Below are 70,339 nucleotides of genomic sequence, written 5' to 3' on the forward strand. Positions count from 1 at the left end.
GGGTCGGCCGGGGGAATCTGGTCTGCAGCAGCCGGTGGGCCCGGGGACCACGGCCCTGCCTGGAGCTGCACCCAAAGAGGAAACACCGGGGGCGGTCTGACAGGATGCGGAAGCGGGGCAGGCTAAGCTAACTGCTAGCCCACGCAGACCGGCAGTTCCCATAACACCAAGAGCGGTCTGGAGGCGGCCTCGCCTGGCGTTTACTGTGTTCTTGGTGTCGTCATGAGGAGTGCGGGGAGGTGTGTCGACGGTGTCTGGCTGGGGGAGCTGGCGTTGGGTCGGCCGGGGGAATCTGGTCTGCAGCAGCCGCTGGGCCCGGGGACCACAGCACCGCCTGGAGCTGCGCCCGAGGAGGAAACACCGGGGGCGGTCTGACAGGATGCAGAAACGGGGCAGGCTAAGCTAACTGCTAGCCCATGCAGACCGGCAGCTCCGACAGTCATCCTGGCGTTTGCTCTCTTGGACAGTGAATTTGTTTTTGTTTTTTTTGGCTGTGTTGGATATGTGTCGTTGTAGTTTTCTGTAGTTTGGATATGTGTTTTGTCTTTGTGTTGCACTGCTGTGGCCTGGGGGAAACGACAGATGTTCCTGATGGCTGATATTTACTTGAAGTAGGGTGTCCCATCACACATAGGCGTTGTTCCTGCACTGATGTGCCCTTCTGCCCTTCTCGAGAACCGGCGGTAGCATTGTGGTTGTCGGTGACCAGGGGTCACAGGTGAAGAGCCTCGTGACAAAGGTTCTCGTCATTTGTCCTCGAGGTTCACTTGCCACTCTGAGACGCCATGTGAGTCTTCACACCTTAACCAAGCAGAAGAAGCCTCCCTATGAAACGTATACGAGGCTTCACAAAGAAGAGAAGAGCGGTGCTGTCCAAGGTCTTCGCCTTCTAATAAGGACAACGCAAACATCAAAATCAATTTCAGAGCTTGAAAAAAAAAACATCAGTGTTCGCCAGTTTTCTCTTCAGGGTCAAATGTCATTCCTCTTAATTAACCTGCAATACCTGTTTAATGGCTGGTAACGAACAAGAGCTGACCAGCCTGGTTGAACACCTAGACAAGACGTCAGAGGCCCGCGGCGTGGAGATCAGTGCTGAAAACACCAAACTAATGACTAATAACACCAACGGCATCACCAGTGACATTCAGGTCAACGGTCGGACACCCTCGACAGCCAACAAATTAAAATATCTTGGGGCCATCGTCACAGATGAAGGGTTCAAACTTGAAGCCCTTCCCCGCATTGCACAGGCGACCGCAGCACTCACACGGTTAAAACCAATCTGGAAAGACAAAGGCATCAGTACCGGGTCTACAGTCAGACTGATGCGCTCACTAGTCATCTCCATCTTCTTATACGCATGTGAAACTTGGCCTCTCACAGCAGATCTCCAAAGAAGAAGAAGAAGAAGCGCAGTGGAGATGAGGTGCTCCGGAAAGATCCTAGGCCTCTCATGTAGAGACCCTATTACCGATGAAGAGGTGAGAGGAAGGGTTACACAAGCCACTGGAACACAGGAAGACTTGTTGACAATCGTCGAGAAGAGAAAACTGAAATGGTTCGGTCACACCTCGAGAAGTCCCGGCCTTGCCAGGACCAGGCAAGGCACAGTGAGGGGCGGGCGAAGACGAGGAGGACAGAAGAAGCGACGGCTGTGTAACATCAGAGGGTGGACAGGCCTGGACTTTGCAGCTTACAGAGGGCAGCTGAGGACAGACAGAGATGGCGAGGACCGGTTCTGGATTCAACAGCGGTGGCCCAACGACCTCTGGAGAGGTTAGGGGGTGGGTGGGGTGAGGAGAGGACCTGTTTAATGCAGGCGTCGAACATCATTGTGTGTAGTGAACAGAGCTGAAGGGCCGGCGGTGTTTTTCATGTAAAACATCACGCTGCTGTTATTCTATGATGTGCGACACCTGTACACCTGTTGAAAACACAAAGAGTAAGTTTCAGGTTCTTACTTATTGTCCAGTAATGTAGTATAGCTCATCATAGACTTCTACTCGGTGATGGGCCTACCTTTAAAATCAGAATCACACCATTTTTCGGCAGGCCATACAACTCATTTTACTTTGTTCGTTGCTCACTGTGTTTCGTTATCCTGGGTCTGGTCCTGGGCTGTTCTGGTGGAGTCCGGACACTGCTTGGCATCCTGCTTATCATAAATATTATAATTCCATTATAATTGCGTTATCCTCTTTCAATGTTGTGTAAACACAACATCCTTGTGATACTGGGCTACACAAATAACACTGACTTGACTTGACACATAACCCATTTCTGAAATAACACAAATATAGCCTATACGTTTGCTTTTTACTGAATATTGCACATTTTTATCTCCATGTGTATACATAAATCAGTGTCTATGTATATAAATGTTAGTATGACAGGTTTGCAGCGAGTGGCAACATCAGTTCAGGGCTGACAAGTTTATGGAGGCCCAAAAAGAAATCACTCATCAATAGCAAACAGATATAAAGTAGCGTCTCTCCACTTAACATTATTTCTGCAGTCATTTCGTTTTCTATTCATTTGCACCATCGGCCTTATCGACCCTGCTCTCATCGGTGACGGACTTGACTGAATTTTTCCTCTGTTCCCGTTCGAGAGAGTTTTCCCGGTTACCCGGTTCAGTATATGGATGATGTTGCTGATGCTTGACGTCATGATGCATGCTTCGACCTTGGGACTATCTCCTGCGTCACTTGCCAAACATTATCAGAGGAGAACCTCGTGGCCACTCATCGGCCTACATATTCTCTGATAACGGGCCGATGTTCTTATCCACGTTATGTATTCTTCAGATGTTCTAATGGCCTACTTTTTTTTGGATGTGACTTAACAGGGAGCTTCAAACATAGGGTCAAGGTGACCACAGATAGCTCTTCTTCTTGTGTAATACTATCGTTTCGTACCGTTTCATTCCTTCTTTTTTTCTCATCTGCTTGCCAGCTAGACCTCTAATAGGCAGCCACTGGTGTGTGAACTGGGGAAGGAAGGGGAAGTCTCATTGCTCGTCCTCGTAGCACATCACGGCTTTGTGGCTGAAAGATCGATTACACTGATGAGCCAAAACATGGCCGCCTGCCTAACATGCTGCTGGTCCTCCGTGTGCCACCAAAACAGCCAAGGCATGGACTCTATAAGACCCCTGAAGGTGTCCTGGAAGTTGTGAGGTGGAGCTGCCATGGATCGGACTTGTTGGTCCGGCACATCACACAGATGCTCAATTGGATCGAGATCTGGGGAATTTGGAGGCCAGGACAACACCTTGAACACTTCATCATGTTCCTCAAACCATTCCTGAACAATGTGTGCAGTGTGGCAGGGCACATCCTCCTGCTGAAAGAGGCCACCGCCATCAGGGAATACTGTTGCCGTGAAGGGGTGTACTTGGTCTACAACCATGTTTGGGTAGGTGGTACGTGTCAAAGTCACATCCATAAGGATGCCAGGACCCAAGGTTTCCCAGCAGAACACTGCCCAGAGCATCACACTGCCTCCACCGGCTTGTCGTCTTCCCACGGTGCATCCTGGTGCCATCACTAGCCCGGGTAAACGGCACACGTACACGTCCATCGATGTGATCTAAAAGAAAACGTGACCCGTCGGACCAGGCGGCGTTCTTCCACCGCTCCAAAGTCCAGCTCTGACGCTCATGTGCCCATCGTAGGCGCTTTCGACGGTCGACAGGAGTCATCATGGGCAGCCATCATTAAAATTTTCCGGGGGCGTCCCGGTGGCTCACCTGGTGGAGCGCGTACCACATAAGGCCGAGTCCTCGCCACAGCGGCCTGGGTTCGAATCCGGCCCGGGCCCTTTGCTGCATGTCATCCGCTCTCTCAACTATCGCTATCTAATAATGGTGGAAAATGCCAAAAAACGATAAATTTCTGTGACTTGTGCCACAGTAGACCTTCTGTCGGTTCGGCCCAGACAGGATAGCCTTTGCTGCACTCGTGCATCGATGAGCCTTGGGCACCCAACACCCGGTCTCCGGTTTGTAGTTCGTCCCTCCTCGGGCCGCTGTCAGTAGGTACTCACCACCGCTGACCAGGAGCACCACACAGAGAGATGCTCTGACCCAGGTGTCCGGCCATAACGACGTGGCCCTTGTCGAAGTCACTCGGGTCTTTGCTCCTGCCCATCTCTCCTGCATCCAACACGTTGACGCTTATCATCCAATCCACCCACACCTTGACATGTGCCCTTGTTTGGAGACGATCGACGTTACTTGGTTCACATGAGAGCGGTCATAATGTTTTGGCTCGTCAGCGTATCTCACAAGCTGCTGCACGGCTGTGTAGCATGCTTCCTCCGTTGTCATACTGTGATTGTCCGGTAAGCCGACTATCTTTTTAAACGATCACAGTGCTTAGTGAGAATGTGGGCTGATGTATCAGAGGATGTGGTATTCTCTGCTCATTTCATCAGCGTTACCGTTTTAATAACACAAGGCTGCATCCTTTGCTGTCAAGATGTCACCGCGGTAAACAAAAAAACCTCAGGCCCTTCACGTAGAAGGTCAAAAGGCTACACGTTGACTTTTATGCGGTCATCACACATTATGCTTGAATCAGCTGGGTGATTTGATGAGCCTAATGGCCTAGCCAGACAAAATAGATCAAACAATGACCACAGACGGGCCTGTAGTCTTCATCTGCAGCCGTCCTGTTGCTGGGATCACATTAGACCTCAACTCAACTTTTGGGATGATAAAAAGCTGCAACAGGAGCCTGTTGCAATAACATTTTAATCCGTATTGATGTCGGAGTCATTATTCTGGCACGTCTTCTCTAACAATATCCTTCCTTCCTTCTGCGGTTTCCTCTTTTCGAACCCATGTTCAGATAAATCTCAATTTCAGCATACACAACACTAACTCACTGAAAGCACTGCTGACTCCCAAAAGCAGTCATCAAGTTCGAGGTTAGCAGAGATACGGACTAACTACATCGACACCAAATAGGAGTCCTTCTAGCGCCATCATGTGGTTGATGCTCTTTGCACATGTTCAGGGAGTATAAACAGAATCTGAAGGGCTGTGTTCCAGAGATGCTCACTTTCAGGAAACAATCCTGGCTTCTGTTCTCACATCTCTGTTTAAATATTTCGATGACACGGTTTACCCACAAGTGGTTGCGGGCCAGTCCCCCCCTCCCCCCCGTCCGAGTCAGATGGTGTATATCTAATTTTACAATAGCTCTCTCAGACTATTCCATAGACGGTGGCGTTTCTATCCAGATATCAACATTTTGCATACGTCCTAGCACAGCCTTGCTCCCCTCAACTAAGTGGTTCCAAAATAACAACAAAAAAAAGAAAGAAAAGAAGCAAAATGTTGCTTAAATGTTCACTCATATCAAATATACAGCTGTCTTAGTCTTTTTATATACACTTTATTAATCGCTGTGGGGAAATTCATCTCTACATTTAACCCATCCTAGCTGTGTAGCTGGGAGCAGTGGGCAGCCGCCGTGCAGCGCCCGGGGACCAACTCCAGTTCTTCTTTCCATTGCCTTGCTCAGGGACACAGACAGGAGTATAAACCCTAACATGCATGCCTTGTTGATGTCGGGGGGGAAACGGAGCACCCGGAGGAAGCTCACCGCAGACATGGGGAGAACATGCAAACTCCACACAGAAGACAACCTGAAATGACCCCCAAGGTTGAACAACCCTGGGGTTCGAACCCAGGACCTTCTTGCTGTGAGGCGACAGCGCTAACCATTCATTTGGCCGCCGTTGTGTGGTATAGCAGCTTAGTGGTTAGCGCTGTAGCCTCACAGCGAGAGGTTCTTTGGTTTGGTCCGGGTATTTTCTGATTGTACGAGTTTCCTCCTCCGATTTCTGCTCGGAATACCTATGTGTGAATGAGAGGGAGGACAGTGAGGATGCAAGGAGCAGGGGTGACAAAGGCGTATGAGTTTAAATACTTGGGGTCAGCTGTCCAAAGTAACGGGGAGTGCAGAAGAGAGGTGAAGAGGAGAGTGCAGGCAGGGTGGAGTGGGTGGAGAAGAGTGTCAGGAGTGATGTGTGACAGAAGGGTAGCAGCAAGAGTTAAAGGGAAGGTTTACAAGATGGTAGTTAGACCAGCTATGTTATATGGTTTGGAGACAGTGGCGCTGATGAAAAGACAGGAGGAGGAGCTGGAGGTGGCAGAGATGAAGATGATAAGATTTTCACTGGGAGTGACGAAGGAGGACAGGATTAGGAACGAGTATATTAGAGGGACCGCTCAGGTTGGACGGTTTGGAGACAAAGCAAGAGAGACAAGATGGAGATGGTGTGGACATGTGTGGAGGAGAGATGCTGGGTATACTGGGAGAAGGATGCTGAATATGGAGCTGCCAGGGAAGAGGAGAAGAGGAAGGCCAAAGAGGAGGTTTATGGATGTGGTGAGGGAGGACATGCAGGTGGCTGGTGTGACAGAGGAAGATGCAGAGGGCAGGAAGAGATGGAAACGGATGATCCGCTGTGGCGCCCCCTAATGGGAGCAGCCGAAAGTAGTAGTGGTAGACTCTAATGTTGCTCACAGGCCACAAGACAAACATGATAGATCAACTGGATAGGTTATATTTATATGAATAGGATTGTGTATGTTTTTTGGGGTTTTTTTCCCCCTTTTTCTCCCTAATTGTACTTGGCCAATCACCCCACTCTTCCGAGTCGTCCTGGTCTCTGCTCCACCCCCTCTGCTGATCCGGGGAGGGCTGCAGACTACCACATCTCCTCTGATACATGTGGAGTCTCCAGCCGCTTCTTTTCCCCTGACAGTGAGGAGTTTCACCAGGGGGACGTAGCGCATGGGAGGATCACGCTATTTCCCCCAGTTCCTCCCCCCCTGAACAGGTGCCCCGATCGACCAGAGGAGGCGCTAGTGCAGCGACCAGGACACATACCCACATCCGGCTTCCCACCCGCAGACACGGCCAATTGTGTCTGTAGGGACGCCCGACCAAGCCGGAGGTAACACGGGGATTCGAACCGGCGATCCCCATGTTGGTAGGCAAGGGAATACACCACTATGCCACCTAGACGCCCACGATAGTGTGTTTTTTGGCCCTGTAATGGACTAGTGACACCTCCAATGTGTCCCACTGGCTTCTGTCCAATGCCTGCAGCAACAGGCAAGTAAAATGAAGACCCTGTGACCGTCATCTGGATTAAACGGGTATAAGGAATTAACGTTCCTGCATATTCTCTAAATCAACGGGACACATCCCCGTCCCAGCTTTCTTCTCAGTTTGCGGCGTGCGCGTAACATCTCCGAGTTGCCTGATGAGCGCCGCCATGGTTTCCATGCTGTCGTTCTTCCGTTCTAGGAGCTCGTAGCGTAAACTGGAAATGTCCTGTTTGATCTCTTTGAGTTCTCCTGTTGGACAGTGAGTGAGAAAGCTTTAAACGGGGCTCTGATCACGTCAGCTAAAATAGCATCTAGTGTTTCCGTGTGGAAAAAGCCCCCCCCCCCCCCGTGTAACTCAACACGAGTCAGGAAAAATTCACTCCACCTACCTTCGTTCACCTCATCGTTGTCCTTATCGATCCGCGCCCTGATGATGTACCTCTTGATAAGGCGATTCATTATCTTCTGTGGGACGCAGAATGAGAGGGAGGGTCTTTTTAGTCTTAAACGGACACAACCGGACCACCAAATCTGAAGTGCTGTGATGCTGAACTTCCAGATCGGTTCATAATCGACTTGAGAGGGAAGCTAATGGAGCTAAAGTCACAGACGGGTCAGGACAGCTGGCTCCGGTGAGACACATGCTGCATGGTGGGACGCCAAGGCTGCTGTCTCCATCTACTCGCCGTGTGTCCTTTTCAAACGCTTTACAGTGTATCTCTGAATGTCCTGTGGCCAGACCTCCGTGGTGCTGAGCCCCGTGTATGCGTGTGTGTGTTGTGTGCGCGCATGTGCGTGTGTGTGTTTGAAGAAGGGGAGTGCAGCCAGGAGGCCAGTATATTAATCTTTAATCTGTTCTCCAGAGCCCTCGAACATTGCGATCTGCGCCAGCGTGAGTCAGAAACTTTCCTCCTGGCAGTTGCTACGCAAATAACAGGAAATAAAGAATAAATGCCTCCAGTGTGTGTGTGTGTGTGTGTGTGTGTGTGTGCGAAGAGGGGTGATAAGTGATTAGCAACTTTCTCCTGGAGGAGAAAGCGTCACTGTCTGCTGCAAGCCAGGTCGGATAAGGGGGTAATACATGTAGCAATGTACTTTTTTCCCCCTCTTTTTCTCCCAGTTGTATCCAGCCAATTACCCCACCCTTCTGAGCCGTCCCGGTCTCTGCTCCACCCCCTCTGCTGATCCGGGGAGGGCTGCAGACTACCACATGCCTCCTCCCATACATGTGGAGTCGCCAGCCGCTTCTTTTCACCTGACAGTGAGGAGTTTCACCAGGGGGACGTAGCGCGTGGGAGGGTCACGCTATCCCCCCCCCCCAAAAAACATGTGCCCCGACCCAACAGAGGAGGCGCTAGTGCAGCAACCAGGACACATACCGACATCCAGCTCCCCTTGTGTCTGTAGGGACACCCGACCAAGCCGGAGGCAACACAGGGATTCGAACCGGCGATCCCCATGTTGGTAGGCAACGGAATAGACCGCTACACCACCCAGACACCCTCGATGCATTTTCTACAGCGGATGAAACCCAACAACAAATCTTGATCAGTGTATAAAAAATGCATTTACTTGGTGCCGGGTCAGACATGAAGATGTTCCGACATTCATTTCTTCTTGCTGCCTCAACTAAGATCAGAGACAGAGACAAAGAGAAGTGAAGATGTTTCAGATGCATAAACAATATGATTTTTCCTAAGAGGAAAATAAAATTGCAACTTTAAACGCAACACAAGAATGCTCCTTATCAAAAGCCTATCATATCATACTAGAGTGAACCTACTACATGTTTGTACCGGGGCACTGAGTCAGCTGTAGCTAGAGGACACTTCAGCTGATTTGGACTTGAGTCTAGATCTGGAGGAATAACAGCAAAATATGCTGTTTTGTGACGTAACGCATTGTGAATACTGCATCTCTACACAGCTTGTATCTCACCTTATCAAGCTCCACGTCGTCCGTCGGACTGTCTCGGCTCCCCCGTCGAAATAGCTTGCAGAGAAGCTCCCATATTCCCAACAAGAGGGTAATGATGGACTTGGGGCTGGGTATGAGGTTAAAGGGCACGGGCAGCGTGCCGCCGTGTTCAAAATACGAGAACCAGAGTTTGGCGCGAGCGAACTTCCACTCCACGTCAGCATCGTCCTGCAGCGATACACAAGAAAAACACAAGTGTGGACGCGAGCATGACAAGAAAGGCCCGCGTCTTTTCAATGGCTGTCACAGTTTAACGAAACTCTGTAATTCTCCCTCAAATTTAGTGCAAACATTAAACTTTAAGATGAGTTTTATGAAAGGAGTTCATCTCCAAGACATTTACATCAACTTTAAATTCATTCCATTTTCATAAATATAGCAACTGAAAATAAAACGAAATCTGAATGTAACACTCAGATGCTTGGCTGGAGACAGAGTCCTTCTTAGCTTGTGGACAGACAGAACAGAATTACATTCGTCCTGTCTAGTTCTGTATCTGGACAAGAGTGTCAGGAGTGATGTGTGACAGAAGGGTACCAGCAAGAGTTAAAGGGAAGGTTTACAAGATGGTAGTGAGACCAGCTATGTTGTATGGTTTGGAGACAGTGGCACTGATGAAAAGACAGGAGGTGGAGCTGGAGGTGGCAGAGTTGAAGATGATAAGATTTTCATTGGGAGTGATGAAGAAGGACAGGATTAGGAATGAGTATATTAGAGGGACGGCTCAGGTTGGACGGTTTGGAGACAAAGCAAGAGAGGCAAGATTGAGATGGTTTGGACATGTGTGGAGGAGAGATGCTGGGTATACTGGGAGAAGGATGCTGAATATGGAGCTGCCAGGGAAGAGGAGAAGAGGAAGGCCAAAGAGGAGGTTTATGGATGTGGTGAGGGAGGACATGCAGGTGGCTGGTGTGACAGAGGAAGATGCAGAGGACAGGAAGAGATGGAAACGAATGATCTGCTGTGGCGCCCCCTAACGGGAGCAGCCGAAAGTAGTAGTAGTAGTAGTAGTAGTAATAGTTCTGTATCTTGCATATCAGCATGATTATTTTCACCCTTGGCATACAGTTTGTGAGTTCATTCATCCATAAAATCTAGCTTAGAAGTCCTTAATTTTGCAATCAAAATGTGCAGTTTTGCACGTTCATAACTATTTTTGATATGTGCTACATCACCAGTAGCAGTACAGTATTCCCTCTGGATGTTGGGCTATACAAATAAAATCGACTTGACTTGACCAACCAGTAATATGATTGTTTAAAACAACATATTATTAAAACAACAACTGACTATTGTGATCTTTAAGTAGCAGTATCATTATCACTGGTACACTACAGGTATCCTATCCCAACTTTACACAGTGATCTCATCATTTAGAACAAAAGGCTGAGATATAGGGGGTTAAAAAAGTACCTCAATTTCTTGGAAGGAGCTGTTGAACATGGCAATTAGCATGTTGAGCAAGACGATCACCATGATGATGTTGTACACCCCGTACAGCACATAGCCGATGTTCTCGATGAATTTATGGTCAGTGTTGAGGACAACTGACTTCACTTCGGACAAACCAAATATGGCCCAAAATAACGTTTTAAAGCTCTCTTCAACCCTGAGGGAGAAAGAGGGATGAAATCTGATGAAACTCCTTTAGTGTTACTTACATTGTACCGGTTCAGGAGTCGAATGTGTCGGGAGGTAGAACCCGTAGAGGACCTGACCTTTGGGGAACATTTTCAAATGAGCAACATACATTAAGATGTGTTGTTCCTGGGATCATGTGGCTGGAGCAAAACTCACGTCGTGAAGGCTTCGTTCTGCTTGGCTCCGAGGTAGTACGAGTAGAGATTGAACATTCCTATCATGAAGGCCACGAAAACCGTGATGAAAATGACCATGAACTTGAAGATGTCTTTCACAGTCCTCCCCAGGGAGATCTGCAAAGGCCCAAAGCTCTCGTTGGCCGGCAGGATGTAAACGATGCGAGAGAAACTCAGCACGACTGCGACGGCGTAGAGACCCTCAGATATCAGCTGCGGGTCTGAGGGCATCCAATTGTTTCGAGCTGAAAACGAGAGATGAAAAATGACGGCGAACACAAAGAGGAAAAATGATGAGGGCAGTAATTGGCGGTTAACATTTGCCCCGTTTACGTCAACTGCCTGTCAGTCAGATGCCTCTGTGTCATCAGAGGAGACTCAAAGACCACCCTCTTTTTTACCTCAATTTACATGAGGGTAATTTTTGTATCACCTTGGTTAAGAGGTGATGTCCTGATATTAAAGAATCACAAGACACTTTGGTGAGTCTGAAGATTTGGAAAAAAAAAAAATGAAACCACTGCCAAACTATGTATGTATGCATGAATATATATGCATGCATGCATGTATATATGTACACTACCGTTCAAAAGTTTGGGATCACCCAAACAATTTTGTGTTTTCCATGAAAAGTCACACTTATTCACCACCATATGTTGTGAAATGAATAGAAAATAGAGTCAAGACATTGACAAGGTTAGAAATAATGATTTGTATTTGAAATAAGATTTTTTTTACATCAAACTTTGCTTTCGTCAAAGAATCCTCCATTTGCAGCAATTACAGCATTGCAGACCTTTGGCATTCTAGCTGTTAATTTGTTGAGGTAATCTGGAGAAATTGCACCCCACGCTTCCAGAAGCAGCTCCCACAAGTTGGATTGGTTGGATGGGCACTTCTTTGAGCAGATTGAGTTTCTGGAGCATCACATTTGTGGGGTCAATTAAACGCTCAAAATGGCCAGAAAAAGAGAACTTTCATCTGAAACTCGACAGTCTATTCTTGTTCTTAGAAATGAAGGCTATTCCATGCGAGAAATTGCTAAGAAATTGAAGATTTCCTACACCGGTGTGTACTACTCCCTTCAGAGGACAGCACAAACAGGCTCTAACCAGAGTAGAAAAAGAAGTGGGAGGCCGCGTTGCACAACTGAGCAAGAAGATAAGTACATTAGAGTCTCTAGTTTGAGAAACAGACGCCTCACAGGTCCCCAACTGGCATCTTCATTAAATAGTACCTGTTAGAGCCTGTTTGTGCTGTCCTCTGAAGGGAGTAGTACACACCGGTGTAGGAAATCTTCAATTTCTTAGCAATTTCTCGCATGGAATAGCCTTCATTTCTAAGAACAAGAATAGACTGTCGAGTTTCAGATGAAAGTTCTCTTTTTCTGGCCATTTTGAGCGTTTAATTGACCCCACAAATGTGATGCTCCAGAAACTCAATCTGCTCAAAGAAGTGCCCATCCAACCAATCCAACTTGTGGGAGCTGCTTCTGGAAGCGTGGGGTGCAATTTCTCCAGATTACCTCAACAAATTAACAGCTAGAATGCCAAAGGTCTGCAATGCTGTAATTGCTGCAAATGGAGGATTCTTTGACGAAAGCAAAGTTTGATGTAAAAAAAATCTTATTTCAAATACAAATCATTATTTCTAACCTTGTCAATGTCTTGACTCTATTTTCTATTCATTTCACAACATATGGTGGTGAATAAGTGTGACTTTTCATGGAAAACACGAAATTGTTTGGGTGATCCCAAACTTTTGAACGGTAGTGTATGTATGCATGCATGTATGTATGTACCTGCAAATAGACTACATAGTAATACTGCAGAAAACATAAAATACAATGGTATTTTCTGTTTTTTCTTTTGTTGCATTACTTCACACACTTCAGCCTACCTAACACTATAAAAATACAATGAAAACACTTTAGATGCACTTCGACACTTACTAAACGATAAAATGTTATAGTATTTGTATAGAAATAAGTCATTTGTGTAGTCCTGGCTATAGTTTTTGTATAGTAATGTGAAGGAAATAACACTATTAAACACTACTCAAGAATACTATAGTACTTTTCATGATTTTAATATCGTCCATTTTCATATGCGTCTCCTGCAAGCACCGTATATTTCCATTCCATTTTCTTACAAATGTGGAAATTGTGCCAAAATGAGACGGTACGAGTTTAAGACAGCTGAAGAAGTCCATCTTTACACCCAATCAATGCAACTTCCATCTATGTGAACTGGTATTGACATGAGGTTGTGGTCTGAACCCCGAAACCCTCTGGAGCTTATTTTGAAGATAAAGGGTCACGAGAAGTCAAGACACGAGGATAAAAACAACATCGGTATATTTAATTTCTCAGGTTCAGTCTCTTCCTATTTTCACAGTTCATAATCACAGATTTCCAAATTTCAGAGGAACGCCTGCAGCTCGGCGTTCTGGAAAGGCGCTTTAGATGAGATGGCAGAAGACTGTAGCAGTCGTCGCTCTATGTGAAACATGGCTGAACAAAATGACAGAGAGGTTTTTACTGATTTGAGTAAAACCTTAACTAGTACTGTCAGCAAATTAAAAAAAAAAACCAAAACATTACTGCCAGCTGATGCATTACTGTCGCTACTCACCAAGCTGGAAATATTGGATCTCCAAAGGCAAGGTGGCGTTGGCTACATCGGTGTAGTGGGTGTCTACATAACGCTGGGCTGAATAGGCGTGCCAGAAAGCCATCAATCTGGCGATGAACGCCGTCACAAAAATAGCCAGAATTCCAAAGTCCAGGAGATTCCACAGCTCTGAGACGTACTCGCGTATATCCTGCGACCAGATGTTCCTGCACTCCGCCCAGATCTTCCCTGCAAACACACAGCAGCGTCACTGCCCCCTGGCGACCCTTGTTACCGTCAGTGTCATTTCAACAGGAATTTGCCATTTGTGGAACCCTTAAGATTTAAGTATATTTGGTGTCCAGGTGGCGTGGCGGTCTATTCCGTTGCCTACCAACATGGGGATCGCCGGTTCGAATCCCCGTGCTACCTCCGGCTTGGTCGGGCGTCCCTCCAGACACAATTGGCCGTGTCTGCGGGTGGGAAGCCGGATGTGGGTGTGTGTCCTGGTCGCTGCACTAGCACCTCCTCTGGTCGGTCGGGGCACCGGTTCAGGGGGGAGGGTAAACTGGGGTGATCCTCCTACGTGCTACGCCCCCCCTGGTGAAACTCCTCACGGTCAGGTGAAAAGAAGCGGCTGGCGACTCCACATGTATGGGAGGAGGCATGTGGTAGTCTGCAGCCCTCCCCGGATCGGCAGAGGGGGTGGAGCAGAGACCGGGACGGCTCGGAAGAGTGGGGTAATTGGCCGGACACAACTTGGGGGGGGGGGGATACCCCCTCCACAAAAAAAAGATTAAAGTATACTGTGGCCTGCCCTGCACCTCAGATACGTCTACGACTATAAATTCTTCTCTTTATAACAAAGCGATGGCGTCGCCTTGTGTTTGGAAAGTCAGTGGAAGTCTGTTTATGATGGCAAGTCTGGCAAGAGTACAGCATTTTCTGTGTGGGCAATTTGTTGGAACGACAGATCCTTGCAGGGCGGCACAATTATAACCCCTTGGTAGCTCAAAGTAACCTTGACATTGGAGGCTCAGAAGAGTTATCTGAATACAACAGCATGGGAATGTCACGTACATCGAGGGACTGATCCACGTGCGTCCCAAAGTTAGAGGAGGAGGACGTTTACGTGTTGCAGCTGACTAAATACAAACAGTTTTTCTTTGGCTTTTTTCCCCCCTTTTTCTCCCCAATTGTACTTGGCCAATTACCCCGCTCTTCCGAGGGCGTCCCGGTCGCTGCTCCACCCCCTCTGCCGATCCGGGGAGGGCTGCAGACTACCACATGCCTCCTCCCATACATGTGGAGTCACCAGCCGCTTCTTTTCACCTGACAGTGAGGAGTTTCGCCAGGGGGACGTAGCACGTGGGAGGATCACGCTATTCCCCCCAGTTCCCCCGACCAACCAGAGGAGGCACTAGTGCAGCCACCAGGACACATACCCACATTGGCTTCCCACCCGCAGACACGGCTAACTGTGTCTGTAGGGACGCCCAACCAAGCCGGAGGCAACACGGGGATTCGAACTAGTGATCCCCATGTTGGTAGGCAACGGAACAGACCAGTACGCCACCCAGACGCCCAATAGAAACAGTTTTAATGTTCCTGGTTCAAGCCGATGGCATGTGTGTGTGTGTGTGTGTGTGACTATGCATTTACACTAATGACCTATGACCCAGGATATGATAAGCATCTCCGTCCAGGTGAGGGGGGTGGTTTTCATGCGAAACAGCTGTGACGGGTGATCGTGGGTGGTCATGTTGGGCAGCAGCGTCGTTCCCTCAAAGCGGTCTGCGGCGTTCATCACCAGCAGGCAGAGGAATATCATGAAGGAGGCGGCGTGGGCCACAAACTTCAGGAACGGCCCACGGATGACTTTCCCTAGCTGGGAAGAACCAAGGAAACTGTGACTGTTTCAGTAACATCAGAATATGTCATGGTTGGCAGCTTTTCCCCCTTTTTTAGCAGGAATCTGATTTATAGCTGTGAGGAAACCGCCGCTGGTGGCCGTGTGGGCGGTGACGGACCACTTGAGTATCGAGGGAACAAACCACTGGTCATGAAGGCTGATGAATCCATACTGTTTTGACATTTTACCAAGTATTTCAAAAAGGAACTCTCCCACTGGTGTGACATACGCATTATAGTATTGTTTTGACCCACAACAGTTGGTTTACACCTTGTTAGTTCTTTGCGTGGCTTGTGGGTCTGTAAGCTCACTGGCTGTAGTGGGAGAATGTGACGTGCGATGCATCGTACACCGCTTCATTTATTTATTCTTTTAACTTATATGAATTTTTACCCCTCGCCTGGTCCTCGTGCGAGTCTGCATGCAGGGCCACAGGGCGGTGAGTGTGCATCTCTTGCCCGTGTACTGATCTGTCTGTTGTCTCTGACGTACTGATGACGGCCACTTGTCTGTGAGTTGGTGTATGGCAGGGATGGGCAACACGGTCCAGAACGGGCCGGTGTGGGTGCAGATCTTTATTCCAACCAAGCAGTTACACACCTGATTCTATTAAGTCAACCAATAGTCTTTGCTAAGGGCCTTGATTTGCAGACTCAGGTGTGTAACCCCTTGGTTGGAACAAAGACCTGCACCCACACCAGACCTTTCTGGACCATGTTGCCTATCCCTGGTGTATGGGCTGGGTAGATTGTAAAACTGAATTGCCCTTCTGGGGTGAATAAAGCTGTCTGAATCTGAACGTGTGAAAATACAGCACATGAAATCGTTGTAACCAACCTTACTAGAGGGCGCTATCCAGTGCAGGAAGGCCAGTATGGGCAGCCCAAAAGCCACACCCAGGACCAGAAGGATCTTCACCGCGGTGCTTTGTTGCCGTAGTCCGGACAGGTTCTCGTACCAGATGGAAAGAAGCTGCTGCTGGCAGTTTGGATGAGCCACAAACTAGTTCATTGGAGGTGGAATGTGCATGTATGTGTGTGTATATGTGTGTGTGTGTGTGTGTGTGTGTGTGAGTGAGTGCACGTGAGAACATTTTTGTGTACGAGTGTGTGTGACATGAATGTGAGTGTGCATACACACATTTTTATACATGTGTGCAAGTGCATGAAAAAGCAAGTTCTTGTGTGTGTGTGTGTGTGTGTGTGTGCGCGCGCACACAAGTGAAAGATGATTAGGAGAAACGAAGCAGAAACAAAAACACAAAGTTGAGCAGGGCAGAAAAGACATCATTTTCCAGCTCGGTGTGGAATCCCTGTCACTCACCTTCTTCAGCTCGTACTTTATTGCGAGTTTTAGCCTAATGAGGCTTCGCCTGCAGGAGGGCTCTGAATGTTCACACGACTCAGTGTCCCCGTTCAGAATGGCCTCCACCTCCTCTGTGTTGCGACACAAGTCCAAAAGGCCCACGACAAAGTCTTTACACTGCATGGACAGTTTCTTGTACTCATTCTGTAATGCAAAACAAAACAACACAACAAAAAAAAAGACTCAGTCTCATCAGCAGCCAGTCAGACTAGCTTGGTCTAGTCAGACTAGCTTGGTCTAGTCAGAAAGGCACGAACTGAGGAAGGCTCTTGGATGAGAGGCGAAACGTCTTCACGGATATATACCAAGTCCAGTTGCACTTGATTCAACTCCTTTGGAGAACCATGACGACCTGGATGAAGGAGAACATTCACAGACATCCTCTGTAATCTGCAAAATTATCTTTTTTCCTTCACTGACAACTTTAGCTTGTAGAATCGTATCTTCAAAAGGAAGAAACAAGAAGGACGCACAACTTTGTCTGCTTTATGATGCGTCACAGCAGCTTTTATCTGGTCACCAGCGGCCAGTTCAAGCCCTGACATCAGAACGCCGGCTCGAGCTCGAAAAGTCTCTTCGACTCTGAAGGATATCAACGTGTTTCATGGAGCCGCTCTGTTGGTTTGCAGTGGATGTGTTCAGGGGCGGACTGGGAATGAAAAATGGCCCTGGACTCTTTGACTCAGACCGGCCCACCAACACCAGCCCCCCCCCCCCCCCCCCCAGCGATACACCACCACCACCCACACAAACCACGCCACACTTTACGTAAACAAGATTACTGAACAACTCTTATAACAACAGCTTTAGTAAACTAGATGTAAAATGGAACAAGGGGAAGCTGTTGCTCTTAGGAGGAGGCTGGCTAGAACGAGCACATTTTGGCACACTCGCAGCAAGGTGGCAAGAATCTCCGGAACCATCTGACCGGTAAAAGAAATAATTTTAACCACCTTTACGTCCATCCACCCATTATCCAAACCGCTTATCCTGCTCTCAGGGATGCTGGAGCCTATCCCAGCAGTCACCGGGCGGCAGGCGGGGAGACACCCTGGACAGGCCGCCAGGCCATCACACAGGGCCCACACACACACACACACACACACATTCATACCTAGGGACAATTTAGTGCGGCCGATTCACCCGACCTACATGTCATCTGGTTCGTTTATGTTCAAGAGAGAGTACCGCCTGTCACTTGTTTCAAGCCTTAGGAGGGATTTAGGAAAATAAATGAAGGCACTAAAATCATCATTGGAATATCAAGCAAATTTTGTTTATAGGGTACATTTCCAGTGTAATGCATTACCTTAAACTCCTTCTCAATGTTGGCCAGAACCGCGAGCTCGTTGCTCAGCTCGAGAGCCGCCATCACAGGGTCTTCATTGGAGAGGGAGAGGTAGGCCGGGCTGGCCAGACCCTTGTACGCGTTGATGCGAGACTGCGAATGGCTGAAGGAGTCGTACTTTTGGTGCTCGCTGCAGGATGTGCATTGGCAGAAGTAGTCGTGAGGTCGTTCTATGCAAGCCCCCCTCATCAGAAGTACATGCACTATCTCATACTCGTTGCAGTGGGAGGCCAGAATGATAGGGGTGATATCGTGCGAGAAACGCGTACCATCCTCATCGTAGGCAAAGAAGTCGTCGTGCGTCTCAGACTGGCTGGGACTGTCAGTCAGCCTCTTATTGTCCGTAAAGGCCTGGTGGTGCAATATGGCCTCCACTATTCGAATATACCCTTTGCTGATGGCTAAGAGCAAAGCGTCTCCAATCCTAGCAAGGTTTTTTTTCCTTAGCAGGAATTTAGTCACCTCCAGATGCTCACTGGCCACAGCCAGCTGCAATGCATTCTGGCCCATGTAGTTAACGCAGTTGACGTTGAGTTCTGGTAGCTCCTCCAGCATCCTTCTCACTTCAGGGATGTTACCATATTCTGCAGCGTCTAAGAAATGTTCCTCTGTCAAGGACAGACTTGAGTAGCGTGCGCCAAACATGTATCCCGGGCCCCGCAAAGCCTGCCTCCGGGGTTTTCCCATGGCCCGCCGAAGCGTCGCACCTCTGTCTTCACTGCTCCTTATAAACACAAGTAAACATGTTTTAAGTAAGCAAAATATAAACGTGTGTGTGTCACATACACAAAATAGAACTGGCCAGTAGAGGGCGCTGGGGCACCGGCCCCTTCAAATATCAACAGATGAAAATTTACTTAAACATGTTAAATATAATTTAGTTGTATAATGCAAATAAAGGAATCTGGGTGTGATCCTGGACGACCAACTGTCGTTTGCTGCAAACGTTGCATCGGTTGCTCGCTCCTGCAGATTTCTCCTCTATAACATCAGGAGGATTCGCCCATTCCTCACCGACGAGACGGCACAGGCGCCCATCCAGGCTCTGGTCATCTCCCGGCTGGACTACGGCAACTCCCTCCTTGCTGGTGCCCCGGCGTCGGCCATCAGACCTCTGGAGCTTGTTCAGAAAGCTGCAGCTGGTCTGGTGTTCAACCGCCCTAAGTTCTCCCACACAACTCCCCTTCTCATGTCCCTACACTGGCTCCCAGGAGCTGCTCACATCCAGTTTAAGACTCTGGTGCTGGCCTACAGGGCAGTGAAAGGAACAGCTCCTTCCTATCTCCAGACCATGGTCAAGCCCTACACCCCCGCCCCACCACTTCGCTCTACCGCCTCGGGACGCCTGGTTGCCCCGTCGCTCAGAGGCCCCTGCTGCTGATCGACCCGGTCCCGGCTCGGTTCTGTCCTGTTCCACAGTGGCGGAATGAACTCCCCACTAATGTCAGGACAGCGGAGTCGATGCCCATCTTTCAGCACAGGTTGAAAACTCCCCTCTTCAAGAACTACTACCCTGTTACTTGTTCTTACCACTTATTGTATTCATTCATTTAAAAAAAACAAAAAACTCTTTCTTGGGCTTTTACTTTAGCACTGGTTTTGCTCTTAGATGCTTGTTTAGATGCACTTATGACCTCTGATGACTAGCAGTTCTCCTGATTTCCTACGTTAAATGACGCACTTATTGTAAGTCGCTGTGGATAAAAGCGTCAGCTAAATGACTGTAATGTCATGTAATGTAATGTAATGTGTGTCCTATAGAGTTCTCTAACGTGTCCATTAGTGTGCCGGTCTAGATTTTCCTGAAAGCAAATGGCTTTCTTCATTTCACAGTATGACCACGTACATTCAGACAATAGTGGCCTGAGCAGTCATTGTGGAAGGGACATCTGGTCCGAGCTAAATTTTGACTCACACTATGTGTGTGTGTGTGTGTGTATGTGTGTGTGTGTGAAACCACCCACAGCCTCGTCATCTGCTCGCCCTCATCATCACCTGGCGTCATCGATCCATTTTGCTCATTTTAAAACCTTCTTTTATATCTTATTGTTTTTATGGTTTGATTCATCAGTTTACACACACACACACACAGACACACACACACACACACACACACACACAGACACACTATTTATTATTATTACTGCCTTTTTGTTCTGTTTCATTGTCATTTAATTGCCACTGTTGCTGCAGTGCTGAGGAGCCAAACACAAGGCTTTTACTCTCTCGGGCTTGTGTATAATGACACGTAACGAATGCAGACTCTTGCAGCATCTTGCAAGCTTTGTGCAGGATGTTGACTTGGCCTGAGCGGGTGGACAGGAGGGGAGCGTTCTCTGCTGCCCCATCTGCAGCAGCTGCCTGGGAACTTTACTCCTGCAACACTTGCTGAACTACTTCTTCTTCTTACCCCCCCCCCCCCCGTGAACATGATGGGTATTATCTGGGTTGCTTATAGGTTGCCGATGATTTGTTTGCATTGCTTATATGTTTTCTTTAACATGTTCAATAAAATTGATTGATTGATTGATTGATTGATTGATTGATTGATGGCTGTATGAAGGTCAACTCAATTTATGGGACAATGGCTATTGGCATATGACGGCTGCTGTTGTGGAACCTCATCATTATGTGCTTAATTGTCGAATCAGGAAATGTACTCTGTACAGTAATTACATTTGACTGATGGGGTTATCACAGAGCCAGCAATGAGCTGATACGCTCACTTCCGCATGGATGATGATGAATGATGACAGACGAGGCTCCCTCCATTCAATCATCATTTCCCTTGATGAGCTTTTCCGTAAATGTGCAACCGGCTGATGAGCCCGAGGACTATATAAATAAGTTTTTAATGCGCTGCGCGGGCAGACAACAGATTTACAGCTGGCATCTGAACCTGGTGTGCTTCGGCGGACACGAAATAAAATGACAATAAAAAGTGACAAAGTGCTTTGCCGGAATGGCGATAAGGGGGGGGGGGATTTTAAATGCATAAGGGTTTCAGCAAATGTGTGCTACTTTCCTATAAAATGCCCCCGGACCAGTTCTCTCAGGCCTTAGCCATGTGGGTTAGTGAGAATACCTCGAGTTTTTTGTAGAGTTGCTGGTCCTCTTCATAATATCTGCTGACAGAAATGAGATATTGGGGCAGTGATCGTGAAGGGACACTACAGCCATTATTATATAAAACACACACACACACAGAGGTAACACTAAGTAGAGGCACACATATGCTGCAACACCCCACCATGCTGGCTTACCAGACTGCCGCTTAACCCAGTCTATTTGTGAATCGCTGCAGCCCGCAGAAGCCTTTGCTAAGTTCCATCACGTACCCCCATGTGTTGGCACTAGCACCCCCCTTACTGAAACTGATCTTGCCAAATCTTAATGCCTTTTTCCTTTCCATCACTGTAAAACATGGATAAAGCAACGGAGGGAAACTAATATTGTCTTGATTGGGTACAAACCTGCTTGGCTTACAATAAATCCATAACCAAATACGTCTTCTATCCCCAGCTGCTATTCAGATTCATTCAGACTTTGTCAGAGACATATTATGGGGGTGACTTTATCTGTAAATGTTGCCTAGCCCGGATAGCAAAACTGCTGTGGCCCGGACCCGTCCCACACCCGACACTTCATCCGGCCCACATACCGCGTGGAATGATGGCACTTGGGCGGTCCGCTCCTGTTCGCCAGATCTGGGCCAGAACCAAGCCATAGCAATGCTGCATGTGCCACATGTTTGCCAAAAGTGGCCATATTTGTTTTGTGATATTTGGGCCATATTCACCATTTACCACATGGGCCACTTCAGGGTCACATCCAGACCACATGTTGCCCAGAGCACCGCATCTTTGCCCAAAAAAAAAGGCCCACATGTGATTTGGCATATTTGGGCCATATTTGCTATTATACATGTGGGCCACTTCAGGCTCACATCCGTTTTGTCAGGGCCAGAAGAAGGCCAGCAGTGCCGCATCGCTGCCTGAAGTGGCCCACATCCGGGTGCTGTCTGGGAACTCTCATATCTCGACTTTCATTTGGGGTAAGTGTCCCTTTCTGGGTGGCTCACCTAAACGTCTCCTTTTTCGCCGAAAAACCCTCATCGAACTTCAGCACATTTTAAACTCATTTTAAACTCACAAACAAACAAAAAACAGCAGCACTGCATAAGCTTATTTAGGGATGTGGGGGACGACCTACCACACGAATATGACAGCAAGACCAAAAACTCTATGCAGGATAATTATAGGAATGACATCATACAATACAATCAGAGATCATCATCATCATCATCACCACTATGCAAGATAAGAGCACTTTACTCTGAAAGCCATTTTAGATATATTTCCGAAATTGGTTGACAGAAGTCTGCTCACCTGGCAGGCTGGAGGCTGAGCTGGAGCGCATCACCTCCACGTGTCTCTAGCATAAGATAAGCGGACCGGACGACGCGGGCGGGTCTACTCACCTCAGCGGAGCCCCGGAGGAGACTGCCCCCCCCCCAGCTAGGCGACCCGCACCCTGCCCGGCCCGCCGGCCCAGCTGACGCCGTGCATTCTCCAGCACACCCTGCAAACAAACACACCACGGTTGGGTTTCACGAAGCCCGTCGGAACCGCAGCCTCTCGGGCGACCCGCTCGAACCGGGCCCGTATCTCAGCTGGCACCAGAGTCGCTCGCCTAACTTGGTGCGGGCGCGCGACGGTCCGCCACGAAATGTTTGGGAAGGGGGACGAACTAACACCCGGCGGGACGTCTATCCCGATGACACGCCCACCGGCCCACCGGCCGGCCCGTCGCCCCCGAAGCAACTGCAGAACAGTCGGGGGGGAGGAGACTTACCCCCCAATCCTCTTATCTCCCGCTGCCGCCATATGCGTCCGCACGAACTAGAGTTACACTTGCAAACGTCGCCGTTTCTTGATTAAAAGCTGCCGGAAACAATCACAGGTGCGTCTCTTGCAGATCGTCGTGTGCCTGGTTACAAGGTTTTGCACGCGGCTGTTGTGTAGTTGTGCGCAGTGCACGCGGCTGTTATGTAGTTGTGTGCAGCGCAGGCGGCTGTTGTGTAGTTGTGTGCAGTGCACGCGGCTGTTGTGTAGTTGTGTGTAGTGCAGGCGGCTGTTGTGTAGTTGTGTGTGCAGTGCACGCGGCTGTTGTGTAGTTGTGTGTGCAGTGCACGCGGCTGTTGTGTAGTTGTGTGCAGCGCAGGCAGCTGTCGTGTAGTTGTGTGTAGTGCAGGTGGCTGTTGTGTGCAGTGCACGCGGCTGCTGTGTAGTTGTGTGCAGCGCAGGGTGGCTGTTGTGTAGTTGTGTGCAGTGCACGCGGCTGTTGTGTAGTTGTGTGTAGTGCAGGCGGCTGTTGTGTAGTTGTGTGTGCAGTGCACGCGGCTGTTGTGTAGTTGTGTGCAGCGCAGGCGGCTGTTGTGTAGTTGTGTGTGCAGTGCACGCGGCTGTTGTGTAGTTGTGTGCAGCGCAGGCAGCTGTCGTGTAGTTGTGTGTAGTGCAGGTGGCTGTTGTGTGCAGTGCACGCGGCTGCTGTGTAGTTGTGTGCAGCGCAGGGTGGCTGTTGTGTAGTTGTGTGCAGTGCACGCGGCTGTTGTGTAGTTGTGTGTGCAGCGCAGGGCGGCTGTTGTGTAGTTGTGTGCAGTGCACGCGGCTGTTGTGTAGTGTGTGCAGCGCAGGCGGCTGTTGTGTAGTTGTGTGCAGCGCACGCGGCTGTTGTGTAGTTGTGTGTGCAGCGCACGCGGCTGTTGTGTAGTTGTGTGTGCAGCGCAGGCGGCTGTTGTGTAGTTGTGTGCAGCGCACGCGGCTGTTGTGTAGTTGTGTGTGCAGCGCAGGCGGCTGTTGTGTAGTTGTGTGCAGCGCGGGCGGCTGTTGTGTAGTTGTGTGTGCAGCGTGGGCGGCTGTTGTGAGTCGACGCTGCTGACATCCGCCGGGCACGCCGTCAATCTGCCCACAGGACCTCCGGCGGAGCGCGTCCTCGTTTGCCGGTGTGCCGAACTCTGCTTCCCCGTCGAGATCTGCCCCCCCTCCCCCTAGCCAGAGATCGACGCAACACCGGGACGCTTGATTAACCTTAACCTAACCCCAACCTAACGCTCACCGGAGCCGATAGCTAACCGGTCCATAGGGGGAAACGGATGTCGACAGGGAAACAGTCCGACCTGAGACCGTCATGGTGGGGCCGTGCAGACTCGGACAAGGACCGCGGGTAGAAATAACAATGTAAAAGTTGCATGATCCCCTTCTTACCTCCGGCTTGGTCGGGCGTTCCTACAGACACAATCGACTCTGTGCATAACGGTGGTCCGCTGACTTCCGGTTTCTACTGCAGCGGTCATACCAGTTTCCTGTTTGTTGGCCTATTTTTCGCGATGCCTGCAAGATTAACCATGGACGACATACGCAGAATTGTCGGCAAACTGTCACCTGCACCTACCAGCAAACGGGTGAAAAGTTTCAAGTTGCACATATCAAGTTACGTCCGCTCATCCGCCTAATTGTGGACGTAACTTGATATGCACAACTTGAAACTTTCCACCCGTTTCCTGGTGGGTGCAGGTGAAAGGTTATCGACAGCTCTGTGCATGGGGTTGACATGTATCCATGGTAAATCTTGCAGCCATCGCGACAAATATGCCATTGTCAATAGCACGCGCCACCAAACAGGAAACTGGTATGACCGCTGCAGTAGAAACCGGAAGTCAGTGGACTACAGTTATGCACAGAGCGGATTGGCCGTGTCTGCGGGTGAGAAGCCGGATGTGGGTATGTGTCCTGGTCGCTGCACTAGCGCCTCCTATGGTCGGTCGGGGCGCCTGTTCGGGGCGGGGGGGGGGTAGCGTGATCCTCCCACGCGCTACGTCCCCCTGGTGAAACTCCTCACTGTCAGGTGACAAGAAGCGGCTGGTGACTCCACATGTATGGGAAGAGGCATGTGGTAGTCTGCGGCCCTCCCCGGATCGGCAGAGGGGGTGGAGCAGAGACCGGGACGGCTCGGAAGAGTGGGGTAATTGGCCAGATAAAAAGGGGGAGAAAAGTTCCCACCACTGGCAGCTGAAACCTGCAAGTCTGTGCAATGTCAGCAAACGCCAGATGCCTCTTACAAGATGCACCTCCTGAAAGAGCTTGTTCAGATCTGTTCTTTGAAAAGAACATGTGTCAGCGATTGTACTGTGATGCACGACTGTAGTAGGTCTTCGACCAAGCCAACGTTTAGGAGCTTTCTTATCAGCAAAACCTCTCGTGCATGCCGAGTTACCAGAATTACAAATCTTGTCCTTAAGAACAACCCTCCTCAGCGGTTGGCCTCCAGAAACTCCAGGCTGTGAGATGAGGGATTCCTTGAAGATGGGCAACCATTTTTGCGGGTGAAGGGCAGAGTGGCGACACCTGCAAGTTCTTCCAGGGAAACGATTGATGCAGGAAGTTAGTTCGCATCAAAAGGAGCCAGTTGAGGTGGTTCGGGCGTATGATCAGGATGCCCCCTGGGCACCTTCCTTTGGAGGTTTACTGGACACGGCCAACTGGGAGGAGACCCTGGGGTAGACCCAGAACTCGCTGTAGGGACTACATGTCCAATCTGGCCTGGGAACACCTTGGGATCCCCCAGGAGGAGCTGGAGGGCGTTGCTGGGGAGAGGGACGTCTGGAGTGCCCTACTTAGCTTGCTGCCACCGCGACCCGACCCCGGAGAAGCGGCTGAAGATAGATGAATGAATGTCTGATAATAATGAGATGTCAACAACAATGATCATGGTTAGAATTGTCGCCCGCGGCAATAGGGTCCTGGGTTTGACCTCAGCCTTCCGTGTTGTTTGCATGCTTTCTGCATGTTCGCATGGGTTTCCTTTTCAGAACCGGTTTCCTCCCACAGGTGAAAGACATGCATGTTTGGTGAATTGGAGGCTCTAAATTGCCTGATGACATGTCCATGGAATATTTTCTAATTGATGTTATGTTTACTTTAAAAAAGAAGCCAATCCTATTAATACACCTTACTATCAATCCTATAAAGAAAAAGAACCCTTTCCGGTCTGACAACATTTCTCAATTGAGTCAAATTACACTGCCCTGGTTGTGAATTCATGACTCTGGCCCTCACAAAAGTCTTTCGGGGTAAGTAAAATGTTTTTCTATTATTCCGGGGAAAATAGGACTGAGCTTTTAAAGGCAACACATGTGGGCCCTGTAACCCTCAGGCCCGGTTCCAGAACAACATCACTAAGGGTGCATCTGAACCGAGTGGAGGTGCAGTAGTGGGGGGAGTCCAAACCCTCTAGGGGGGTCAGGGGGCATGCTCCCCCGGAAGACAATTTTGTCAATTTTAACAGTTAAATGCATTCATCTGGTGCACTTTAAGAGGAAAAGAGGCAAGATCTGTGAATAATTCTAATTTACAGTGTATACACACAATGCAATGAGTCACAAGGTTTTTGACTTGAAATCTGTTGTTGAGGGCCTTGGGAATATAGGCATATGAAAATAAACACTTCACACCACACCAATACATTTACCAACTGAATACGATGCAGTTTACTGTAAGTTTCTACATAAAACGATCGCTGAGTTATTGACGTCCGAATGGCAGGACACTTGATTTTACGCCAATATTATTATGAGAGTAAAACAATATTTTGGGTTCATTCAGAAACTGTAGCGGGACAAATTAAGCTGCGGTGGCTCATTAATGAGAAACACTGGGGTGTACTAGCTAGCTGCAGTGCACACTGCAGGCTGCCGCAGCAACAAAAAGTCTTGTGATGCTGATACAGTATCATGCATTACCATGTTTTACCAAAATGATTGCTGACGCAGGAACACACCATTGCAGAACAAGCATAATACTTTTGCATTTTTTATTTTGCCTACTCAATTTTATAATTTGATACATAGTTTCACCACTAAGCACTAAAATAGCTTTGATTGTCTGGTTTCCGTCATGTAGGCCTACAGTATTTATTTAATAACATTAAACTGAAAAAAAAGAAAGAAAGTGCTTTGATTGGCCAGACTTCAAACTAACCAATTGCATTACAATATACCAGTGGCATGCACGGAGGGGGGGGGCAACTGCCCCTGCCCTGTTTTCTCTGAGTGCCTAAGTGGGGACAATCCTGCAGAGCCACCAAGATGGTGATGTAAACTTCATGGAGTGGGGACCTCCGAGGTGGTGGTGTAGATGTGACGCCCACAATATGTGTGGTCACATGTAATGTATGTTGTTATGTTGTTTATTTATTTTCTTTGGTTATATCTATTATATTAATAATATGCTTATTATTCCACTGTGAGCCATTATGGCAATAATACTCCCTTTGCCATAATACAGGGACTGGTAAGGTTTCAGCCTCGCCAGGAGGTGGCAGTGTGGTGCTTTTGCCCCCCCCCCCCGCCCCAGAAGGACTGACTGACCTTCACGGTTTCCTTACAATGCTGAGGAACGCTGAACCAGGAAACACTGCATTGCCTAATTATTTCTTTTTATCCTGTTTAACAGGTTTGTAACGGTCCAAGTTGATATATCTATTATACACATGTTGACTTACCCTTGTGTGAATATTACCAGATCGATTTTGTAAGAGTGATTATTGTGTAAATGTATTTTTGGGAGGAGATAAGTTTCTGTCATGTAACATAACGTTAGCTAACGTGAATATGGCTAGTAGCTAGCTAGCTAGTTGCTAGCTCGCGGTGGGAGATCCAGATATTTTATATAGCCTTGACTCCAGTACATTCCCCTTTTGATTTATATGGTTTTATTATTCTTTATTTGTGTACACTATTGAATTGAGTTGTGTAAGGAAAACGGTTTAGCTAATCTGAAGCTCAGACGCTCATATAGCCTATCTCTGCTATGGATGCTAGTTAACGTTAGCTAGAGAAAGTGCGCCGGTGACTTTACGTTGGTTTTAGGTCACGCGGGGACCGATGACAGTTCAGTCACTACATGACTATATAGTAGGCTAGTTAATGCCTGATGCTTACATTACTCATTTGTAAAGATAATGAATGAACCTGCTACTACATATAATATGCTTGATTTATGATTTATTGAAATAAAGAGGACATATTCAACAAAATATGATGAATACTAATAAACAATGCTGAGGAACGCTGAACCAGGAAACACTGCATTGCCTAATTATTTCTTTTTATCCTGTTTAACAGGAATACTTACCTGTATACATGTTCTCAAGCCAGAGAAGTGTAACATAGACAGCAAAGGGACCACAGACCAGGGGGACACAAGACCCTTATTGGACAGAGATGGTAAAGGTTAAACTAAGCCCCTGATTAATTATCCAGGTTACAGTATGACAGGATTATATTTTTAATAGATAAACTCACAATCTCATTGGTATAATAGCATTGCTTGATAAACAACAACTATAGTTTACTGCTAATACAGGCTACAGAATCATGTCATTGTTACACTTGGGGTCTACTTGAATCAGGAGACCGGTGTAGAAAAGTTCAAAAGTTTATTCCCCTAAAAACATTCAGGAGGTAACATGTCTGAACACTTCTGCATAACTCCAAATCAACTATTCATCAGCTTCCTGTATGATAAAGACATCACTGTCCCTAATTGCAGCTGCAATTGCTGATTACTGCCATCTACTGGCCAACGATAATAACAGTAAATACAATGGACTGAATGACATTACTATTACTTATGGAAATTAATGTACCTTCTTAAGGAATATATATGTTTATAACATATGAATTCTTACAGGTCCCACATAATCATAAAGATAAAACATAAAAAAGGCCAACAACAGCAATACAATTGCAAAAGTGATGTTAAACAACAAAACTGTTTCTTACCCTCCTTCAAAAGAGCTGCAGCCTCCTTGAAGTTGAGTTGAATCCTCTTAGCAGTCTCTCCTTCCATTCTCCTGTGAATTTGTTAGTGAGGTCCCTCTCAACTGCAAGCTGGATGAGATGTGCTTTTCTTTTGTGCGCATGCTCTTTCTGTGGTCACTCAGTACATTCTTCAGTGCCGAGAATGAATTTTCACATGTTGCTGTCGAAGCTCCAAATGTTAAACGGACCTTCAGCATTTCTGTTACAGTAGGCATAGCTGCCAGAGCCTCACAGTATCTTTGCAAATGGTCAGCGTTGTCCAGTTTTCATCTGATTTGGCAATTTCATCCAGCAGAAACCGCCGTGCCACAGCAAGCTCAGCTTCCTTAAACTCTGTCCCTGTTAAGTCCAGTAGCGGTCTCACTTTTTCCCCATCCATGAAACATTCACTCCCTAAGTGTAGGGCGCACAGGACCTCTACTAGTTGGTTATTTCTTTTGCTAAATCTTGCTGACATTTCTCCCACTACAGCATCCAGGGTACTGAACTACAGCCTTCTGCATTCTTTTCTCCTACTTCCTGCTGACCAACTGTTGTACCCACAACATAATCTCAACTGTGTGCTTGCTTCTCTTCGCCGTTTCTGTGAAGGGGCTGCAGGCAATTCTGTGGTCTCGCTCTCTTTCTTGAATGTCTCCCAAAGCGTGTCAAACTGAGTGTCGCATCTCAGTTCCTCTACACACGTGAGGGCACTCTGGACCACTCAGACAGCAGTGGACAGGTCTGTGGCTTGTGCTTGGAGTAGAGTGTTAGGGGGATCCAGCAAACTCAAAATTTGATGTGCCATACAGGCAATGAACTTAAAGCTGGGCTGGATGATGGCCTTCAAAAGCCCTGTGGCCTCAAGTCGCACCTCTGTGCCACTGGTTTGGGTTCCTTCGATCTCTTGAAGCAGGTGGAGAATTGTGTCAAAGGATTTCATGATTACGGTCACTGTGGCCAGGTGGCCAGTCTACCGTTTCAACTTTTCTCCTGTGTGGAGTACAGCTACAGTAGGTTTCCTATAGCACTTGTAGAGAGTTGCATACACTGAAAAAGTTCTGCAGTGTGTTATCAGATGACATGCCATGCACTACCAGGTGCAGGTGGTAATTAAAACAGTGCACATAAGGCACTTTTCTTTGTACTTCTTCCTATAAGATCTTCTGCATCCCCCCCCCATGTACCCCAGACATGACGCTTGCCCCATCATAACACTGGCTGACAATTTTGTCTGTACTTAACCCAATATCTCTCAACTGTGATAAAACCACTTCAGTCAAAGACGTAGCATCACATTGTTTACTAGTTGCCATTGGTAAAAGCCTTTCACATAGTTATTCTTATCTACATAACGAAGCACAGTCGATATGTTTTCACACCCAGTGGGGTCTTTAGTGCCTTCCATTTTTAAAGGTGTACCACGCATCTCCAATTTCTTTTACAATTTCTTCTGCAACGATTTCACTCGTGTTTTCAGTCATTTCATTCTGCATATGACTGGATGTGTATGTGGCATTGGATGGGCTGCTGGTAAAAAAATCTTTGCAAGGCCCTTGTCTTTTTTCAGAGTGTAGTCCATCGTTGCTCGAAAAAGGCCACTACTCCCCTCGCCCCTTGCTTCTAACGCGTCGGTAGATCCCCGGAAAGGCGGCTGGTTTACGGCTATAAATCAATTCAACGAGGTCCACAACTGCTGACAGGTGGGTACGGTTTCTTTCGAGCTGCGCTGCATTAGCAAGCGTGGAGGTCTCCTTCCCCGTCGCACCCCTAACCGGTCCCTCCTTCCTCAGCGCCATCGACCTCATGTGCTCTTCGCTGGAGTCACGCCTGCTGAGTCCTTCATCACGCCCAAGAGCATGGCGCCAGTTGCTGCAGCCTGCGGTGGTGAACGCTATGTCTGCATTAGCATCTGTGCCGAACTTTCTACAAGCAAAACCCAACACCGCGTCTTTTCGGCATGGATGCTCCAGCCACCCTCTGTTGCGGAACCAAGACGAACAAAACGCACGCTTTGTTCCGCTGAATAATCGATGTGGGTATCTATATATTTTTAGACAGACCTGTGCAAGCTCTTCGATTCCCAGGTCATCTGGCAGCTCTCGCAAGCCTGGGGGGAAGGGGGTGAGACAGGCGGCGGGAGTGTGCCGCTACAGCCAGCCTCCTCTGCAGCCTCCTTTGCAGCTTCCTCCGCAGCCTCCTCTGCAGCTTCGGCTGCGGCGGTGGTTGTTCTTTTGCTGGTGTTCGGCTTCAACCATTTAAGAATATCCAAAGCTAAGCTAACCGCGTTTTCATAACGTCGCCTGTTCGCGCCTGCGCATTAGAAAGTTGACCTTGGCTGGGTGTCGCAGCTAATGTCCCCGGGTGCGTTATGTTTCCGGGTTACTTTCGTAACGTTTTTATGTATTTATCTTCATAAATCTACGATAATAATTACTTAGCTAACTTGTAGGACTGTTTGTTTTTGTTTTTACAAACAAAGTCATAATTAGTTAATCTTCCGAGAACATGTTAAAACGGCACAATAAACGCTCCCTCTAGTCTAACAAATCGTAACTTCTTTGCGCCGCCCACAGGTCACAATTGTGTGTTACACCAAACAAATGCCAGCACGTAAATGACCTTTCGCAAAGTCCCGCCCCCCTTAGTTACTGTTGCTATTCCCGTCTAGCGTTTCCGAGCTATCCCGGAAGTAGCCGGAAAACACCGAAACATGAAGGGAGAAATCAGCGCATTGTGTGGGTAAAAGTAACAGTAATAATACGTTAGCTGTATTAGCTATCAATAATAGCTAGTAGCTAGCTTAGCTTGGAGCAGACAGGTATTTGTGTTGATTCTGGATGGAGGAAGCTAGCCATGGGGTCTGCTATACTGCCAAATCTATTGCCCACATTGCGCTTCTTGCGTTCTGGGTTTCGGGAAGGGAAAGAAAACAACACTACGTCACAATACGTACGTGTCAGAGGACACATTTTTGCGAGAGCGAAATACGTGTATATGGACACGTATTAGTTGCCACTGGGGCCGCAATCCCGTCTTCTGGCCACTGGGGGCGCAATCCTGTCTTCTAGGTATAGGCAGAGCTGTATCGGTCGGGATTCACCACAATTTCTCCACCACACAAGGTAATGTTACATCTAATACATATGTAAGTAACATGTTAATTTAGACATCCTTTTTATAGATGTCAATAGATTTCCGGCGGATGACCCAACAAACTCTGGGCTAACACTGCTCCGGCGCAGTTCAAATGTTCTAACATTAGCGTTAGCTAGTCCCTGCCTTGGGCTGCGGAGTTTCCTAAATTGTAAGCACTGTGGAGTTAGAAAACAACGAGACAGGAGACGTGAGAGTAGACGTAGTCGAGGTAGTTTACTAGCTCCAACTTAGCATGTCATACATCTGACAACGACACTGAACTGACTGTGAACCGGAAGCGGAAGTGTATTATCTGACCCCTTGCCTCTTCCCTTAAAGGTACACCGTCCTCTTAGGTGAATGTCTCTCGATATATAGATGTGGGTCACCACAACACCATACATATAACGTTAGTTCAATAATGTGGTACATATCTGCTTCAAAACATAATTTGAAGATAGCAAATTTAGCTACGACTCACATATTAAGAACATTCGCATCGCTCCGCCATCTTTGTTCAATGTTTTTGACATTCTATTGCGTCATGACCATGGTCATGACAGACCTAGTAGGCTACAGGGCGCCCCTAGCGGCATCTGTGAGATACGTGTCAATGAACACGTATAAGTGACTTGCAGAAGCGTGTCCATAGACACGTAAAGAGGAGGCGACCGGTCTGAGAAAATTACACTCCCTCCAAACTTTTCACATATCCAGTCTGCAGATCCCATAGGCCCACCGTTTCAGCATTTTACTGTGTGTTTGAAAGCTTGACGGGCCGTTGCTAAGGGAGGATTGGACAAGCACCGTTCTGGGGCGGTACTTTGCGAAAGGTCAATTCCGCCTGCTGCGTGTGATGTGAGCTCAGTATTGCAGCGAATTCGGGGGACAACGCAACCACGGGAAGTGCCGCGGCCGAGACGCGAACCCATATCGCCCGCACCGCAGGAGACATCGCTAACCGCTAGACTACGGGATCAGACCCGCCAACCAGCGGGTCTTCTTATACATGCACGTTACAGTACAGTCTGCTGAACATTTGTAGCGCTTTTAAAAGTTTTTAAAGTTTTATTACATTATTCAACCGAGGGTGCTGAATATTGTAACGTGCATGGATAAGAAGCCACGCTGGCCGCTGGTTGACGGGGCTGATCCCTTTGGTCTAGCGGTTAGCGATGTCTCCTGCGGTGCGGGTGATACGGGTTCGCGTCCCGGCCGCGGCACTTCCTGCGGTTGCGCTGTCCCCCGAATTCGCTATAATATTAACCTAAGGGTGCAATTCAACCTTTTGCATCCCCGTAAAACCGGGCCTGGTAACCCTGCACATAAAGTGGTAGAGCAACGGCCTCGCAAGAACAGGATCAGAGAGAAAGCAAGTTCTGATAATAACAGATAATAATAGATAAATAACAATGTGCGGAGTTAGAAAACAACGAGACAGGAGTTGTGAGAGTAGACGTAGTCGAGGTAGTTTACTAGCTCCAACTTAGCATGTCATACATTCGACAACGACACTGAACTGTGAACCGGAAGCGGAAGTGCATTATCTGACCCCTCGCCTCTTCCCTTAAAGGTACACCGTCCTCTTAGGTGAATGTCTCTCATTATATAGATGTGGGTCACCACACAGCCCCCCCCCCAGAATTCACCTACACAAAACAATGCAAAACAGCAAAAGTGCAAGTCATGAACATAAAAATAGACTCTACAACAGAACAGTCAATGACATAGTCGTATTAGTAGTTCGATCACGTCGGGGTCACCAATGTTGAGTTAGAAAACAACGAGACAGGAGATGTGAGAGTAGACGTAGTCGAGGTAGTTTACTAGCTCCAACTTAGCATGTCATACATTCGACAACGACACTGAACTGTGAACCGGAAGCGGAAGTGCATTATGTGACCCCTCGCCCCTTCCCTTAAAGGTACACCGTCCTCTTAGGTGAATGTCTCTCATTATATAGACGTGGGTCACCACAAATGTAAAATAACCTAAAAGACAAATCCTCATCCTCAGCGTTTTTATTGAAAATAAATTAAATGGCACAGAGGAGCCCTACGTGCCAGCTAAAAACGCCGGACATTTTTGCAAAACTACTACTCTGGTTTATGATCCGCGTGTTTGTTTTTGTTTTGTTTTCACTGACTGCACGTGGCTTTACATGAGGATAGACCGAAGATGTCACGTAGATGATTGATGGGACGTATCTGTCAATAAGCGTTGTATCCAGATGAGCTGATTCAACCTTCTTTCTTTTTAAAAAAATAATTTCAGTTTTATATTCAAGACACACGCAAACAAGATATATAGGACAAAGTCAAACAAAAATTAACAGACAAAACACAACAGCAGAAAGGGGGGGGGCTGCCAGACATATAATATAACTTGGTTCACAGCAGTTTTCAAGAAAGGACGCAGCCAGGTATTACAAGAGTACAGATAAAGGGTAAAGAGTGCCGGGTTGCATCACTACAGACTGTAGTTGAAATGTATTTTTCTTTGAGATAATCAATGAATGGACCCCGTATACTCATCAATCTATTGGGTGCTTGAGATTTAAGGAAGCGTGTTCTCTCCATCTGTATGACGATGCTCATTTCACTGAGCCGTTGCTGAAAGCAGGGGGAGTGGGTGACGCCCACTCTGCGCCGATTGTTCCTCATTCAACCTTCTTTGGCTTAAACAGCTACCCTCCCACCCGGTGGGGGGCGATAGAGTTCGCAGTTTAAATTGAAATCTGCCCTAAAACGTAGGGAGGAAGAAGAGCCGTCAGACAAAATGTCTGCTAAACGAAAATAGCTAACGTTGGTCATCTGCGAGCTACGTCGACCCGTAAACTGGAGGAGTGACATCGTCAGCCAGCTATATGATAACTGTTTAGTGGCAGCGAGAAGGACACTGTATGGCATGCGGTTTAAAAGGCGAACCTGCAGCACACACACAGCAGCTCGTCGGGCTAGCCACACAGCTAAGCTAAGGCTAAAGTCAAGCCGCAGCGCACCGGAAGTACGGGAGAAACACCGTTAGCTGTTAGCTTGTTGACTTGGCCAATGTTTTTGTGTGTGAAACGAACCCACAGAACCGCGCTCTCGTTGCCGTCCTGCTGAAGAGGTGAGGAGTCCTTTTAAAACCCCCATTTATTCGAGAAGATTCTGTCAGGTCAACTCGCCGTCAGTTCGTCGTTACTGACGGGTAGTTAAATGGCAAGGCTAACAACGTTAGCTGCAGTAGCTGTGTGGTCAGTCAGTTGGTCTGCGTCTCAGTTTTCTAGTAAAGGGTCACCTGCGGTGAACGTGTCGAGCCAACAAATCGAGGTTATTATGGAAACTTAATGAGCTAATGGTAGTCAGCATCCAAATCAGACACGTCAGGGACCACACAGTAGATAAGATGTGTTAGCTAAAGTTGTTATGAACATCTTGACGCAAGCTAATCTAGTCAGACCAAGCTGACTGTTAGCCTAGGTCCGAGCAGGTCTGTAACGTTAACACAGTCTAGGTTGACGCGGATTGTTAAGTGCCGTAAATGGCTGTGGGCATGCTAAAGCTATATGTTGTCTGGTGTTGAACTTAATTGAACTCGAGCTCTCTTACTTTGAACAGCATTTAGCTTCACTAATTAGCTGCACTTGATACGATTCAAATCTACGTGTCCAAGTTCATGCTAATGAGTTAATATCACTGCATAGACCTGTAACACCAACCAAATTTGGATAGGATTGAAGAATTCAAGCAGATTAACTTTGTAATACATTGACACTTATTGATAAATATGATGTCCCCAGTTTGTTGTTATCGCCTTTCATATCAATAGTCTTGTGTATTTTTTTTTACCTTCATATTTCTCTGTACACCAACTAGTATTCTTGGTTGATGAAGGATGACGAGCCAGCGGTCTGAACGACGTGGCATCCATCTGGACCAGTCGGAGCTACTGTGCAAGAAAGGATGTGGTTTTTATGGGAATACAGCTTGGCAGGGCCTGTGCTCAAAGTGTTGGCGAGAGGAAAACCAGCAAGACAAACAGATTCAGGAAGACTGGGCCCTTGCTGCAAGGTTTGGCTTTCCATGTTTCCCGGTCATCTGTCTGTGTTCTGATACTCATCTTGTTTGTTGTCTGCAATTTTTTGTCTTTTTTGCTTATCTATGTCAGTACACACAACAAGCAGTACTTATTTTGATGCGTTTCGACCCCAGGTTGCAGAAAGAGGAGGAGGAAGCGGCGTATGCAGGCAGACACCAGACACAGACCCATGCTGCCATTTCACCCCTCAGCAAGTTTGAGGAAAGAAAACCTAAGAAGTCCAGCAAAGTCACTTCAGTCACAAAGTTTTTCACTCCCTCCACAAAACCACCACCCAAAAAAGGTACATTAAGTTGTCAATATGCAACTGCAAAAGTTGCTTGATTCATTATTTATGGTTTATCCACATTTCCTGGGCTATATGCTTATGGTGTCTGATGATGCATATTGAGCATGCTAGGGATAATTCCTCTTTCCTCTAGCTCCTTGAGTGAGCACTTAAACTCTCTTCTTTTTTTTTCTTCTCAAGGCTTTGTTACAGGTGAGGGGCACTGTGTGTGGAAGTATTTTTCCTACAGCAAAATACATTCTCAAAGTCGGCAAAGTGAAAAGTTCCATTCACTTTAATCTTACAATTGTGGGCAAGGGAGACCAGTGGCGTACGGTAGTTATGATGGACTGACCCCTCGAATGTAAAGGAGCAATTCTTTTTATACAGTGAATAGCAGTATACATAGAACATAATTTAGATTCTAAGCTTTGTATCAGTTTCATTCACAATATGATGATAGACTTGATGGCTCCAACAGCAATTTGAAAACAATGTAAATATTTACACTAAATACCATTGGGTTTGGCCAAGGACATAGACCAGTGTTCTTTGCATAAACAAGAGTAGTTAGCATATAGAAAGGGCCATCATCTCACAAGGTGAGAGGAAGATTCCTCCAGGGAGTGCTTATTAAGGACAACTCAACAAGGCTCAAATTAAGTAAGCACTTATGTAGAGAGGTGCTCAGAACTGGTTGCCTTCCTGTCTGAAGGAAAACCCTTGATTTATAACAAAGGTGAAAAAATATACATCCACATGTGGGATCTATTTATATTTTAATGTACAAAACTTTACCACTTAAAATGACTAGCTATAATCTGAATTGGATCAATAGCTTTTGTTTTCCAAGGAAATGTGCAAGTAGGTTTCTAGGAGTTTGACTTGATGGGATGTTCCTAAGCCATAGAATTGTCACAGTTAAGAAAAAGGAAGTAAATGACATGTCTGGTGAACAGAGCCAAGCCCATATGGCATGACAAAGTTTCAACTGAAGGGTTCTACAAAATAATAATTGTGGATTTTCTTTTTGATTCTCAGAATTTTATTTAGTTAGAAAAACTTTTTAGGGGAAATCTGGTGAAAATATTGCAGCCCCCCTCCCCCAAGCTTCCCTGTTGGATATCAAATGGAGCCTAAAGGTGACTAAAGTCTGCGTTGCGAGATAAGAGTCATTTTCCACTCATAGCTCACTGAGGCTAAAGGGAAAAGTACACATGGTCATGACCTCAGTTCACCTGACCGTGTCATAAAATTAAAAAAGTTTTTATTTTAAGTAAACTAGCCTCTACCCTCTTTCTCCAGATCCTGTCCCTTCAGAGCCTCAGTCCAGCCCCAGCTCAAGCTACACTGTGGGCCGTCAGTCCACCGTGGATGCTGACCGCGCCACTCAAGAATTCATCGACTTCCTGAAAACCTTGAAACCTGGCAGGGATATATTCAAACAATGCCGGGCCTTCACCGAGAGCATGGTCTACAAGAGGGTGAGCTGCAGCAAATACCTGTACCGGCTTATTGTTGTTATGAAATGATCCTGAATTAAGAAGCAATAGGATTTGTATACTTGTACATTGGTAGTCTTGGAAGACTTGTATCCTGGCAATAAATCAAGAAAAAACCGAGTATTCCTGACCCAATAACCACGTTTGTTTTTCACCAAAGACAAATTGCTCAAGCAGTTTGAGAAAATAAATCGGAGCTTATTTTTGGCACATCCCTCCAGGACATGCGTGCTGATGATCTATCAGAATGTGTCCAAGACTTCTACCAGAACCTGTCAGAGCGACTTCTAGCACAATTTAAAGGTACTGTTGTCTCCTTCCTACCCTGTAAGACAATATGAGATTGTCTGTGAAATTAAGTTCTTTTCTAAATTCTGTAAGCCACTGTTCCATCTTAGGATGTATTTGCTCCTTAATTTGTGTATGTTTGCATTTATGACTTCTTGCCTCCTTGCCTTTTGTGAATTTTGTTTGTCTCTTTGTTGCCTCCAGGTTCGACTGATCGTGTAGAGAGTGTAATGGATGAAGTGGAGAAGTACATGATGACTCGTCTTTATGAACAGGTCTTCTGTCCTGAGACCACAGATGATGAGAAAAAAGACCTTGCCATCCAGAAGAGAATAAGGTGTGAACACAAAGGCTCCATTTGTCATCATTATTAATACTAACATGGTAAACCAGTAGTTTTTTCCACACCTCAACTACCTTCCAGTAATTTTAGACACAACAGAACAGAATTGTAAACAGCAATGGCAGCACAGACAGTCATATATTTTACAATGTGGAGTGTCATCCAGGACAAGAGCCAACACATGCTTGTGTCTGCATAATGAGACACAGACCATGCCAAAGCTGTAATTGGGACAGCTAAATTGTTGGTCAAGCCCTCTTTTTTGAATTTACTCTTGATGAGAGTGAGACTGAGCCAATTCGCTTAGAAAGATCTATGTGATATACTCATGAGACTTTGCTGGCTTGCGAACCACTGGCAGTTTTATTTATGAAGCACATTTCATTACAAGCTCAAAGTGCTTTACATTAAAAGGCAAAATATAAGCATAAACATGAGAAAGGAACTGCATTTACTTCTTCTGCCAGTTAGCCTGGAGGGTATATGTGTGTGTGTGTGTATGTGCGTGTGCATGCGTGTGTCCGCGGCTAATCTCGCAAACTACTGGGCGTATCAGCCTAAACATTTTTGTGCACAGTTATGAGTGTATTATGAAGAACCTCTCGTGATTGCGGCGATTCAGAACCTTCGAAAAACGTTTGTTCTCACTATCGCTGCTCCCTCTCTTCATTCATTCTCTAGCTCACTCGACCAACGCTGCTCCGCGTCACTGCCCAATCTAAGACAACCATGCACATGCGCAACTCACATCTACGGTTGAATCAGATGTGTCAAAACTAAAATATGTGTATTCGGGTATGAGTCTTGAAAATAAACAAGACGTCGACCGTATTTTGCAAGCCAGCAAAATTATTTACTGCTGATCTCAGCACAGGAGAACTGGAGGAACACTGACAAAGTGGAAGTGCCATGGTACTCGGCTATAAAAATAAAATTTCAGAGTAGGATTACTCACAGTCACAGCTGGAAATAATCTCAGTAGCTAAAATAAAACATTTCCATGGCTGACCTGTTTTCTTACTGTTGTTTTATTTTTATTTTTTTTTTAATTTTATTTCTGATTTTTCCCTTTTTTTCTCCCAATTTAGTGGCCAATTGATCCCTATTTTAATTCAAACACCCACCCTCGTATTGCATGCGTTCGCCAACTGCATCTCTCCGGCCGGCAGTCTCGAAGGAAAGCGCCTCCCCACTTTCGTGACAAGGCGAATCCAAGCCGAACCACTGTTTTTCCGACACACACAGAGACGCATTCACATGACGAACACAAGCCGACTCCGCCCCCCTCCCGAAGACAGCGTTGCCAATGATTGCTGCTTCATCGAGTCCGGCCATAGTCGGATCTGACGAGACCGGGGCGCGAACCCCAGTCCCCAGTGGGCAACTGCATCGACACCAAGCCGACGCTTAGACCGCTACGCCACCGCGGACCCGTTACTGTTGTTTTATGAAAGTCAGAGCAGAGCAGCCATTCACCTCCATTCATTTTATATCCTGAAAACCACAACAGTTAAACACATTTGAAGTCTTAAAAAGGCCTTGGAAATAATGATGGCCTGATCTCTGTCATTTCATATCAGACTTGGTCGCTTTCATGTCAGAGTACGTCTAGGAGGCTGCACATTCACAGACTGACAGGCAAAATGTTTTATTGGGTTGATTTTTTTAGCTTGAGTGCTGCATATTAACAACTTTTTTCCCCCCATATTTCCTGGTCCAGTGGACTTGTATCCTGCACAAAAGTCTTATAATGGCAGGAAAAACATTGGTTTTTCTGTCCGTATTTGTGTAGTTCCCTTCACCTGGTAGACGAAAAAAGGTGGTTTGTCGCCAAGTTCGAGCACCATAGAAGGGACGATACGTATGCCTGGTGGTGATCTGCACTCTGCTGAGCACACTTCTCTAGTTGGTTAATGAGTTGCATCTGAGGGTGGGGGCCATTTTAATTTTGGTTGTGCCCTATTGCAGGGCCTTGCATTGGGTTACCATTGCGATGCTGTGTGTTCCTGTTGATGAGGACATTCCTGAGGTGTCTGACAGTGTAGTCAAAGCCATCACAGGTAAGGTTTATACTTTTTATTAATTAATTCGTCCATTCATTTGAGTCACAGACAGCCTTATTCCTGTGACCACCATGAAGGAAATGTCCAAAGCATCATTTCAAGGTGAACCATGTCAAAATACTGCAATGTTCATATTGCTCCAGATGTGATCGAGATGGACTCGAAGCGCGTGCCCAAGGACAAGTTGGCATGCATCACTCGTTGCAGCAAGCACATCTTTAATGCCATCAAGGCCACCAAGAGAGAGGCAGCATCTGCAGATGACTTCCTTCCCACGCTCATCTATGTCATGCTGAAGGCCAACCCGCCACGACTGCAGTCCAACATCCAGTACATCACCCGTTTCTGCAACCCCAGTAGGCTCATGACTGGAGAGGATGGTTACTACTTCACTAACCTGGTGAGGGGTGTGTGTGTGTGTGTGTGTGTGTGTGTGTGTGTGTGTGTGTGTGTGTGTGTGTGTGTGTGTGTGTGTGTGTGTGTAGGGTTGGATACCGAGCTCAATACTTTTAAGGCTACTGACTGAATTACACCAGTACTACCGAGTACCTACTCACATCAATCGGTGCCAAATGTCAATACCTTGAGAGGGGGTTGTGAATTAAAATAAATATTGATAAGATTCCTTATGAGCCTTTTGAAAAATCCCTCTTAATTTACCGCTTCTTGGGTGAGAGTATACGTTGGAGAGACAGAGAGAGAGCGAGACTACGTTACCCCTCCCCTAACCCTACAGCTTATTCAAGTCAAACACAGGGAGGGCAATGGTGAGCCAAATTTTGCTTTTATTTTTTTCCCCAAATCTACTATTCTTCCCCTTTTCCGGGCCCCACCACAGTAACTAACCTTGCTGCTACAACTCCTAGATCAGGACATCACACGTGCTTCCTCTGAGACACTCACGACAGCGTCCTCACGCCATGCCCTGGTGACTGACAGGCTGGTGGTTGTAGGCATGGGTTTGGGAGGGGGAGAGGGAGGTTGGGCAAGGTTTTATTTTGTGTGGTGTGTTACAACAAAATGTTCTAAATAAATCAAATTTTCTAGATAGGTAACCATGTTAAAACTAAGTAGTATTGGGTATTTTTGACAACTGAAATTATATTTTTATTATTACAGAGAGAGTGAAGTACCAAAATCCAGGTATCGGTTAAAATATGAACGGTACCCAACCCTGCTTGCGTGCGTGCATGCATGCGTGTGTGTGTGTGTGGGGGGGGGGGGGTCTGTTTGAGTGTGTTTATGTTTTTATTTTTGTTTCACTGTTTCTGTTGTGTGTGTGTAAGTATAAGTGTGTGAATATGGTTGCTTTTGTGTCCGTGTAAACGTTGCATGGTGTGTGTGTGTGAAAGCATATATGTGTGCATGTGTCTCTGTCTCTTTTTGTGTTTATATTACATGTGTATATAGATGTGATTGGCAATTGGTGATGTACAAACAAATCTGAGGGGCACTCATTAAGCGTAGACTTCATGGACTCCTCCCCAGTGCTGTGCAGTGGCCTTCATTGAGAAGCTGGATGCCCAGTCACTGAACCTGAGCTCTGAGGAGTTTGAGCTCTACATGTCTGGCCAGGCCTCCCCCCAGCGGCCCCAGGCCTCTGGGTCTTCTCCCTCTTCTTCCCCCTCCAGCAGTGCAGCCCTCAGTCAGGTCCACAAACGGCTGGACCTGCTCTCTGGGCTGGGGGTGAGGCAGGAGCGGGTCGTGGAGGAAGCACAGCAGCTGGAAAGTGACCTCATTGACTGGACGGACGGGGTGGAGAACAAGATGCAGGACATTTTGGAGAGTTTTCCACTGGAAACGGAGGCCATCACTTCCCCAGCAACTGGGACAACAGCGGGATCATCATCGGCCATTGACTCTGAGAATCTAGAGAATGACCTCCTGCCCCCACCTCTTCAGCCGCAGGTGTTTGCCGGGTGACGCCACTCACTCGGTGCTCAATAGAGTGGAAGCTTACAAAGCTTTACCACCACTACAGGCCACCCCCACCCACCCTTCCTGTCCAGTTATGAACCCCTCCTGTTGTTATGCACACTGCAGCATGCCCCTGATATGGAGCCCACCTGCACTCCACACTTCTCTGTTGGGCTAAAAAACAATATCGTCCTCAGTACTCGAAAAATTAGGATAATTTTGGTTTCATTTGTACTGATGTTATAAATGGTGTGATTCTGAACCTTTACTTTCATCATTCAGGACTTTTTTTTTCTCAGACGAGCTAGTCTCTCCATAGGCAGTATTCTAGTATCAGTTTCTGGTAACTGAAATTGGGGCAACATGAATGCTTGAAAATTATAAGGAAATAATCTTACAGCTAGTGATTTGTATTATAGTGACTATCCCTCGTACTGCATATTAAGAGAGAGAGCGAGTGTGTGTTTGTGTGCACGATAGAAAGTGAGTGTGTGGGCATGTGGTTTTGCTTGCACGAACATAAACTGCTGCTATGAAAATAGCAGAGCTTCCATGGGTCATTTGTAAATATTGTGGTCATGTTTTCCCAACGGCCCTTCCACTCCAGTCATAAGCTGGATTTCGAGATGTGATTTTTATTTTTCTAAGGAGTGGCTCGTATGAATTCTTCTGGTTGCAATAGGAGACATTATTCCTGTAATATTTACAGTCACGTCACATTGTGCACAGAATAGAGGTGTCTTGTGTAGAGACACGTTTCATGAATTCTAATGACCAGATACTAATTCATTCAAAATGTAATTTTTGTTATTTGTATTCTGTATTTTTCCTGTCAGGAATATCTCATAAGTCTGCCCTATTGTAATCTATTTATAGATTGCTTGATATTTCTTTGCTCTGTCAGAGCTGTTACGTCAGTGGGTTAAAAGTCAAAGATAATCTTTGGTGTCATTCCCTATACCCCCCTTCTCTTTTCCTCTGAATATGGATCCATTCCTAAACAGTCCCTATTTTATCAGAGCAAAAGAATTCCTTTTCCTTAGTGACGTAAATCTGTGTAAATGCAGCACTTCTTCCTTTTTACTCTGATTCTAAACGATGACTAACTCGGCATGTTGTTATGAACAAGTACGCGGTGATGCCATAATGGAACAGTGATGTTGTGATGTTGTGAAGGAGGAGAGCCGTTGATTTGCCCGGTGATGACATCGTGGTAGTCATGGTTCCAGCTGTGTCCTCGTCACTGGTAGACCCGTTGAAGAGAGAACATCCTCCGGCTTGGTCAGGTGTCCTACAGACACAATTGGCCATATCTGCAGGTGGGAAGCCGGATGTGGCTATGTGTCCTGGTCGCTGCACTAGTGCCTCCTCTGGTCAGGGCGCCTGTTCAGAGGGAAGGGGGAACTGGGGGCAATAGTGTGATCCTCCCACGCTCTACATCCTCCTGGTGAAACTCCTCACAGTCAGGTGAAAAGAAGCGACTGGTGACTCCACATGTGTCAGAGGAGACATGTGGTAGCCTGCAGCCCTCCCCGAGGGCAGGGAGAGGGGGTGGAGCAGCAGCCGGGAGGGCTCGGAATAGTGGGGTGATTGGCTGGAAACAATTGGGGAGAAAAGGGAGGGGGGATAAAATCCAAAAAAAAAAAAAGAATCTTGATTTTTCTTTTTTTAATTCATGCTAACTAAGTTTTCATCATATGCCGTAATCTTTTTAGTTCACATTTGTGACAGTGGAATCAATGCAGAATAGCTGTCCAATTTTTAGTTTGCCTTTCGGCAAACTAAATTAAACTAAATGCAATTTTAAACTGTAGCTTGAATTAAGGGGTGTTGCACTGTATGGAGAAACCATTTTTGAAGGAAAGAAAATGTGAGGTTTTGTCATCATATCACAAAGGAGTAGGTAACGCAATACTGTCTTTTATTTAAATGTAACTTATTGGGGCAGTGTTGTTTTATTCACATCCATGAGCTTGTGTTAACGGATGATAATTAAAAACTCAAAAGACTCAAGTTTTTTCTTCCTGTTTTCATCAGACGTGCCTGCCTTTAACATTACTTTCTGTTGGGTGTTAAGGATGACATTAGAAAACATCCACCGGGTTCAGTTTGTTCGGCTGGTTTAACAAGTAATTTCTATAAGCTTTTTTGGGAACATCTCAAAGAACTTTTTTTCCATTGTTAATAGAAATCTCCAAAACCCAAATTCTTCCAATTACTATGACGCAAGGGATCATCACACTCATCCCCAACTTGATAAAGATCCAAAACTAATCAACAATTTAAGACCCATAACCCTGCTTAATAATGACTATAAAATTCTGACTCATATTTATGCGATCAGATTGAAAACCGGTATCACACAAATTATCTCGGACACACAATCAGGCTTTATAAAAGGACGCTCAGTTCATAACAACATACGACTTGTACTGGACTTGTTGGATTACAACTCTTGATTGAAGATGAATGTTTTATCTTGTTTTAGGATTTTTTTAAAGCCTTTGACATGATTGAGCACAAGTTTATGTTTCGTATTTTAGAATTGTTTGGATTTGAAGAAAACTTTATAAATTTAGTTAAACGCACTTGTACTAATAGCACAGTCTTATTACCACAAGGTGCCTCTCGAAGATTCTTAATTGACAAAGGAACTAAACAAGGTTGCCCATCTCTCCTCTGCTTTTCATCGCTGCAGCGGAAATGCGCTCCATTCTTGCGGAACATTCAGATTTTGAAAAATCGACAGTATTAGGTATATAGCTGACAATCAGCCAACTGGCAGATGAAACAACCATATTCATGAAAAATGGTAATCAAATTCCAAAAATTCTCAATACAGTTGATTTCTTCTCTAAGGCATCTGGCTTAAAATTAAACCTTAGAAAATGTGAATTACTTCCAATTCATAACTCCTCTGACAACAATTCATAATACCCCTGTTAAATCAACTGTTAGCTACCTGGGTATATACACATTACAAAGGATAACACACTGGGTAATCTCAACATTTGGAATAATCTAGGTAAATGTAAATCTTATCTGAATTTGTGGTCCCAAAGAGACGTCTCTATTATTGGCCACATTTTTCTCACAAAAATGGAGTGGATTTCAAGATTCATTTACTCAGCTTACTCGATGTCACTCGTCAAAAATGCAATGAAAGCAGTAAACCAGGTCAACTTTAATTCTATCTGGAAAAGAAAAACACTATATTAGAAAAGGAATTATGGTTAAAGATTATGAGGAAGGAGGGCTAAAAGCCATTGACATTGAATGTATTAATGTTACTACCAAAATAAATTGGTTAAGATGCTTTGTGAAAAACTAAAACAGCTTATGGTTCCACATCCCAAGCCAAATTTTTATGAAGCTTGGAGGCATCTGCCTTGTTCTTAGACGTGATTATGACCTTAAAAAACTCCCTATCAAATTACCCACGTTTCATCAACAGATATGATCTACAAGCATAATTATAGTCCCCATACCACTCTGTTGTGGAAGTGCAGGTATGAGGTATTTAGAAATAAATCCTTCTCTTATTAAAGTTGGCAGGAATATGGAATAAAGGAATATGGTTTGTAATGCACTTAGTGGAAAATACAGGAAACGTTATCTCTTATGAAAATGTTTGTTCAAAATGTAATTTAAATGACCGAAAACAATATGACACTGTTATCAAAGCAGTCCCACACTCTATAATAGTGATGTCTTGTAACTTGTATCAAAGTGATGTAGAGCCGCACCTTCCTAAACTCTTGGTGAATGGACATGACGTCATCGGTCTAAAATCGCCCAACACCACAATCCGGGGAGTCTTTGTCATACAATTATATCAATTTTCATCAAACAGAAACCCCATTTTACAATATTTCTCCAAAGGTGAAGCTGAAAAATTGAGAACAAAATTCTTTTAAGTTTCCAATTGCAGCGAAAGTAAAGGAAGTGCACATTAAAATTCTCAGTGGAATACAACCTTCTGGAGAAGAGATCGGTGTTAGGCTGTAACAACTGCTCATTATGCCACGAACACACTGAAACAACACAACACGTGTTTTACAAAAGTCAGTTTGCTGATGAGGCCTTTTGACAGGATCTGCATTACCGGTTGTTTCCTAAATTTGACAATGCCTCTGAACTAAAAAAAGAGGATGTGATTCTTGGCATGCTTGTGAAAGATGGAACACGCGATTTGGCAATTAGTTCCTGTGTGTTTACCTGGACGACATTCTCATGGCCAGTACGTCCGCAGCGGAGCACCTGGTCCACCTCCGGCAGCTGTTCGAACGGCTCAACCAGCATGGGCTCATCATCAACCCGGCAAAGTGTCAGTTGGGCCTGCCAGCCATTGATTTCCTCGGGCACCGGGTTACAAGGGACGGAGCAACCCCCCTCCCCGATGAGGTGGACGCCATCGCCAGGTTCCCATGCCAGAACACGGTGAAGTCCCTGCAGGAGTTCCTGGGCATGGTGAACTTTTACAACCGGTTCATTCCCCAGGCGGCTCATCTCATGCGCCCCCTGTATGAGGCTCTGAAGGATAAGGACCCCAAGGGCCCAGTGGACTGGTCGGAAGAGAGAAACCGGGCATTTGAGGACGCTAAGGCTGCACTGGCTCCGCCGCCTTGTTGACGCACCCATCACCAACTGCCCAAGTAGCACTCACCATGGATGCCTCAGATTACGCCGTGGGGGCAGTGTATGAGCAGTGGGTGGGTGGAGCCTGGCAGCCGCTTGCTTTTTTCAGCCGCCAGCTGTGCAGCAGTGAGAGTAAATACAGTACCTTCGACCGGGAGCTTCTTGGCCTGTTTCTTGCCATCCGCCACTTCTGGTTCCTGCTGGAAGGCCGCCGGTTCTCTGTGTTTGTGGACCACAAGCCGCTGACATTCACCATGGCCAAAGCCACCGAGCCGTGGTCTGGGCACCAGCAACACCAGCTCTCTTACATCTCGGAGTTCACCACTGACATCTGGCACGTCGCTAGCAAGGACAACTTCGTCACCGACTGCCTGTCCCAGGCGATGTTGGGGGCCGTCCACTTGGGACTCGACTATGCAGCCATGGCTGCAGACCAGGCTGCTGAGAAAGAAGTGCAGGCCTACCGGACTGCTGACACTGGGCTGCAGTTGAAGGATATAGTGTTCGATGACACCGGGGCAACACTTCTCCGTGACATCTCCATGGGTCGGCCCCGGCCCATGGTCCCCACGGGCTGGTGGCAACAGGTTTTAGACACCATCCATGGCCTTTCAAACCCAGGCGTGAAGGCGTCAACAAAGTTGGTGGCGGCCAAGTTCGTGTGGCATGGCCTCAGGAAGGACGTCAAGGACTGGGCAGGCACCTGCATGACGTGTCAGCGCTCCAAGGTTCACCGCCACACCAAGGCACCCCTGGCGCTGTTCCCAGTGCCTAGGAGGCATTTCGACCATGTCAATGTGGACCTAGTAGGACCCCTTCCCTCCTCCTGCTGTTTCACTCATTTCCTTACCATGGTGGACAGGACCACTAGGTGGCCAGAAGCTATTCCGTTGTCAACCACCACGTCTGCTGAGGTGGCCTGGGCATTCATCGGGTGCTGGGTAGCCCGGTTTGGCATGCCATCTGACCTCACTTCTGACTGGGGCCCGCAGTTCACATCCAAGCTCTGGACTGCAGTCGCTGAAACCCTAGGGGTGAAGCTGCACCGCACCACGGCGTACAACCCGCAGGGCAACGGTTTATGTGAGTGGTTTCATCGTTCTATGAAGGCCGCTCTTCAGGCCAGCCTCACAGACAGTAGCTGGGTTGACCGGCTCCCATGGGTCATGCTTGGCCTGCGGACTGCCCCTAAGGAAGACCTCCAGTCCTCGTCAGCCGAGCTCGTTTACAGCCAGCCACTGCAGGTCCCGGGGGAATTTCTCCCAGACGGCGCGGCACCCTGGTCTGCTGCCCGCCAACAGGCTGTGTTCCAGGACGCTACCGGCATTTTCACTCCAGTCCCAACTTCGCGGCATGGCCTCCCTCAGTCTTACATCCCCGAGGACCTGCAGTCAGCCGGGTACGTCTTCATCCGGCATGACGCCCACTGTACCCCCCTGTGGCCACCCTATGATGGCCCTTCCGTGTCCTGGCAGCGAGGGCTAAAAACTTTGTTGTGGATGTCGGTGGTAAGCAGGAGAGGGTTTTGGTGGACCGCCTCAAGCCGGCTCACCTGGACTTGGACAGGCCGGTTCAACTGACCCAGCCCTCTCGGCGTGGACGCCCCCCTGCCCCTACACCTGTCAAGAGGAGCCGTTTTGGCTGCATTATTCATCCCCTGCCAAGTTGAATTTTTTTTTCTTTTTGTCATGGTGAATTCTGGGGGGGGGGGCGTGTGTAGTGACCTACTTGCAGGTTAGATTTTCACCATGCGGGCCAGAGACGATCCCTTTAAGACAGCGGGTGGGGGTTAGCAAGGGGTATTGTGGGGAGACACAAGGCTGAGGTTTTTAGCATAGTGAACTGCTGACTTAGAGTTTGTTGCAGACTGACTACAGGCATTCCACAGGGTTCGGTTCTGGGTCCTCTCCTTTTCTCCCTGTACACGACATCCCTGGGTTCTGTTGTTCGCTCGCATGACTTCTCTTACCATTGTTATGCCGATGACACCCAGCTGATCTTGTCCTTTCCTCCCTCTGACACACAAGTAGAGACACGCATTGCTGCGTGCTTGACTGACATCTTGGGGTGGATGGCGACACACCACCTGAAGCTCAATCTGGACAAGACAGAGCTGATGTTCCTCCCAGGGAAAGGTTGCCCGCACCGAGACCTGGCCATCCCCATTGACAACACCGTGGTGACGCCAACTCGGACTGTGAGGAATCTGGGTGTGATCCTGGACGACCGACTGTCGTTTGCTGAAAATGTTGCATCGGTTGCTCAATCCTTCAGATTTCTCCTCTATAACATCAGGAGGATTCGCCCATTCCTCACCGACGAGACGGCACAGGTGCTCATCCAGGCTCTGGTCATCTGCCGGCTGGACTACGGCAACTCCCTCCTTGCTGGCGCCCCGGCGTCAGCCATCAGACCTCTGGAGCTTCTTCAGAAAGCTGCAGCTCATCTGGTGTTCAACCACCCTAAGTTCTCCCACACAACTCCCCTTCCCATGTCGCTACACTGGCTCCCAGTAGCTGCTTGCATCCAGTTTAAGACTCTGGTGCTAGCCTACAGGGCAGTGAAAGGAACAGCTCCTTCCTATCTCCAGGCCATGGTCAAGCCCTACACCCCCGCCCAACCACTTCGCTCTGCTGCCTCGGGACGCCTGGTTGCCCCGTCGCTCAGAGGCCCCTGCTGCCGATCGACCCGGTCCCGGCTCAGTTCTGTCCTGGCCCCACAGTGGTGGAATGAACTCCCCACTGATGTCAGGACAGCGGAGTCGCTGCCCATCTTTCAGCGCAGGTTGAAAACTCACCTCTTCAAGAACTACTACCCTGTAACTTGTTCTTAGCACTTACTGTAATCACTCATTTAAAAAAAAAATCTCATTCTTGCGCTTTTACTTTAGCACTGGTTTTGCTCTTAGATGCTTGTTTAGATGCACTTATGACCTCTGATGACTAGTAGTTCTCCTGATCTCCTACGTTACATGATGCACCTATTGTAAATCGCTTTGGATAAAAGCGTCGGCTAAATGACTGTAATGTAAAGTAATGTAATGTTGGAGGAAATAAACGACCCCACGGCTGTTTGGTCAAACGGAGAAGTGGTCTCATCTCCTTTCTTTCATCCTCCACAAAGTCATGTTTACCAAATATTTTTAGGCTTGAATATGAATAATACACTGCGGATAAAAGGAAGATGGGAAACTGAGATGAATACAGATATACCACAGGACATGTGGGAAGAAATATGCACTGAAGCAAATCTAGTAACCAATTCAAATACACGGAGGGAATTCAAGTGGAAGGTAACTATGAGATTCTTTCAGACACCAGAAATTGTGGCTAAAATGGGCCCAACACATTCAAATAAATGCTGGAGGAATTGTGGAACACAAATTGGCAACCATACCCACATATTTTGGACATGCCCTAAATTAAGAACATTTGGGGAAGAGCTGTTTGAGACACTTAAAGAAGTATTCCACAGAAACTTCACAAAAGATCCAAAGATGGCATTACTGGGCTTAATGCCGGAAGGGATTGATGGAAGAGCTAAAAAAAATACCTTTTACAAATGTTTCTAACAGCAGGAATTAAATGCATCACAGTTAAGTGGTTAAAATCTGACCCCCCAACATACAATTTATGGATCGAGGAAGTATGGGATACATATCAGATGGAACAAATAACCTCCTCTTTGAGACTTCAGAAAGATATATTTATTAAAAGGTGGAGCCCGGCCATGGCTATACTGAGACAGTGAAGTGCTCCAGACTCTTGTATACATTCTGTATCATACATGCGGCTCTATCTTCTCAATTCACCTTATCTGTCTATGCATATACACGCAGCCATACCACTACACACAGCCGTACACAAGTCCTCTCCCTGACCCTGACCCCTCCTTTCCTTTTTTATTTTTATTATCTGTGTCTTTAATTTATACCGCCATTACAATGAACACTTCAAGCTGAAGTAAGGGGTTTGGGGGGGGGGGTTGTTTTGTTTTTTCTTTTCCTTTTATTTTTTTCATTCCCTTTTGTTAAATTATCTGTAAACCATATATAGGTACAGCTGAAAAATTGGAAAATATAGCAGGAGAAATTGTGAATTTGGTTGTATAAGTTGTGAAATTGAAATTAAAAACTAAGTTCAAAAAAGAAAGAAACATCCGAGAAGTTCCCCAGTTTATCATAAATACACGAAGAAATTCGGGAAGAAACCTCATGATGATGACTCCCAAAAATGAACATTTCAGGATAAAAAGCACGAGAACATCCTCTTAAATTACCTTTCAGTTCCCTTTTCTTCACAATATAAAACACCCAAGCCCACATCCAAAAAAGTGAAATGGTCAAGATGGATGTGCTCCTTCCTCTACTCGGTGAGATTTTTTTTTCTCTTGCTTCCTATTTTAGCACCTAAACTCAACACTTCCAGTACATATCAAGTCAACTTTCGACGTGTTTGCTAGATCAAGAATGTTATTTGCTATAATTTGCCGTATCTCCATTGCTTTTTTCTTTCAGTTTTCTCAGCACTGCCATGCTTTGTTGTGCCTGAGGGTACGTACCAACTTGTCTTACGATCAGAAAATATGCATCGAAAAATATTAAACAGCGCCATCGCACACAATATGAGTATACATGATTATTTCTACAAATCGCCACGTGCCACAGCAGCCTTCAACATTAGGAAATACATGTCAATGAATGTTAGTCCAATCCAAAGTGTTCAACCATTAAAAAGAAAGCTTGGTAACACTTCAGTATGGGGAACGTAGTCACCATTAATTAGGTGCTTATTAGCATAAATTAGCAACATATTGGCTCTTAGTTGGTCATTATTACGTACTCATTAATGCCTTATTCTGCATGGCCTTATTATACAACCAGTAAGCCATTAACTATGAGTTTTCCCTCTATGACCTCAGAAGTATTGCTTATTAGTAGTACCATCTCAATATGCTTTGCTTAGTGTGGCCTTTATAAGGTGGTAGTACCACAAGAAGAGGTATTCTCCCTTACTAACACTTAATGAATATGGTCTGTTCTTACATAACAACACACAAAACTACAAGTGTTCATAGTGTGAAATTACTCTAGATTAAGTTTTTGTTACTTAGAATATGTTCCCCATACTAAAGTGACATCTTGATCATTACTAATTCACTAGTAATTAAGTTTTTGTTACTTAGAATATGTTCCCCATACTAAAGTGACACCTTGATCATTACTGATTCACTAGTAATTAAGTTTTTGTTACTTAGAATATGTTCCCCATACTAAAGTGACATCTTGATCATTACTAATTCACTAGTAATTAAGTTTTCTTACTTAGAATATGTTCCCCATACTAAAGTGTTACCGAAAGCTTCAGCTGGTACCTGAATGTAGGAGGCGGGTTATCTTGCAGTTATAGCCATTTACTGCAGATAACAATATCACACACAGTGGTGGAAAAAGTACTCAACTACTTTACTCGCGTGAAAGCAGCAAAATGATAGCTTAAGAATACTCCATTAATAGTAAAAATCCTGCGTTTATTTTTCATTCAAGTAAAAGTAATGGAGTATTAGCAGTAAAATGTACTTACGTATCCAAAGTGAAAGTAGTCATTCTGAAAAATGTTCATTTTCAGAATGTTAATTTATTTGTTAACTTGTCTGCAGTATTTTTATGTTGCAGCTGGCTGGTCTGACTACTTCATATGACGATGGAGAGTTAAAGCCCTCAATGCATCATGTTTTATGAGTTTATCATATGTTTTGCATATAAGCCCTTTTTTCTGCAAAGTACCCAGTAACTACAGCTGTCAGGTGAATGTAGTTGAGTAAAAAGCACAATATTTCTCTGTGAAATGTACTGAAGTGAAAGTATAAAGTCTCACAAAATGGCAATACTCAAGCCAAGTACCAGTGCTTCAAGACCGTGCTTAAACACAGGACTTGGGTAATTGTACTTTTTTACTCTCCACCTCTGATTATACACCTGTATTTCTCTAGTTCCTTCTAAGGTCCCGTACCAAGCAGCGATTGAGCTGGTCACAGGGGCACAAAGGATCTTCTCTGGAGAGAAGCTCCATCTCAGATGTAGTGTTCCCGAGGACAAGAAGTCCATTTGGAAATACCTGTGGTTCAAGGGAAATGACGAAATTTTGGAGTCAGAGAACCTCATACTGTATGGGGTCAGCCTCACAGAGGATGGGAAATATTACTGCCAAGGAGTGAGGAGCACTGCTGTAGGAACCCTGCACACTGTGGAAAGCAAGCCATTGGAAATCAACGTGGATGGTGAGTGTCGGTCCCCTATCACAGTAACACAGCCCGAGCCTCGCTGTTATCACCTTCTGCAGTACATGGGTGGAGCCAAGGGTGGGGGAGGTCATAGTCACTTACCATATGGTGTTTGTGAGCCTGAAATGTCCATTATTTGGCGATCCTTCCTCTAAATGACACGCTTCAGTATGCTATTAATTATAATGTGTTTGTAGCCTCAGTAAGTCAAAGGCTGCCTTGCATAAGGTGTCTTGTGTTTGAAATAAAAGGGCCCACTTTTTTGGGAAGGAAGACCACCCCACCCCTCTTTCATTTGCCTGATTATGTGCTACATTCTAGTCCTGCATGACCGAGGTGTCAACACTGAGAGCTGAAAACGGGACGCATTGACCACTGTTGATGTCAAAACACGTTTCCAATGCTCTGACATTGCTCCATTTCACTACGAGTGCAGCCTCACTGATCGTAAAGGTAACCACTGAGTCATGATTCAAGGTAACTGCCTCTTTTGCCTCGTCTTCCACAGGAGGGTGGGTTATCCTGCGGGTATCGCCCAATCCGTGCTTGGTCGGAGAGACTTTGAGTGTGACCTGCCAAGTCCGCCACAACCCTAAGATTGCAGAAGTGGCTCTGTACCGAAATGATGTTGAGGTCTTAAGACAAAAGGGGCCCAACCCGCATCTTCAGCTGACTAACGTTACCCTCGGAGACCAAGGGATGTATACTTGCAGAGCCACCTGGGTCAAAGAAAGGCGTTCGCAGTCTTCAGTGTCGGTGGGCGTTGACGTTTCTGTCATGGGTGAGCTTGTGCACCGCTCTGCTGGTTCTACATTTGAGTGTGTAGCATGTCTGGGTACAAAACAGATGTTGAGTACAATCTGGTACTTTTGAAGGGATAACAACCCTTTTTTTTAAAAAAATTCTTTTACATTTTTTGGGCTGAACACATGTTGGCATGGGCCTAGGATGGTAGAACTGATTGACCTCACGATAAATTCAGCAAAATAAAATGAGAACGGTTGAAAGCACACTTGGCACGGTGGCACAGTGGCTAGCGCGGTGTGCCTCACAGCAAGAAGGTCCTGAGTTCGAACCCCGGGGTAGTCCAAACTTGGGGGTCGTCCTGTGTGGACTTTGCATGTTCTCCCCGTGTCTATGTGGGTTTCCTCCGGGGGCTCCGGTTTCCTTCCACAGTCAAAAGACATATAGGTCAGGTGACTCGGCCGTACTAAATTGTCCCTAGGTGTGTGAGTGTGTGTGTGTGTGTGTGTGTGTGTGTGTGTGTGTGTGTGTGTGTGTGTGTGTGTGTGTGTGTGTGTCGGGCCTGTGATGGCCTGGCGGCCTGTCCAGGGTGTCTCCCCGCCTGCCGCCCAGTGACTGCTGGGATAGGCTCCAGCATCCCCACAACCCTGAGAGCAGGATAAGCGATTTGGGTAATGGTCAACCCCCTCCAAATCACTGACGTCATATGGGGGGGGGGCATCAAAGACCCCAAAAACCATGTGGCGTAGGGCGGGTAACACACATGGGGTGTGGCATGTTAGACCAACAAAATATGAGGCGAGTGGAAAGGAGACACGCCGGCACTGGCCAACTAAAACGTTTTGGTAGACTTGTGAGAAGCTTGGGCTGTGATGCTCTTGTACAACACCGCCATCTTCAGCAGCCCACCAACATCGCTGCTCATCTACATACACCAGATTTTTTATCCTTTTTCTTGACGTGAGAAGCCAGAGACAGGCGAAAGACAAGTACTTCCTCACTGTTTCTAAAGGCAGATAAAAGGTAGCTGTGTTTTTGCATTTTGTGACTGTTGTGTTGCACTGTTGTGGGTCAGCTTTCTGCTCCACTGTCCAATATCCACTATCCCCACAAGGAAAAATATACTGTCTTATCTTGTCGTAGTTTATGTTGTTATTATTATTATTATTATTATTATTTTCGTTGACTGTCCCTGAGCCTGTCTATTAGACTTTCACCGTGCATTGGTGTGCATTGAGCATTCTTCTGCCTTAATCACCACCAATTAAAAGCCTTTTTTTTTAGCCTATTTCAGACAACTCCAGTATTACAGCGATGTTTCTTCTTCTCTGGCCCTACCTCAGAGGTTCTTACAAAGCCGGTTTTGGAAATGGTGTTGGGGGATCCCCTGATTCCAGCGAACATGATGATGCTCAAGTGCCTTCTCCAGTACAACGCCCACGCCCCTGCCCCTCCACTGCACTTCTACTACTACAAGAATGACTACAAGATAGGAACCGCGTCCAGCAAGAACAGTTACGTCGTCAGTCAGACCCCAGGCGTGTACTACTGCAAGGCACGGGTGCCTGAATTGGACCTGATGAGGAAGAGTGACACTAAAACCTTTGGACTGATCAGAGGTGATTTTTAAAAAAAATTTTCATTTTAAAACTTAAAAGTAAACGTGACTCCCTCTCTCTCTCTCTCTCTCTCTCTCTCATTCGATGACTTGAACTAACTTGAACTTTGTGTGTCTTTGTTTCTTCACTATAATGGCTTACCATCTGGGAAAGACTAATGAGGTGTTTCGATACAGGTAATTTATTGGATATTTCATATAAAGCTAATAAATAGATGTTAAATTTGAGTAGTGAAGGGCGTCCGGGTGGCGTGGCGGTCTATTCCGTTGCCTACCAACACGGGGATCACCGGTTCAAATCCCTGTGTTACCTCCGGCTCAGTCGGGTGGCCCTAAAGACACAATTGGCCGTGTCTGCGGGTGGGAAGCCGGATGTGGGTACGTGTCCTGGTCGCTGCACTAGCGCCTCCTCTGGTCAGTCGGGGCGTCTCTTTGGGGGGGAGGGGGAACTGGGGGGAATAGCGTGATCCTCCCACGCGCTACGTCCCCCTGGTGAAACTCCTCACTGTCAGGTGAAACGAAGCGGCTGGTGACTCCACGTGTATGGGAGGAGGCATGTGGTAGTCTGCAGCCCTCCCCGGATCAGCAGAGGGGGTGGAGCAGCGACCGGGACGACTCGGAAGAGTGGGGTAATTGGCCAGGTACAATAGAAGGGGGGGGATCAAAATAATTTTTTGTGAGTAATGAAGAGAAGTAGAACGTGCACTTCACAAAAAAACTATGAATCAGGCGTTGACCAGTTTGAGTGAAGGAAAAGTGCAGGACTGCATCTTCAGTCAGGTGTTCACATGAGATCAGCTTCTCTCTGATCCATTAATGACCCAGCACAGGAAACCTCCCTGAGCTGTTCTGCCCAGAGCTCTGAATTATTTCGCCCATTGCCTTATCCACAGCAGCAGGGTTCTCCCCTCCCGGCCCGATGGCAGTTCCAACCCGACCTCCGACCACGAACGAAATCCATCAGCCCGCAGGCTGTCCTCTGAGGCCCGTACAGTCTATGGACAAACCTCTGCCCCCTGAAGAAGCGACACACCCCAACAAAGAAGCTGCTCCCCTGGACGACTTGATGTCCGGGGATGCTCCTGATCTGTCGGACTCTTCTTTTGACTGAGTCGTGGAATTAAATGACTACACACAATAAGGTCACTGACCAAATCTTTATTCATTCATCCCAAATGTCCTGCTGCCTTTGCAAGCTTTTACAAATGGCTGAATCACCGTTGTTGTTATGACGTAGTTGTGTTTTACAGTGTACCAAGTGTCAACGTAATAAACCTAATGTTGAAGTTTTATTCAATTAGCAGTATATTCCATCATGATCAAGACAATTCTCACCTGTCACGATAGCAGAGCGATTAAAGCAGTTTATAAATTAAATGTACTACTTGATTTCATTTCAGTGTTTAAAGAAAAAAATCACTCAACAACTCGGTAACACTTTAGTATGGGGAACGTAGTCACCATTAATTAGGTGCTTATTAGCATGCAAATTAGCAACATATTGGCGCTTAATTGGTCATTATTACATACTCATTAATGCCTTATTCTGCATGGCCTTATTATACAACCAGTAAGCCATTAACTATGAGTTTTCCCTCTATAACCTCAGAAGTATTGCTTATTAGTAGTACCATCTCAATATGCTTTGCTTAGTATGGCCTTTATAAGGTGGTAGTACCACAAGAAGAGTTATTCTCCCTTACTAACACGTAATGAATATGCTCTGTTCTTACATAACAACACACACAACTACAAGTGTTCATAGTGTTAAATTACTCTACATTAAGTTTTTGTTACTTAGAATATGTTCCCCATACTAAAGTGACATCTTGATCATTACTAATTCACTAGTAATTAAGTTTTTTTATGTTCCCCATACTAAAGTGTTACCAACAACTCTTATCATGCAGTAATACTGCTTACACGTGTCGTATATAGATATTGATGCAATAGGGAAGGTCGTAGCCCCCCTCGGTAATTGAACACTGCTAGAGGGCAGGACTACTCTACAAGTCTCCGTGTACAAGAGGACAGAAATGCGTCAGTTGTATCAATGTATAAAAGTCTTAATCATTTTTATTTACCCCGATAACATGCGGCCTAAGCTGTAGTGCGATTGGGAGGGGCAATGTGGTGTATATCCCTTAATAGTGGGGTGGCTTTGTCATACAATAAGCCCCCCCCCCCAAAAAAAATCAACTGGTCGTGAGAAACCGAAGGAAGTCCTCCGAGTCAAACGGGAAGTAAAAGTACTGACTTAGAACCGAGTGGATACTGGTTTGCGAGGTCTCGTGGCATTCAAGTGGTGAAATAAAGAGTACTTTAGGCAAAGGGCAATTCGGGTTCAGGGAATGTAGGGTAGGGTTCACAACATGTAGAGGTTTGGTGTGACTGTGTAAAGTTGAGCGATGGTAGCGGCTGATTTGGAGCTGTGCAGGTGGAGTGAGAGGATAGTGGAGGATAGGAGGTGGTACAACGGACGTGGCTCCCTCTGGCCTAAGCCTTGCTTTAACTGTCCATAGTTAGAAGTTATAACTGGCCATAGTTAGAAGTTATAACTGGCCATAGTTAGAAGTTATAACTGGCCATAGTTAGAAGTTATAACTTTCCATAGTTAGAAGTTATAACTGGCCATAGTTAGAAGTTATAACTGGCCATAGTTAGAAGTTATAACTGTCCATAGTTAGAAGTTATAACTGTCCATTGTTAGAAGTTACAACTGGCCATAGTTAGAAGTTATAACTGTCCATAGTTAGAAGTTATAACTGGCCATAGTTAGAAGTTATAACTGTCCATAGTTAGAAGTTATAACTGGCCATAGTTAGAAGTTATGACTGGCCATAGTTAGAAGTTATAACTGTCCATAGTTAGAAGTTATAACTGGCCATAGTTAGAAATTATAACTTTCCATAGTTAGAAGTTATAACTGTCCATAGTTAGAAGTTATAACTGGCCATAGTTAGAAGTTATAACTGGCCATAGTTAGAAGTTATAACTGGCCATAGATAGAAGTTATAACTGGCCATAGTTAGAAGTTATAACTGGCCATAGTTAGACGTTATAACTGGCCATAGATAGAAGTTATAACTGGCCATAGTTAGAAGTTATAATTGGCCATAGATAGAAGTTATAACTGGCCATAGTTAGAAGTTATAACTGGCCATAGTTAGAAGTTATAACTGTCCATAGTTAGAAGTTATAACTGTCCATAGTTAGAAGTTATAACTGTCCATAGTTAGAAGTTATAACTGGCCATAGTTAGAAGTTATAACTGGCCATAGTTAGAAGTTATAACTGGCCATAGTTAGAAGTTATAACTGTCCATAGTTAGAAGTTATAACTGTCCATAGTTAGAAGTTATAACTGTCCATAGTTAGAAGTTATAACTGGCCATAGTTAGAAGTTATAACTGGCCATAGTCAGAAGTTATAACTGGCCATAGTTAGAAGTTATAACTGGCCATAGAGCGGAAGGTGGAGGGAGTGCCACGTGCAGAGCGTAGTTCAGCACCACTGCAGCTTGGCGCTGTAATAAATACGGTCGGTTATAAACAGTGGCCGAGGAGGGCCTCCGCCGTGACCTATTGAACTCACGCCTGGTCAGAGTACAGCAGGAATCCGGAAAAGATGCTGTCATCCTCACTGCTGGCATACGCCCCGTTCCAGTCTCTCAGCGTCTCCAGCCAAACCTGGTCGCCTGCCGCCAGCCGCAGAAGCAGCAGCATGGACGCCTGGTCGATATCTTGACCGTAGAGCGAGTCACGCGTCCGGACACGCCGCGAGCCGTTCACCACCAGGGTGGCGCGTAGCGGCCGGTTGCGGACGGTGATGTGAAAGGAGAAGACGTAAACCCCGGCGTGGACACACGTGAAGCTGTTTGAGGAGAGGTTGAAATGATTTTCCTCGTTGTGGAAGACTTTGTCGAAGCGGATGGGGAGGCCCGAGGGAGGGAAAGATTTGCTCGGGGAGATGCCAACGCTGAAGGCGGAGCGTTTCTGTGGGACTCCGGACCCCTTGGCTCCTTTCATGCCTCTGGGGCCACGCTCCCCTCTCATCCCAGGGTAACCCCGGTCCCCCTTCGGCCCAAACACCCCTCTTATTCCCTGGGGTCCCTGTGGGCCTCTCACCCCAGGTTCTCCCTGAGGTCCAGGAGGTCCTTGATCCCCTCGAATGCCCGCCGGACCGGGGAGACCGTACTTGCCATTCAATCCCGGAATACCCATTGCTCCCGGTATACCCGAGGGCCCGGGGTCCCCTCGATCACCCTTCTGCCCCCTCTCCCCGAATGTGCCACACTCCCCTCTGTCACCTTTGTCTCCCTTAACACCCTGCTCCCCAGCCAGTCCTGGAGGTCCGGACGGCCCTTCTTCTCCAGGTTCTCCTTTCTCTCCAGCTGTTCCGCTCCGGCCATGCTCACCTGTCTGCCCAGTGTCCCCTTTGACTCCGCGCAATCCTATTTCCCCCCTCTCACCTTTGGCGCCGAGGTCACCTGCAGAGAGAGTGGCCCTGTGTTGGGATGAGGGAAGACGAGCAAGGCAGGAAATATGGTGTTGCTTTGTCTCTGTACCTTTTTGTCCTGGTTTCCCTGGAACTCCTGGTGTCCCAGCCATCCCGGCATTTCCTTGGTTGCCTTTATCTCCTGATGAGTTGGCAAAAAAAAAAAATACAACTAAAATTTGAGTGACGGTGACCAACGGCAACATACAACACACACCGCTGGCAGAACTGCTACTAATGCTGCTAATAATAATAATAATAATGATAATAATAATAGGTTCAATAATGCTACGTATCAACGCCCACGAGCACCATGACACCAAGACGGGCGATCATGAATATATGAGATCTAATGGCTGTGCAGTTTTGGTTCATTCACAACATATTCTTAATTATCGTGGCTAAGTAGCGCTGGGCAATATGGAAAATATCTTCCTATGATCATAGGGCGTTTTACATGATATCAACATATATATCATGATATCCGCTTACATATGTAAAAATACTACATTTGAGACTCCAGCTGAGGTTCATCACATTAAACTGGTTGGTAATGTGTCAAACCAAAATTAATTTTCAAATAATACTCCCTTAAATATCAGACCTCACTTTGTGAGGGATATTAGGTAAAAGACTCTTATCATCATTAATGTAGACGGCAAAACTGTATCGCGCTATGACAGCATCCAGAATGTCCTCCTGATACAGGACCATTTGAAGACAGTAAATACGAAAAGACTGAATTACTGCCCAGCCCAATTACTAAGAGTGTCTTTTAAGTTATGTTCACCCTTGTCTCCTTTTGAACCCGCGGTGCCTTTCAGACCCTGCAGTCCAGGTGAACCACCCGGCCCTGGCTCGCCTTTCTCACCAGGTGCACCTGGAAGAGGGCAAAAATAAGAAAGAAAAAGGAAAAATTCATTGAATCTTAATTCATACTAATCGGATTCAACAATTAAAAACTAAGGCATGCATGTGGAGTCGCCAGCCGCTTCTTTTCCCCTGACAGGGAGGAGTTTCACCAGGGGGACGTAGCGTCTGGGAGGATCACGCTGTTCCCCCCAGTTCCGCCTCCCCCACCAGGGGAGGCGCTAGTGCAGCGACCAGGACACATACCCACATCCGGCCTCCCACCCACAGACACGGCCAATTGTGTCTGTAGGGATGCCCGACCCGGCTGGAGGTAACACGGGGATTCGAACCGCCGATCCCCGTGTTGGTAGGCAACGGAATATACCTCCACGCCACCTGCACTCCCCCCATGTATCGGAGGAGACATGTGATACTCTGCAGCCCTCCCCAGATCGGCAGAGGGGGTGGAGCAGCGACTGGGACAGCTTGGGTAATTGGCCAGGTACCATTTGGGAGAAAAAGGGGGAGAAAGCCCCCCCGCCCCCCAAAAAATAAAAATAAAAACTAGGGCATGCAACTGGTTTTATCTCATGGGGTTACTATCTAATGAGAGAGAGACACATATACCTGCTGGCCCGCTGTCTCCCTTTGGCCCCTTGGGGCCTTGCTCAGGTGGGCAGCACTCGCAGAAGTTGAAGTAGCACTCGTTGTAATCCAGGGTGTAATTCTCCTGCCCAAAACCAGCGGGGGCGGTGCTGTCTGTATAGTACTCGGGGAAGACATCGTTTGGGTAGGTGGTCCTGTCTGTGGTAGCCGACAGGAAGGGCTCCGCGGGACTTTTGTTGTCCACAACCTTCAGAGTCTTAGACACGCTTGTGGTTGGAGGACTGCGCGTGGTGACTTGGGCGATGGGCTTCTTCGTGTACTGGTATTTGGGCTTCTGCGTGGCCTTCGCTTCAGAATAGGACGCCACGGTGAGCGCCACCGCCAATACGGCGATAAAGGTGGTGTAACCGGAGACAATCCTCATGGCTGACTGGGATCTGACAAGGCAAATGAGTTTACACAACACACAGTCTCGGCACTCAGCCCTTCATTCATTCATGCGGCGGCGGGCTGAGGAGGCCGCAACCCGTCGCCTTCCACATGCTGACATCAGCACGGGGCAGATGTAGTGGAGGATTTCATAAGAGATACTCTCTCCCTTCGTCCCCCTGTCAGCCTTCCTCCCCCTGTCAGTCTGCTTTAGTATCGTTCTCCCTTATCCTATCAATGCCCCTTACAATTATAAGTGGGCCATTTTCTCTTTCAAAACCTACTTGAACTGGCCTCTTTATCTAAATCTCAACTGTATGCTATCCTTTAGCATTATGGTATGACCATAATAATAATAATAGTAGTAGTAGTAGTAGTAGTAATAATAATAATAATAATAATAATTATTATTATTATTATTAATCAATATGTTCTTTGACAGTTTTGTTCCATTCAGGTCAAAATGAGCCATTTTTAAATCACTATTAGCCATAAATATTGTCAATATGATTAACAATTGAGATGAAGATAAGAGGGGAATTTTCAAATACATTTTACAATTGTATTGTTACAAAATCCTGAGCTGGCCTGGATCAGCGTAACCGTCCAACAGTACGTCCATCACTAATTAGTGGATAGAAAATGAAGTTTAATAATAAATACCAATGCATAATAAATACTTAATAGATAGTGCAAGACTACATTTGTATTGCACCTTTATAAAAGAAAAAACAGTTTGCAAAATGATTTGACCACAAAGGTAAAACATGAGAAAGCAGCACAGGAGGTAGGAAGAATACTGGATGACGACAGTGGAATAATAACAGTAGCAATTAGAGCCAATGCATCACAGCAAGAAAGCTTAGTAAAAAAAAAGTAAAGTTTTAAGAGGTGATTTCAAAAAGTAGTTATGCTCATCAAAGCTTCTCAGGCGAGTCCTTGCAGAGCGAAGGAGCCCAGATGGTTTTGAGTCTGGACTCTGAAACAGCCGGAGGTCTTTGGCTCATCTAACGACTTTACTGCGAGGGGTCAGCGGCCTTACTGTCTTGCAGCTGTATTACTGCAACTTTAAATGCTAGATAACCTTCTTCTTAAGAAAAAAAATAGGGGCAACAACACTTACCTTGTTATGCATATGTGAACTTGACATTTGTCCACGTCTCTAGCAGGGGTTTGGAGACAGCACCAAAAGCCCCAAGTCTCTCTGATATCCCAGCCGACTTGGGGCGAAAGACCATCCCCACCAATGAGGGTGTTTGCTGGAAGCGCAGGGGGAGGTCTGAAACCAAACTACATGCAAACCCTGCAACAGGCTGGAGACGACCCAAGCAGAACCGCCACGCCGTGGCCCGTTCTCTGTAACCCCGTTGTGTAGAAAGGTGCCTTTGTGATACGGGATCCAGCGCTCGCCAGCAGCGCTGCCCCAGTGCGGGCTAGGAGAGGAGCAAAGGCCATGGGGCAACGGGTCATACGATATGGGAGGCCTTCCTCCATCATCCAGCCTACTGCCCTGCTATCCTGCTCTTATGGTGGGAAAGGAGCCAAGCTAAGAGGGGTTTTATGCGAGGACAGGGCACCACAACAGCTCCTTCTTGTTTGACACTGGAAATTACACTGTGACTTTGTCCAGAGTCACAGCTATAGAGGAGGCAATACAGGTTCTTATGAAAATCTCACACTCTTTCTCTCATGAGATACCAAGTCTAAGATTACACATTGACAGGTGAAGATCACGCGGGTTCATTTCTACAATCTTACCAAAACCAAAACCCCGTTCTTTTTGTGAATTCCCTGCATGATTCATTTGACACCCCTTCATTATGACCAGAACTGAAAACCAGAGCCCTACTCGGGGAACTCTATCGCTACAATCTACTTGGGGAACATCCAGAGGGGAAAGCTTTAGCCTACCGAGCACTGATCCCCTCACACAGCGGTTTCTAAACCTGAGCTGTTGTCAAAGGAAACAGCTTATCTCTCTCATCTTTACATAGTGCGGCTGAAATGCCTGCGTGATCCCTGTAACCAACTTTGCACACACCAGCCCAAGAAACAGCATGGTAAAGCTGCATTTCCCAACTATGACCCTTAGTGTGGGGCATGACAATGATCCATTTTTCACCAAGGTCCGAGGCAGTAAGAGTTTTGTGTGTGTGTGTGTGTGTGTGTGTGTGTGTGTGTGTGTGTGTGTGTGTGTGTGTGTGTGTGTGTGTGGATAGAATAGTGATTTCCTGGCTGCTGGCAAGTCCAAACTCCAGCCTGGTTTGAGTAGTGTTACACCCCTGACATGCCTCAGTTGTCAAAGACCTCAAGCCCTTAGAAGGATCTATGACCGGCAATGAATGGGCAGGTAGAGGAGAAATGAAAGAGGGATACAGAGAGAGGTGAAAGTGGGATGGAAGGAGGTGGAGCGGGGTGGGGTGGGGGCTCACACTGAATAAGGGAGGGCAATGTGTTGATAATGTGGAGTGCACATTCTTACACAATGTCCTATGAGCTGAGCTGGCAGTGTTGTGCAAACTAATTTCATTTGTGCAGTTGCATGGTTTCACATCATGCCCGCTATATTGCTCAAATATGTATTCCTCTCTCACTCTCGCTCTCTCTCTCTCAATTCAATTCAATTCAACTCAATGTGTGTTTTATTGACGTGCTCTCTCTCTCTCTCTCTCTCTCTCTCTCTCTCTAACCAAATTTCTCCAGAGCGTTCTTTTTCACTCGCATTTATTCTCAGCAACTGAAGCACCCCTGCTCTTAGAAGAGCGAGCAAAACCCCTCCATAAAGACCCCCCCCAAAAAAAGGGGGGTGTCAGAGGGCGAGGCATGCACCTGTATCCCAGGAGAGTGGAGTTCCTCTGGGGACTCCCTGTGCACCCACCCCCCACCCCCACCGTCTCACAGCCCCATTCAGACCTCACACAACAGAGAGACGGTCAGTTTACAGTGCCAGCACGGTCACAGAGGACCTCTGCACGTCTCACCTATCCTGATGGCTTAGCGCTGGCACCGGCCTTCACCCCAGCCTTCTCCATCCACGGCGAGGCGAGGGACTGGTGGACCGGTATTGTGAAGAGTAAACTTATTTGACCTGTGCAGCAAAGCTAAGAGAGTATGAGCGATAACTTGGGCTGATAGAGGTACAGCCCCTTAAATTAGCCCGACTAATGTAAAGGAGACGTTGAAGTTGCAAATGATGAGTGTAGATAGATGGATGGATAGATAGATAGATAGATAGATAGATAGATAGATAGATAGATAGATAGACAGACAGACAGACAGACAGACAGATAGATAGATAGATAGATAGATAGATAGATAGATAGATAGATAGATAGATAGATAGATAGATAGATAGATAGATAGATAGATAGATAGATAGATAGATAGATAGATAGATAGATAGATAGATAGATAGATAGATAGATAGATAGATAGATAGATAGATAGATAGATAGATAGATTAGTAACCAGCACAGCAACCACAATGCCTGTTCTCTTTCTGGCAACCCCCCCCCCCAGTATACTCACCACTAACAGGGTGATAGACTGTTTCTTGTTCTTTACTGTGGGATCTTATCAAGGGAAATCTAGAGACCTTCAAGCTAACAGCTAATGACTTTGCCAAGGCAGAGGCTGGCAGTGAATGCACAGCTCATGTAGTGAGGCAGAATACTAAAAGACTTTCTCCTGTCGTGCTCTTCCCTGAAATATTGCACTAAGGTTGTGGGACTGTTTCCCAATGAACATGAAGTTGTACAGTCTACATGCACGTATGCCATCGTTGTGCTTTGTGCAAGTATGAAGCCCTTTCAGTTATTTTTCAACACTTCTTATACATCAGGGACGGCTGGTATAAATGGGCTAACAGGGCTGAGCCCTCCCTCCCTACTTTTTACAATAAAGATGAGAAAAGTATTGTTCAAAAAAACCTTAGAACAGATTGTTTTGTTTTGTTTTGTTCTGTTTTGTTTTGTTTATTGTTTTGGTAGAACCTAAGAGCAGCAACAGCTCTAAATAGTCACAAAAATACCCACACAAAATACATCTAAATGGGCTAATTTTCTACAGCCGTGTTACGTGAGTGACAGGCGGCTCGGCACGCCCCCTTGATTCGCTGATCATGTGGGCTGAATCCACTCAGCCCACAGGCCGCTGGCTTTGGACCAATGACAGCGCAGACAGCGCAGGCAGTGACGTGCTACTTGTGTGAGCGCGGGGAGGGAGAAAGCGAGCGGGTGGTAATGGCGGCCGCCGGCGTTAGCGTGAAGGAGGTGGATTATTTACTTTCTCGTCCATTTTCTTCGGCGTCTTTGGAGGAAACACTGGAAGTGACGAGGCCGCGGACACGTCGTCCAGACGATGTTTAAATAGCACAAGAGGACAAACGACAAGATCGTCAGTTTTGTGTTACTTGGTTTTAACGAAAGCACTGGCTAACGGCTAGTGTAGCTAAGAACTCGCTTCTCTGTGTCCCATGCTAGTGTAACCGGTTATGTTCTTGCCCGGTGCGGGATTTGATACGGGGTGTACCGCACCACAAGGCGACGTCACTAACCGCTCGGCTAAAGGGCTTATTAGTAGTTTACACCAGCTAGTTGGGGGGGGGAGACGCGGCTTGGACGCAACAAGGAATTGTGGGTTTGAAACCATTTATCCGACAAAATTTGGAAACATGGACGCAGCCATGGAAATAGGGTAACGCTATGAATGCTGGGTAAAGTTAGCATCGCCTGTCAAGCTGACGAGGGCCACCGCCTTTCTATACGGAGACACGACGAGCTGGTGAGGAGAAACAGGCGTTCATCATCACAGATTGTGGACTGGATTACATGTTGTGGGGTACATGAGCTAGCTCTGCGGGGGTACATGAGCTAGCTCTGCGGGGGTCCTGACTCCACTCCAGCGGGCCGTGTTTCTGGACCTCATAGACCGGTTCTCTGTTTCGGCTAGCCAGTTAGCCGATCACCTGTCAAACACACAGGATGCCAAGTACACGTCTGAGACGAGCCAGGAGGAGTTGCTTGATTGTGTGTTATGTGTTTATGGACAAAAGCTGGCTGATGAAACGTCGCAGGCACCATTTATGGCTGTGCGAGCTGACGAGACGGCTGATGTGAGCAGGGGCGTAGCACAACATTCTGGGCCCTGTACATAAAGCAGACTCTGTGGGCCCCTTTCTTCCTTTGTCTCTCACGCAGTGGTGGATCTAGAGATTTTTTCCTGGGGTGGCAAGACTGTGTCCCAGAGGTGGCAGCTGCCACCCCTTGCCACCCTGTAGATCCGCCCCTGCTCTCACCCATCACTTTTTCGAGTGCTAGCATACTGTATATTATTTACAATCTCAGTACATTAATCTGTTTTAACCTAACTTAACTATCTTGCAGTGATTGAAAGAGTAAGTTAGAACACTAATTAGTTAGAAGTGAAAATTCGCAAACCAAAATAAACTTTTAATCCCCGGCTTCCCGATGGGCCTCCCACCCCCCCTTCTGGGCCCTGGGGGCATGTGTAGTAAGCCAGTGTGTGATTGTGCTCAGGGAACAATCTGAGAACAATCTTCAGAGCACTTTTTCTGAGACATTGAAATGAACACAAATAGGCATCACAACCCCCACGACATCTGCAGAGCCAGAGAGGTGTCTCAGTACACTTAAGAGGATCAAATCATTCCTCCGAAGTACTGTTGGACAGGATGGGCTGAACGCCCTGGCTGTGCTGTCTGCTGAGCAGGACTTCATCCAAAAACCACCGCACCTCAGTGACGTGGTGGGTAACCTGGTGGCATCCCAGAAAGGTGGTGGATGTGAGCTTCTCTTCAAATAAGGTAGGCCCAAGCCTATAGACCTCTTAAAAGACCACCAGACAGCTTTCCTGTCTACATGCTGCTCGTCTCTCTTCTATAATGACCGTTATTTTGCTGTGCTTACCAAATTGTTTTATTCGGGACATGTTTAGCACAATGTGTTGCAAAACAGTTGTGATAAAAACAGCTGCAGTGTTTATTGGCGGTCGTTTCAGTTGGGACACGTTTTGTTGTGCGTCCTTAGGTGAGCCCTTTTCTGATATTGTAGGCTACATGATTCTGCATCCTGTTCTATCATGCAGCATGTCATTCATCATTCTTGCATATGTTGTTCTTGTTAAAAATGGTGTGTGTATGTTTGTGAGAGAGAGAGAGTGTGAGTTTTGACATCAGTCCATTCTTATACTTCTCTATAGTGTTCAATCAAGTTGCATTTTATATAGCGTTTTTCTAGCTGCAACAGCCACTCAAAGTGCTTTAAAATTAATTAATCCACACACACACACACACACACACACACGTAATCTGCTTTTCTCAGACGCTCCTGAATTTGTTCATCATTTTCAGTGAGTGCTTCTGGTGAGCAGAGGTGTAAAAACCAGGTCCAGAAAGTAAAAGTTCAAACCATGTATTTGCTCCACTCATGCACTGCACCAGCAGATTCTAGTCAACACCGCTCCTCAACTAGGTAGGGGAAACTAGTTTAATGAAATCAGCTGGCTTAGTAACATGGTTGGAGCAAATACACGGTTTGGACATTTTCTTTTTGGACCTAGTTTTTACACCTATGCTGGTGAGACTGTCGGGTCGAGGAAGCACGCAGCAGTAGTGAGGGGTGAGAACTTCGAATCACTGGGATCAAGGGAACAACGGAAGCATTGATCCATGTTTGCCTTCATCCTCTGTGCCAGGGAAGCTAGGTCCCTGCAGCGAGAACCCTCAGCCTGGGGGAACTCGGACATATGAGCAATCGGGTGCAGGGGGGCAGGCAAAACCAGGGATAAAGACACACTAGCTGTGTCCCAATTCAGGGTCTGCATCCTTCGGAGGGTGCAGTCTTCGGCCGATTACGCCATAGCGCTGCGCAAAGGTTGTCCCAATTTGCAGGCTCCATCAGATGCAGCCCACAAATGCGGCCTTCTTTCCCTCTTTTCGAAGGATCCACTGCTACTATCCTTCGCGTACTTCCATATCCCAAGATTCTTTGCGTGCCACTGTTCCGCCCGTTCTCCCCCAAAAAATAGAAATAATGGACAGCGGACGAATGTCTATTCAAAGCACCGAGCAAGATTTCACTTAAAAATGTAAGTATTGGGTTTTTACTCATTTGAACATCTAACACCAGATGTGTTAAACTTCAGGGGACCTTAAAACCTCAAAATTTCTGTTAAAATACGTTGCGTTAGTATTGCTTACATGTAGCCACTTAGCATGCTAGCCAACGGGCTCTGCTCCCCGTTGGCTCGATGTGAGGAGCTCAGTTTCAGCCTTTGAACTAAAGCTATAAAGCTTCTTCACTTTCAAATGTTAGACTTTAAGAGTTTGACTCATCTAAGATGATCATGAAATTTTATAGACTATTTATACTTCATATTATGTACATAAATGCACTAAGATGAACAAATTTTAGATTAAGTTGAGAGTCCTGTAAAACCGTTAAGTCTACTTAAGCTTTTGAATTATTAGTAATTTAGTATGTAAGAACCCTTTTGCCTATTGACATAACACAAAACATGATTTACATTTCATTTTGTTTAGGGGAGCAAGGAACAAACCGAGAAGTTCATCCGACTCCGTGGAGAAAACGAGCAACTTTCTACTGGAGCCAGAAATTCGGCCAGTGTTGGATGGAGGTAAGGCAATAATAAGTTGCCCATTTATAAAATATACATTTTGTGTGTACAAGTTACTTAAATTAACCTAAATCAAGTACAAAGTAGAAAGCCCAAAATAAAAAGATAATCAATACAACAAAAGGCATCGTGTAAATGTTTTGTTGGGAGAATCTTGGCATCCCTGTGTTAATGCGATCTTGTGATTACCTTTTCTCTTACATCTCTCCGTGTTTAGAACAATCCTGGAAAAAATGGGCCTACGGGGCAAAGTAAGTCCCCCAACAGGCCAACTTAAAAAAAACAAAAACAAAGTATGTACAGGTTTGGATTTGTTTCACCCATGTAAGTTAAATACTTTGCTGAAAATTGCTATTGTTGTGATTGATTTCCTCTGCCTTAGGATTGCAAAG

At 46.5% G+C, this 70,339-nt stretch overlaps 4 protein-coding genes across 7 annotated transcripts; 2 read left to right on the forward strand and 2 right to left on the reverse strand.

Annotated features, from left to right (window-relative positions):
• Positions 1 to 6,880: 6,880 nt before the first annotated feature.
• On the reverse strand, positions 6,881 to 29,967 carry trpc6b (transient receptor potential cation channel, subfamily C, member 6b). Its single transcript, XM_056283680.1, has 13 exons — positions 29,830 to 29,967; positions 22,644 to 22,744; positions 18,125 to 18,887; positions 16,774 to 16,959; positions 16,288 to 16,452; positions 15,210 to 15,426; positions 13,560 to 13,787; positions 10,907 to 11,171; positions 10,523 to 10,718; positions 9,071 to 9,277; positions 8,705 to 8,761; positions 7,522 to 7,597; positions 6,881 to 7,381 (listed from the first exon to the last, which is right to left on the reverse strand). Exons 1-13 carry the CDS (start codon positions 29,965 to 29,967, stop codon positions 7,191 to 7,193), a joined length of 2,790 nt encoding a protein of 929 aa, XP_056139655.1. The 3' UTR covers positions 6,881 to 7,190.
• Positions 29,968 to 34,943: 4,976 nt separating this feature from the next.
• Positions 34,944 to 44,630, forward strand: rabgef1l (RAB guanine nucleotide exchange factor (GEF) 1, like). Its single transcript, XM_056283977.1, has 9 exons — positions 34,944 to 35,273; positions 36,023 to 36,217; positions 36,359 to 36,528; positions 37,819 to 37,997; positions 38,237 to 38,318; positions 38,508 to 38,640; positions 40,615 to 40,706; positions 40,853 to 41,109; positions 42,198 to 44,630. The coding sequence occupies exons 2-9, from the start codon at positions 36,042 to 36,044 to the stop codon at positions 42,630 to 42,632; spliced, it is 1,524 nt and encodes a 507-aa protein (XP_056139952.1). The 5' UTR covers positions 34,944 to 35,273; positions 36,023 to 36,041; the 3' UTR covers positions 42,633 to 44,630.
• Positions 44,631 to 51,602: 6,972 nt separating this feature from the next.
• Positions 51,603 to 57,299, forward strand: LOC130116032 (Fc receptor-like A). 4 transcript variants are annotated; one of them, XM_056283953.1, is made up of 7 exons: positions 51,603 to 51,635; positions 51,781 to 51,816; positions 53,256 to 53,543; positions 54,055 to 54,327; positions 55,634 to 55,909; positions 56,063 to 56,085; positions 56,805 to 56,942. In XM_056283953.1, the coding sequence occupies exons 1-6, from the start codon at positions 51,611 to 51,613 to the stop codon at positions 56,065 to 56,067; spliced, it is 903 nt and encodes a 300-aa protein (XP_056139928.1). In that variant the 5' UTR covers positions 51,603 to 51,610; the 3' UTR covers positions 56,068 to 56,085; positions 56,805 to 56,942. The 4 variants fall into 4 exon arrangements, with proteins under 4 accessions (XP_056139928.1, XP_056139927.1, XP_056139926.1 ...); XM_056283952.1 differs by having other exon boundaries at positions 56,802 to 56,937; XM_056283951.1 differs by lacking the exon at positions 56,063 to 56,085 and having other exon boundaries at positions 56,805 to 57,299.
• Positions 57,300 to 59,497: 2,198 nt separating this feature from the next.
• On the reverse strand, positions 59,498 to 62,286 carry otol1b (otolin 1b). The gene is made up of 4 exons (XM_056284060.1): positions 61,884 to 62,286; positions 61,195 to 61,284; positions 60,475 to 60,546; positions 59,498 to 60,396 (listed from the first exon to the last, which is right to left on the reverse strand). The coding sequence occupies exons 1-4, from the start codon at positions 62,284 to 62,286 to the stop codon at positions 59,498 to 59,500; spliced, it is 1,464 nt and encodes a 487-aa protein (XP_056140035.1).
• Between the last annotated feature and the right edge of the window lie 8,053 nt (positions 62,287 to 70,339).

Source organism: Lampris incognitus, chromosome 7, assembly GCF_029633865.1.
Source record: "Lampris incognitus isolate fLamInc1 chromosome 7, fLamInc1.hap2, whole genome shotgun sequence".
In the NCBI taxonomy this organism is placed as follows: Eukaryota; Metazoa; Chordata; class Actinopteri; order Lampriformes; family Lampridae; genus Lampris; species Lampris incognitus.

What these genes read in the sequence shown, in the direction of transcription:
- otol1b (XM_056284060.1), bottom strand. Translation starts at nt 62,286, where the DNA reads ATGAGGATTGTCTCCGGTTACACCACCTTTATCGCCGTATTGGCGGTG. An exon ending in GGGTTCAAAAGGAGACAAGG is followed by an intron (nt 60,547 to 61,194) that starts GTGAACATAACT and finishes CCAACTCATCAG; the next exon opens with GAGATAAAGGCAACCAAGGA. An exon ending in AGGGAAACCAGGACAAAAAG is followed by an intron (nt 60,397 to 60,474) that starts GTACAGAGACAA and finishes CTCTCTCTGCAG; the next exon opens with GTGACCTCGGCGCCAAAGGT.
- trpc6b (XM_056283680.1), bottom strand. Translation starts at nt 29,967, where the DNA reads ATGAAATCCTTTGACACAATTCTCCACCTGCTTCAAGAGATCGAAGGA. An exon ending in ACGACGTGGAGCTTGATAAG is followed by an intron (nt 8,762 to 9,070) that starts GTGAGATACAAG and finishes CTCTGATCTTAG; the next exon opens with TTGAGGCAGCAAGAAGAAAT. An exon ending in CATGTCTGACCCGGCACCAA is followed by an intron (nt 7,598 to 8,704) that starts GTAAATGCATTT and finishes TGCGTCCCACAG; the next exon opens with AAGATAATGAATCGCCTTAT.
- rabgef1l (XM_056283977.1), top strand. Translation starts at nt 36,042, where the DNA reads ATGACGAGCCAGCGGTCTGAACGACGTGGCATCCATCTGGACCAGTCG. An exon ending in AGAGCATGGTCTACAAGAGG is followed by an intron (nt 37,998 to 38,236) that starts GTGAGCTGCAGC and finishes ACATCCCTCCAG; the next exon opens with GACATGCGTGCTGATGATCT. An exon ending in ACTTCTAGCACAATTTAAAG is followed by an intron (nt 38,319 to 38,507) that starts GTACTGTTGTCT and finishes TGTTGCCTCCAG; the next exon opens with GTTCGACTGATCGTGTAGAG.
- LOC130116032 (XM_056283950.1), top strand. Translation starts at nt 51,611, where the DNA reads ATGGATGTGCTCCTTCCTCTACTCG. An exon ending in TGTGCTCCTTCCTCTACTCG is followed by an intron (nt 51,636 to 51,780) that starts GTGAGATTTTTT and finishes TTTTTCTTTCAG; the next exon opens with TTTTCTCAGCACTGCCATGC. An exon ending in CGTTGACGTTTCTGTCATGG is followed by an intron (nt 54,328 to 55,633) that starts GTGAGCTTGTGC and finishes GCCCTACCTCAG; the next exon opens with AGGTTCTTACAAAGCCGGTT.